This window comes from Quercus robur, chromosome 4 (genome assembly GCF_932294415.1).
Source record: "Quercus robur chromosome 4, dhQueRobu3.1, whole genome shotgun sequence".
NCBI classification, from domain to species: Eukaryota; Viridiplantae; Streptophyta; class Magnoliopsida; order Fagales; family Fagaceae; genus Quercus; species Quercus robur.
The window spans coordinates 43,334,107-43,392,428 of NC_065537.1; the positions used below are offsets into that span (position 1 = coordinate 43,334,107).

The 58,322-nt window shown below is 36.1% G+C and overlaps 2 protein-coding genes across 4 annotated transcripts in view; one reads left to right on the forward strand and one right to left on the reverse strand.

The window, feature by feature from the left end:
* Positions 1–10,595: 10,595 nt before the first annotated feature.
* On the reverse strand, positions 10,596–36,954 carry LOC126721986 (DExH-box ATP-dependent RNA helicase DExH3). Of its 2 annotated transcripts, XM_050425123.1 has the most exons (19): positions 36,577–36,949; positions 35,694–35,848; positions 35,513–35,600; positions 35,177–35,413; positions 34,700–34,795; positions 31,396–31,584; positions 31,107–31,266; positions 30,883–31,013; positions 30,353–30,523; positions 28,803–29,075; positions 25,396–25,590; positions 19,791–19,994; positions 19,465–19,534; positions 19,196–19,344; positions 14,902–15,210; positions 14,747–14,806; positions 11,886–12,038; positions 11,681–11,791; positions 10,596–11,521 (listed from the first exon to the last, which is right to left on the reverse strand). In XM_050425123.1, exons 1-19 carry the CDS (start codon positions 36,835–36,837, stop codon positions 11,060–11,062), a joined length of 3,474 nt encoding a protein of 1,157 aa, XP_050281080.1. In that variant the 5' UTR covers positions 36,838–36,949; the 3' UTR covers positions 10,596–11,059. The 2 variants fall into 2 exon arrangements, 1 of the variants encoding a protein (XP_050281080.1); XR_007653937.1 differs by lacking the exon at positions 10,596–11,521 and having other exon boundaries at positions 14,897–15,210; positions 36,577–36,954.
* Positions 36,955–56,765: 19,811 nt separating this feature from the next.
* The window catches only part of LOC126721989 (protein RBL), a 4,291-nt gene continuing 2,734 nt past the window's right edge, over positions 56,766–58,322 (forward strand). Inside the window, exons 1-3 of one of the 2 annotated variants that reach the window (XM_050425128.1) lie at positions 56,766–57,009; positions 57,110–57,208; positions 57,993–58,322. The exon at positions 57,993–58,322 is cut by the window's right edge and continues 758 nt beyond it. In XM_050425128.1, the coding sequence (XP_050281085.1) occupies positions 56,991–57,009; positions 57,110–57,208; positions 57,993–58,322 (448 nt within the window). In that variant the 5' untranslated portion in view covers positions 56,766–56,990. The remainder of the gene's footprint in view (positions 57,010–57,109; positions 57,209–57,992) is intronic. The other variant, XM_050425127.1, reaches the window with a different exon arrangement.

Sequence of the window (58,322 nt, forward strand, 5' to 3'; positions counted from 1 at the left end):
TTTATATTTTTGAAAATTTTGAAGATAATCAAATCGATATATATATATATATATATATAAAAGTAGAGACCTCATGTAGGAGTGCATGAAATCTTGCCATGTGACGCTCTAATTTTGCATTTAACATTTTTTTACCTCTTTTCATTAAATATTTTTTATTGTTACCCAAAAGTTTACATTAAATTATATTTTACCGTTATCTCATTAATCTCCCATTGATTGTCTGACATTATACCACACATTTCTTTCTTCTTCATGTCTTTTAGTATACCCACCATTTTAGTATTAAAAACAAAAGAAAAAAAAAATTAAGGACTAATAGTAATAACTAACTAGATAAGGCACTGGGGAGAGATAGAGAAACACGAAAATTTTGTGGACTATTAAATGAAACGCACTGTTTCACTATTACCAAAATAAAATACCTGAGTTTGACAAAGTATTTGTAAGAGATAGAAAGGGGAATCTGAGGGGCCACCACCTTTTTCATATTGGCCTCCCACCACCATCAAGCTGTTGAAATATCTACGGGTAATTTTTTTTTTTTTTTTTTTTTTTTTTTTTTACCATGGTTTTAAATCATTTATAAGATACATGCATATGCACTTGCTCACATTATATTTTAATGTCGCACTATCGATGAGTGGAAGGTAGCGAAAGAGTTGGACATACTTTCATTTCATGGTATGCAATCCACGAACACAACACAAATTAGTTGATTTTCATGGTCTTGTTACTCTTTTGCATTTATTTTTGTTTTCATGATTTATAAAAATAAAAACAACACTTACCTTGAGAAGGCTACAAATGTGCAGTGAAGTTACTAAACTAATTTTTAATATCTCAAAATGTATATATATTTTTTTTATTCAAATTTAAAGACCTCATGCGGGAATGTATGAGGTCTTGTCATATGACGCCTTAATTTTGCATTTAGCCATTTTACCTCCTTTTATTAAGTTTTTTTTTTTTTTTTTTTTTTTTTTTATTTTATTGTTACCTAATAGATCATAGTAATTAATTTTTACTGTTATATAAAATATGGGCTGCTCTTGACAATTAGACCAAATGTTATTCTCTACAAAATGGACTAGCTTTTAAAAATAGACCAAATCTTATGAAACCCAACCCCAGTTATTACCTTATATATTATGACACAAGTCTAACCCTTCCCACGTGTAAATCAAAGCCTCTTACCCACTTACAAACTCTCTTCCTCCTCCCGCACGTAAACATAATACTTCTAGAAAATTTCATTCTCATGAAATTATGTCTTCATTTTTTTTCTCAATTTCAATTCAATACGCTTTTGTCTATTAATAATGTTCTATGCAATTTATGCAGGCAAATTCTCTTTTTCATCAACCAGTGCAACAAAAATATATATAAATCTTGATATTCCTAAGGTTGCTGAAATAATTGACGAGTGCATATTTCTAAAATTTAAAATAACAAAAAGTCTAATAAATAGCACATATTATCTTACAAAATGTCTTTTACATAATATTTTCTTTTAAAAAAAAATTTAAATGATAGGAATGGTAAAAAACATGATCTTATACGAGAAATTCCAAAAATACAGACAAAACAATTTTCATTGGAGGATTTATCTTTAAAGAATATGAAGACAGTAATACATTGAATAGAATCCTACGAAACAGGTTTGTTAATCATTTCAAATTGTACTCATCATTTATATAAAAAAATAATAATAATATATCATATTATTTACATAAAAAAAAAATAATACATATTAATTTCAAAGTTCATTGCATGATGTGAACTGCTAGAGTTTTGCAGCAATAAGCAACATTGATACAATGATGGGTTGGTATTACATTTCGTGCGTGCTTTGTGGAAGGAATGTCAAATCACAATCAGGATCATTTTGATGAAACAAAAACAAATTTCCCTACCCCAAGGTTAGAGGCACTCACATTAATTACATACTCTCCAAATATATATAAAATATTCATCTCACTATAACTCCTATATATACAATTGCAAACTACATCAGATACAGGATTCAAATTGAAGTTTTTTATACAACTAACAAAACAAATTTTGTAATATATGATCAAGATGCTGAGAAAATCCTAAAGAAATCTACAAGAGATCTTGCTGAAAAATAAACTAAGATACAACTTATTTAAATTATTAAATTATTGTAAAACTATTGATCATAACATATATTAAATTCCTTATATGCAGATTAATATTGGAGAAAGAATCCCACATGATTTGAAGAAAATTTTAGGAAAAAAAAATGCATTTTCCTACTTCATTTGAATGAATTCAATTTAAATGATGGTTTTAAAAATTACACAATTGATAAGATTTTTGATATCCAATCAAGAATCTTCCAATGTCAATTCATTAGTAATTAACACAAATGATGCAACAAAAGGAAATGAGTGATGAAAGCTTAAAAATTGAACAAATAGGGACAAACCAAACTTCAAACATTGAAGATGAAGAAACGAATGATGATAACATACCCCTCAACAAGCTTTACAAGTGTTTCCATACCACAATAACAAAGTATTGAAGAAACAAAAAAACAAAAAAAAAAAAACAAAAAAAGATTTCGTAATGAAGCTCTTTATTACATCACATAATAATGATCAATAATATGGAATGAATTAATATGCTTTTATCAACTTTTGTTATACAATATTACTCCAAAGTTGTTTTTTTTTATTGCTCATTACTTGAATAGAATAATTGTAATGAATATATGTGTGCAATTTATAATTTTTGCTTCTTATGATGAACTCATTACTAACAAAATTTTGTAACAAATATACTATAATATATGTACAACATTCTCCCAAAAAAAAATTTACATAAAACATTATAACATTATTTGTGCACTGCACGGGCAACTTACTAGTTAAATTTTAATTGTAGTTGGTTTTCTAGCTAAGATTGAGATTCGTAAATTAGTAGCAGATATGTCATGTCCATACAAGAAGTCAAATATTGTACAAAATTATTCTTAGATCAACATACAATTAAAATGGGAAATAAATGCATCATCAACCAAATATGCTCATAAAGAAATTGGGTGAATAAAATCATATGAATGCCCAGGAGAAAATTCAATGAACCTGAAAGCCTAAAAGATATGTATGTCTTAAATTCTTCCTCTTCAACCACTCAAAAGGTTCTATATACACATTCCATAGTACTATAAACTGTAGCATGTTTCTTCAAGATAAAAAAAGCACAAAAGTACCAATAGAAACAATTTTAAGTAGTTGAACACGGTTGTTGATTCACATAAGCTGACAATACACATGTGATTTGAGTCATAATAGCATTCCATATTTAAATATGCCTCGTAGAAGACAAAAATAGGGGGATATCACAAGATCAAATATATTCGAACAATTTATCTATCATAAATATAAGCTTCTTGTAATTAACATTATAATTAGATGTACTGCAAAAGCCAATAAAGACCATATAGCTTGAACTGAGGAATTAAGAAGATGACCCAGGAATTTTAATACACTCACTAAATAAGTAATTGGCTGCTCCTTTTTCAATATCCACGGTTTTAGAGCTTCTTTTTATTATCTTTCAATCTTTTTTGATGAACTATTATCTTTCAATCTTTTCTATCATTTACTCAATTTGTTGTTTATATTTTAGCAGAAAAATGATAATATAAATGTCAAATGGAAATATCAAATGCCATAAAAGGATAATATAAATCCAGAACAAAAATTATGCTTTTTAACAATACTAACACGACTACTACAATTAAAAGCATAAAAATGGTTTCAATTCATTCATAACATTAATGACTTCTCAATAAGATATCACATTTGAACCATCAAGTAAAGCAAGTTTCTCCATGTAAGTAGCAATAACTAAAGGATGTATAGCTTGAATACTAGTCTCCTTCTCATATAGAGTTTTGGGGTCAATTAAAACATACTTATCTTCCAAGCTGCAGAACTCTTGGGACTTCTTTTGGATTAAGAGTGATCCATACTTGGTGAAACCAATGAAACAAGTATGAGTTTTAATTGGTACAACACAAAGTTTATTCCACGATTCACACACACCGTACTCCGTCATCACCCATACACAACATAGCATGCCATGTGGTTGTTGTTCAAATTTTGCTAAAGCTAGTTTTTCCTTGACTGACGTAAAACATTTCCCATCTTTGAAAGAGTGATCATTAGGTAGAGGTAACTCTTTGAATTTCTCACTATTGACATCAATGACAATATCATTCCAACATAGCGCGTCTCTTGTCCTCCTCCCTCTTCTATCATATCTAGCATCCAATGCAAATGTCCACTAACAAATGGGAATGGCTTAACACAACTAAATTTGTAGAAAATGACATTAGGTCTCCATGAGATTCCAATTCTTTTCCATGAATTTGAACTTAATGTATACACCTCAGCCTCAAGGGGAGGCATAGGTTCGGTAAAAGGCCTAGAGATCCTCACAACCTTGTAATCATTTTTTTGAGAATGGTGAGCAAATCCAAGTTTAGCAAGATGTAATTGGCCCAAACAAGTATCAGGCAACTTCTTAAATTTTCTAATGTTGGGGTCCCACAAGTATACATCATTAAACCCGAAGAATACATTATTACTTAGGGAGTTTTGCAGCCTAAAATTGCTGAAACACAATAGTCCATTGCATGAACCGACTAAAAAGGCAAGCCCAGATTGAAAACTAAAGGGGATTTTAAACTCAGATATACCACCAAACGTGTGGTCACAAGCGACCTTCAAGTCTTGATTGTCAAGATTAATTGATGGCATATGTATGACATAAACTTGATTGTGGCACAACAACATATTAAGGTGGGTGGAAATGAAATTGGGGCTGGTGATGCGAAAGTACCAGGATTTGCGAACACACCTGAATCTTAGGAGTGATTTCACGGGTAGCCTTGCTAGGATGTCCAACACGATGTCATCTGGGAGATGGTTCTTCCTCTGTCGGAGGATCGGTGATTGTGGTCGTGCTTCTTTCATTTGGGATATTTTCCACCACAAGAAGGGGACGCCAAAGAGAGAGAGTGAGCAATACTACTTTTGGAATTCACATTGATAATTGATGAGGGATCAATAAGTTTTTCAAAATAGGCATAATAAAATTTTGTTAATTTTTCTCAACATTAATTCATTGGCATGCTCTCTTGGATGTATAAGTCTAATTAAATACTTTGCAAATGTATCTTTTTTGAACGCTATATCTCGGCGAATCGCATCTTATGTTTGGTAGAGTATATTCGTTTGTGTTAACTGTTATACTTTTTCAAAGATAGTTTTTCAGGTTTCCAAATTTTCTAATGTAGGTCATAGGAAAACTAAAATTTGGTAAACAAAAATCCTTAATGAAAATTTGGCTTATTCTTAAGAGGTTGTTTTTTGTGTTTATTTTATGAAAAACATTTTCATTCTCATAGTTTCTTTTTCATGTTTTGAATTATGCAATAAATGTTCTTAATTTTCTGTGTGTACCAGATACCAAAAAAAAAATCTCCAACTCATTTTCAAGTTTGCTACCAAATACAAGAAAATGAGACATTTTTCAAGAAAATTTATTTTGGAAAATGACGCATTTTCCAAAAAAGAAAAATTGTTTTCTATCAAAACAAGCAAAGCAAATATTGTAAAACATTTTCCAACTCATTATACAAGAAATTTTCTTAATTTTCTACGTGTACTGGATATCATAAAACATTTTCCAACTCATTTTCAACATTGCTACCTAATATAAGAATATGAGACAGTTTTCCAAAAAATGTATTTTGGAAAATGGCTCATTTTCCAAAAAAATTAAAATATAAAAAGTGTTTTCTATCAAAACAAGAAGATGGGAGAAGTGAGGCGGGTTGGATTATCAAATCTATTTAGTAAGAAAAATTTAGGTGTTTAGTATGACAAGTAAAAATTTTCAAGCAAACCACCAAAACCGATAACCAAACTGTCAGCAACTGTCAGCAGAGCAATGACTTTGGTGATTGGATTGCAAACACCTATGTTCGGTCCGATGGTTGGAATGGAAGTTTCAGTTATTGGACCTTTGTAACTGAATAGTGTCTCCAATTATCAAAACCCCGACACCAACCTCTAGAGTGGCAACTTCAGCCACTGAAACACCGGCACAGATCACTAGAGCAGTGGCTTCTATCGTTGCAATTGTGGCTCCGATGATCAGAATGCCAGCATTGGCTACCCAGCTTCTTGAACCGGTAACCTAGCCACTAGTTGGGATGAAGGGAAGCCACTGTATTTTTCTGTAAAATGTTTTACCAAATTTTTAAAGGTAAAACATTTTATAACTTCTATAAAGGATTTTACAGTCAATGTAAAATATTTACTTTACTTCAAAGCAAATGGAGCATTATCCTATGGATAGGGTGGCGAAAAATGTAGCAATTTTATGTTACTTTGTATATCCATCCCTTTTGTGTCCTTTAATATATATAAAATGTTATTCGTATCAATTAACAAGTCAAATTGTCCTTTGGGTTGGATTTTTCATAAAACACTTGGAAAAGACTACAAGCAACTTACAAACTACCATAATAATGAATATAATCAATACCACTTTCATAACTAAAAATAAATATTTAAATTATCTTTTTGTACTTACGTAGTAAAATTAGCGTAGCCCTATCAGCACTCTTATAAAGATAACAATTTTAAAATGTTCATTTTAAAAACATGGATTTTAAAATCCTAAATAAGAGTTTGGAAAAACTATTGAAGAAGTGTTATTTATGTCAATTGAGCCTTTGGATAACAATGATGTAAAATTGATATTTTGAATACAAATTATCAAAAAGATTTTTTTACTAATGTAGTTGAGGTTATCTTATCATTCTTTTAATAAAGGCAAAGCTAAAAATTACAATATTAATAAAAACAATAACAGCAATAACAATAAAGATATTCTAATCATTATTGTTAAAGAAATTTCATGAATTCATAGAGAGAAATACATTAAGTCATTAAAAATATAAAAAAATAAAAAATAAATAAAAAGAAGGAAAGAAAAAGGATTTCATTGTATGTCACAAACAATTCACAATCTCCATACTAACCAATACATTACAACAAAAATACTATTACCATTATATTAAAAATATTCTAAATTAGAAATAATAATAAAAATTATTGACAAGGAGTGAGAAGTAACGCTACAAATTTGGCAAATCTAATTCTTTTATGCCAGTTCAGTGAAAAAAAAGAAAAAAGAATGTCACTCTAATAGTTATTTCATAAGAATTCATTACAAGTCAAATGCATTAATTTAATCAGCATTCAAATATTCTATATAAATATATTCTTATTCTTTAAAGATAAATAAAAATATCCGTACACAAAATTTACCCAATATATAAACACACACATTTTCCCAGTAGGCCATTACTGCAATTCCAATGCCATGATACATCAAATTGCCCACCACCAACATCATATCCACCAAAATGTTCTCTTGAATATGGTTCTCAGCCACTAATGCAAACTCAAACTGAAAAATAATAATAATAATAATGATAGAACTAAATTATTCAATTATACATCTAATATACAGACATATTGTAAAGAGCATGTCAATATTATAGAGCTCAGTTAGCACAATTATTAGATAGTCAAACTTGGTACTACGAAGTTCAGAACACCAAACCAGTAACATACACTACAAACCCATATTGTCAACAAAACTAAACAAAACCACCTCCTCCTAACTAGAAAATTACACCAAAATAAAGCGAACAAACTCTCCAGCTAACCTACTACACTCCAACTCGAGGACTCAAAAACTAATTAGCTGTAGAATCCAGAACAGCAAATCCAAAACAAAAGCTACAACACTATGAAGGTAGCAAGCACGAGATAAGTGATTCACCAACTCCATTTCCTATTTGCAAAACCTTCTTCTTTTTTGAGTGCTAACAACCCCACCATCACCAAACCAGTCATAACCAAGCTACATATTGTCTAACTGCCCCCAGCCATAACACCTTATCTTTCACATATAATACTGCCAATTGTTGTGATCCTTTCAGGCACAAAAGCCCCTATTTTACATTCTATTTCCAAAAAAAAAAAAAAATCTTTTAACCATTTTTTCTTCAGTCAACAACTCAACATAATTTATTAAAATTTACAAGTGTTCCTATAATACCCCAAAAAAAAAAAAAAAAGAGAGAGAGAGAGAGAGAGAGACTTTGAAGGTGGGGTATTTAAGTAAATCTCTTTGTGGGTCAATTTTATAATTAATATTATTAAGGGAGTTTTTAGAAAAATTAGGTTGAAACTCTAGCTATATATAACTAATTAATTGTGTTTGAGGAAGAATCACATCTATTCACACTATATGTAGCAATGTGTTGTGACATGGTTTGGTAGGTGAGTTTGGTTTAACTTTTTGAAATTGTGCTTTAAGTGTGTATTTGTTTGTTAAAGTTGTGTTGGGTGGGTGTCCTTTCTCTTTTGGTGTGTATTTGTTTGTTAAAGAAGAAATAAGAAGGGCAATTTTGATATAACAATCAAAAAATCCAACTATAATATCACTACAAAAAACTAGGGTATAGCAGCGTTTTTAAACCGCGGTTATGGCCCCAAAAACCGTTGGTATAGTCCCAAAATGGACTATCTCAGTGCTTTTTTCCCTGACGCTTCTTAGCATTGCCCAACGAGTGTGACAATAGGTCCCGGCAGTTTTGAAACCCTATCCTAGCGCTTTTTTAGAAGTGTTGGGATATCCTTCATCAGCAATTTCAAACCTTATACCGGTGCTTTTTAAAAATGAAAAATGTCATTGTAGGAGCACCTATAATAGTGGTTTTAAAACAGTTGCTATAAGACTTTTTATATTTTTCTCATTTTACATTTAATGGTGGTTTTCGATACCCTATACCAGCATTTTTTTTGCTTCTTAAAACCACTGTAATAGGTCAAGCCTATGCTCGCAGTTTCAAAACTGCCACGGTAGGAAATTCAAGGAAATATAAATATATCTTATACCAGCGGTTTCAAAACCACTGTAATAGGCCCAGCCTACGCCTGCGGTTTCAAAACCTCCACTATAAGAAATTCAAGGAAATAAAAATATATCCTATACCAGCGGTTTTAAAATTGCTATAATAGGCCAATCCTACGTGAAATAGAAATATATCTTATACCAACGATTTTAAAACTGCTGCTATAGGGGTTTTTTTTTTTTTTTTTTTTTTTTTTTTTTTTTTTTTAAATTTCCAAACACTTAGCGTGCATTTGGATTGGGCGTTTTGCCCAATCCATGCATCTGCATTTTTTTAGTGGGTCCCACGGGTACTGTTTACTGACCCACAAAGTCAGTAAAACACAGATTTCTAGGTAAATTTGGGTCCCATAGCACTATTCACACCTTTAAAAATTATTTTGCTACAGTATTTTCAGTAATAAATTTTCAGTTTTTAGCAAATAAAAGGTATCCAAACAAGCCCTTATATTGTTTTCTTGCACTTTACTTTAACATCCTCTTTATAGGTAATCAAAATATATTACCAAATACGCAAAAGGATCCATTGCAAGGGCATATATGCTAATTCACTATGAAAAATACTTACAATTTTGCACTGCATTTTTTGGGGTCCATTACACAAACATGAATTTCTCCCCAATAATCACATTTTGTAAAGCTTACCAAACACATAAATTTGCATTTCAGTGTGAGTTTGGATAGAGCTAAAACTCACTTTCAGCTGCGTTTGCATCAAAATCAGCGAGCCCTGTGCACTGTTCATGGGACCCACAAGTACTTTTTTTAGCAAAATTTTTATTAAAACTGGCTCCCACGGCTCTATTTACATATTTAAAAATTATTTTGCTACAATATTTTCAGTTTTCAATTTAACCAAATGAGCACGCATAGGAACAAAAACAAACAATTTCATAGCCCTTCAAAAATGGATCCACAGGAAGTGCACAAAGGTGAAGTCGAATTGCTATAGAGCATTAGCTAGATTGGGAAACAAATAATAAAGAGTAATATATATTTCATACGGTTCAGTGCAACAACCGTACTTGCACACAGACTTTGCACTGAATTATGACTTATGGTCATGAATTAAATCACGAATTTTGTGCAAAGTGTGTGCGCATACGGTTTGTGTGCAACAACCAAGTGTGCATTAGTATTTAGCCAACAAGAAAATTACCCGCACCAGGAATCCTTCAATCCCATCCTACCCTTCGTTAAAATAATTTTAATGCAGCCTGGGGCCCACAAAGAGCCTGTGCTGCGGCAGTATGCAGAAATCACAATGAAGATTTGCATTTTGTGCATAGAAATGACACAAGCAATAGATTCATTAGTGGCAGTATATGCTCAAGACTTGGGAGTGTCAAAGGCAATTAAACTAGACTATCCTAGTCTAATTATTTAAGAAGATGCTATTATCTTCATTCAGCCTATTGGCGATGTAGCAAAGTATTTGTTGTCTGCCAATGTGAACTGACAGGCTCAACGAGTTTGTTTCTTATCTTTTTCCTCTAATACAAACTTTTTAGTTTTTACACCCCACGCCCAAAAAAGGAAAAAGGAAAAAAAAAAAAAAAAAATTGAGTTCAGCGAATCAGTTCCTGTAAATTACAAGTTATATTGTAATTAGACAATAAATTTACAGAAATCAATGTGATTCAGTTTCTTACTACATAAAATGCAGCCAAGAAATTGTCAAAATTGACCACCAAAAAAGATTCTTATATACATAAATCACATTTCCACTATCTCAACTACCCCCCCCCCCCCCCAACACCCCCTTTTTTCCTTCTCCTCTACCATGAAAACTAAAAAAGAACAAAAAAAAAAAGTACATGGTATATATATCACTGGGAGATTCATATTTCCTCCATTGATGTCAATTATTAATCAGTAACGAGGAAGCACTCTTGTGCAGTTAAGCTCACCTCTCAAATAATTGACCCTATACTATATTTTCATGTAAGGGCAACATTGCATAAACAGGGACAATAAACCATGGAAGGTAACATCTCAAATAAGTAAATTTGAGGAGAAGGCATCATCAACGGCCCTTTGATCTCCTGCGTTTTCCAAGAAGTTTCAACATGTTGTCAGTGACATCAGGTGGAGAGTGATCATCTCCGTCCCTACTGTTGTCAGAAGTGTGAGTCAACCAGGCTAGTGCCTCTATAGCAGCATCCCTCTCTGCAAGCTGCTTGTTTTTCTTGGGTTTCCCTACGAATTGCATTCCCTTGAACTCTACCAGCGCCCTGAACTCATTTGTCTTAAGGTGTTTCGTTTTGTATTTAGGGGGGCTGTGTCCTGCTCTCATCAACAGTGTTTGTAGCAAGCTCTTAGGATTTGTTCCATCTTTTGTGAACCTGTTTTCATTAGACTCCCTCGGCTTCTTGTTTTCACGTCCAAATACAAATCTACCTTCACATTGGTCCCCTGATACAAGCTCTTGAATTGCAAGCATAAGGTACTTCCCCTCCTTGTGAATGTCAAGGTTAGGATCTTCAAGCTGCATCATCACAAGGGCATTATGAGCAAAAACAATATCCATTAGTGAAACCTTCCTCTCATTTTACTTAAATAACGTAGACCATTACAATAAATAGAAAATGTCAGGCAGTAAGCAATATATCAAAATATGCTTGTGATGTTACTGTTGTTTCCTAACCTTCTTCTGGATATGAATCTCAAGTTCTTCCTTGAGCTTCAAGTAGCACTCCGCCATACTAGGATCGATGAAAAAGTCAACGTACCCATCCAACATTTTCAAATGGCCAGCCTGAAATAACAAGAGATTGGATACACTAAAATCCCAGACTCAAATTCCTTCAAAAAAACGAAAGGTATTATAGATATGTATATAGGTAATTCACCTGTACACCTTGGCTTAGAGCACCACCAAAAAGCATCAGTATGGAATCGGATACACCAGTGGAATCTCGTATGAAAACTGTATTGACCTTCACTTTTTCACCAAACACCAGCCATGGGTAAGGAATTGTCTGGTAACGTGCATTGACAGAATTCTGAAGCAAAACCCTCGTATATATCAAATAACTGCTCGATACTGAAGAATTTATGTGCATTGACAGAATTTGGAAGCAAAACCCTCACATATATCAAATAACTGCTTGATACCAAAGAATTTTGACAGGATCAAAATACCAATAAGAAATTATTATATCCATAACAACTGCATTAAAATAAGTCTTCAAAAACGAGTCTCGTTTTTTATCCAAAACCTTTTTCCCCATGAATTTACAGTTTTTGCAATCCAACAATTAGGCACTGTAGGGAAGTAAAAACCCACAACTTCCAGGATAGAAATTGAAGAACATCCTTGAATTCCCATGTACACTGATAAACCAGAAAGGCTTTTAGAGAGATATCTGTCAAGTCCTCCCTTTGTCTCTTTAAAAGACAAGAATTTGATTTTACAGATTTCACAATTTAAAAATTTATGCACTGAATGGGCACTCAAAACCCATAACTTATGGGATAGATATATAAGTATATCCTTGAATCTTATGTGCATTGAAAATCCAGCATGGTTTTAGGGAGACAACACCCCCCCCACCAAGGGTGTGTGCGTACAAATATATGAATGCGTATGTCAACAGATGTACTTATGTGCACTTACTAAGAAAAGGAAAGTTAAATATGAGAGCTTCCTAAAAAATTACACAAGTCAATTCAATTGATCCATGAAATCAGCTAAAGTGTTAAAAAAATCCCCACTTGATGCACCACAAAAGCCACCACACAAAAAAAACAAAAAAAAAAAAAACAAAAAACAGAAACAAACAAAAAAACACAAAGGACTCCAAATTATGAACAATTGTGCAATAGTGTGATAGATGGTTTACAGATTCACCACTTCTTTTGTACATACAACACAAATTACCGGTGGTGTATTACTCTTTTTAAGATTGACCTTCTTAAGATTGTCTTATAGTCATGATTTTACCCAAGGTAGCTGTTCACATAAAGAAAGGCACTTGCTTAGGCGTCTTATTACTCTGTATACTTTTCCAAGGAAAACATGTGCTGCTGGAGCCTCCTAAATAATCATAATAAGATCAAAGACTAAATTTTACCATGGCTACTCAGAAGCCATCTCACACAATCATTACCTCCAAACAAGTTAAGGACACGACACGGACACGGACACGGACATTTGCACGGACACGGACACGACACGGACACGGACACAGGGATACGCCAATTTTTTAAAAATAAGGACACGACACGGCGGGGACACGGCGGTTAAATAATTAATTAAATTTTATATTTAGGCATATTTTTAAATATTTTTAGACATAAAATACGTTTATGTCTAGAATTTAAATTAGGCAACTGACTGAGCTGATTTTTCACTTTCAATATTCATTTTAGTAAAATCACCTATAATATTTAACTTTAATAAATAAATAAATAAAACTATACCAGGACATAAAAAACAAAAAATACTAAATTTATAATGGATTTTACTAATGTGTATCCTAAAGGCACAAAATACTAAACCAATTTTGAAAAAAGTTTATCAGAAATTGAAAAAATTTTGACAACTTTTTTAATTCTTAATAAAAATTTTTCAAAAATAGATTTGTTAACAGGACCCATTTATAATAAACATTATAATTTGAGGCAAAACAAAAGGCTGAAAGGCTGAGTAAAGAAACACAGTAACGGGACAGTGAGAGTGGGATTAAAAAAAAAAAACGCGTTATAAGTAACCCACTAACCCGTTCAGTCATTCACCCAAACCAAATGGCCGAATATCTGAAAAAAAAGAAAAAACAGAGAGAAGCTTAAAGAGGTAGGACCTGACGCCGAGAGAGAGAGAGATCGGAAGGGACAAACACGGCGTCGACGTCGATGGAGCTCGCCGATCGGCCCGATCTAGCTCCGGCGAGGAACAGAGGGCAGCGGCAGCAGCGGGCAGAGCAGAGGGTGGGTGGGTTGAGAAGTGAGAACTTGAGATGTGGGTTTCGGGACTTCTCAGGCTTGTTGTTTCACAAAATCAATGGTATTGGTAAGTCAAAATCTGTGATTTCCTTTTTTTTTTTTCACCGCTGGCGTGTCGGAGAAGCGAAAAAAAAAAAAAAAAAAAAAAGAGACACTCGCCGGACACCGGAATCTGGCGAGTCGTACCCGTTCCGGTGTCCGACACGTGTCCGACACCGACACGACGCCAAAAATGGCGTGTCCGTGCAACCTAGGGCAAAAATAAGCAACAGGTATTTGTTTCTTTATGCTTCATTCCCAACCTAAAAGTACAACCCCAAAACTAGTACCACTATATGAACAAATAAGGAGAGTTTTATTGTAAGCCTCAATTAATATGTCCCACAAAAATTTAAGAATATGCAGAAAATGTAAACAGGACGTTTTTTTTTTTTTTTTTAATCTAGACCTGATTCATATCAGCAACTCAGATATATTGTATTGTACTGTATGTTATGAACCATGTATCATAAAATAGAGACAACCATGGAAAACAGCTTCATCCTGCAGAACTGATCTTAAGAAAAAGGTCCCTTCTAAATAAGATCTAAATCATGTCATGTTAAATGAAATTTAGATGTCTATTGACATTGTATCATGCAAATTGGATTTCATTAAATCAGAATTTATAGCAACTGAGCAGATAAAATAAAAATTCACCTAAAGTCACTACCATTTAGTACCCCAAAAAATTGTTTTGGTAAGGAGTTGCCACTTTTACACTTACCGCATAGAGTAAAACCTGGCCATCATCCATTGTTTTAAAAGACATGGATGTTTCTCTGTGCTGCACATGTAGCAAGAAACAATATAAGTCAACTACTAAACTGAGGATTTTATAATAAAAAACTGAAAGTACACTTCCATGTACAGATACCTTACCACAACAGATGCTATGCCAGGAAAGAGGCCAGAACATATAATTGCACGAACCAATGACTGGTTGTGACTTAGTCTGTTGTTAATGCTTGCATCTGCATCTACCAAGCCAGCGTCTTTCAAAATGAAGCTAAACTGCTTTCGAAGAGAGTGGATAGCCTGAAGTGTTTGGGCAGAGAGGAAATTCCTCCAGCAATACTCGTATGCAGATCCTTCTCTTTCCGCATCTTTCCATCCTTCATATGCACGAACAAGAGCCATGTGATCACTGTAATCTTTTGCAGAAAATCTAGACTTTGCTGTCCCTGCCAACTGAATCAGAGAGGTAATAGCAAATATTAGTTAATGTGTTTCTCCACAATCTATGCGTGACAAGACAATTGGTAATTGGTAACTCAAAGGAACAATTCATGAACACTGGGAAAAATATTCAAGTGTGTATAGGTTAACAAGCACTGTAATCATATAGAATAAATGAACAGGACACGAAGTGACCAGTATAGTGCCTCAGTTGATACAAGTAACAGTTTATTCCTGCCTTTAAGGAGGTTAGCTTATAAATGTACTGACAAAGAGTTTAAGCCAGGAGTTACTAAAGTAATGTAACTTGTAAAGAGCCCTAACTGTTTATGCTAAGCTCCTGGAACTTTCCACTTTGAAAGCTCACAATACAATAACAAATCAATTCAATATTATCATCTCCCATCTGTACCTATTTAACAGATCTCTGGTTTCTGAGGGCCCTTGTTTATAGCTTGGACTTTAATTTAACTGCTTGAAAGTATAAGAAACTCTTTCTTCAACAAGCAAAGAAAAAGTAAATGAACCAACATCAGACGTTTATATAGACATCCTTCTCCTTATCAGCTAACCTTCTAGTTCATACCAACTAAAGCATCGTGAGCTTCATAATTATTGTAGGATAATTAGTAGAGCATTACATTTTTCCAGAATTTACAGAAGTCTTGGGTCAACTAGACCAGCTAGAGTGGTTAAACCACTTTTCTTTTCTTTTTTTGGCTAACTGTTAAACCACTTGACCCATCAATGGTGATTGTCATGGACTCCTAGGAACATGGTATCTCAAGCAACCAGGGTATCCTATAACTAGAAAGAGAAGAAAACAGAAGGAAATGAACATGTACTTGATGTTTGATATGAATATTGTAAAAGAATTGGCAGCTAAATGGCAAGATAATTATTCATTTCAAGATTCTTTTAGCAAGTAAATGTTTTCTTTTCAGCTCACAGACCTAAGAACTTCCTCCTGCTTTGACCTCTAATTTTCTATAAAATTGTTTTGAACTCTTGTATAGCCTAGTTTAAGTAAAATGAATTGGTTGAATAAAAACCAGTTGCAATTAATTGGTTTGGGAAGGAAAAATGACAAGAAAAACTATCAGATAACGTTTCAAGAGGCATTATCCAATTAAGCATAGAGAACAGGAAGCAGAAAGAGTGCAACGCACTCTACCGTGGAATACTAATATTAAAGTTGACACCACTTTTATTTTCTTTTACTTCTTCACATTGTCTTTGCTGATTAGTTTTACATGGCACAGATGTATACTACTATACTTGAAACAATGCCCAGGGTACATAATGTAGGAGCATAACCAAAAGTTATTTCAACATTTCATTTTAGATTTTCAGTGGATAATTTCAGATTGTAACATAGTTATTTGTTTAGTTTGGATTGGTATTTGAGTTTGGTTAGGATTAGTAGTTTATCATTATCATTTGTTTAGAATTATTGGATTAGTATTTGAAATTGTTTAGGATTATCAGATTAGTATTTGAAATTGTTTAGGATTTGTTTAGGAGAGTTTATCCTTATTTTTGTGATTCCTAGAAGCTGCATATAAAGCTCCAGATGATTTCTTTTGTAGGACAGACTATTATTATTATTAAGATTATTTGCAGAAATTGATATTATTTGTTTGGTGGTGATTCCAAACACCTTAGGTGGGAAGCCTAAGGTTCTTCAGTAAGACTAATCTAGGTGGGAAGCCTAGGTTGTCCTACATCAACTTGGTATCAGAGCCCAACCCGATCGCCCCTTTCAGCAACCCAAAATCCATCGTTCTTTCAATCACTGTCAATCCAGCATCACTGTGAACCCAGCCTTTCAAGCCAAACAAGAAAAACATCTAGCCACTTTGATCAACTCTACGGCCCAACCACCCGTACAACCCTCTATGAGCAACACTCCAAGTATGCCTCACGAGATCTTTGCAATTACCACAAACCAAGCCGTTACTACTCAAAAATAGAGAGTATAAATTCCACCAAAAAAAAAAAAAAAAAATCAGACCCACAACTTCAACCCGCCAGATTGAGAACAAGAGAGTTGAAAGCCAACACCAAGCCACCGATCCCACCAACGAAATGACGCCATCGCACAACCCGCCGCCGACACACCGTCACTATCGCTCCCACCATGCCGCATCACGAGTTCCGAGATCTGACTCACCAGCTTCGATCTCTACCTTCAAGTGCCGTTGACAGTCATCGCCGACGAGCCCAGGCCGCCTCTTCACCGTCGACTCCAGCGATGTTTCGTGCTTGCTCCACCGCTTCTTCTCTTTTCGTTTTCCTCTGTTTCTAGTTTCTTTAGTGTCAGTGTTAAATGTTTCAATTTGACGTGTTACTGTTTGACACTGGTAGATTTTCGTTTTACATTGTAGTCTTTCTTTATTGAATTTCAAAAAAAAAAAAAAAAAAAGTCAAAGGCAGAAAAGTTCCAGCAGACACTAGAGTTCAATTACAAGCCACGCTTATCAAGCCCCACATAATGATCAGTACAGAGCACCAGCCAAAGCCCAGATTACCAAGCCCATGTTAATTTCAGATTGTTGAAAGTCCATTCCAGTTAATCATGGTAGTCTCAAAAGCACCAATATTTGATGGACGTCCAGATCCATGGACCTTCATTAATTGGTTATATGAGATGGATCAATTCTTTGATCAAATATGTCTGCCAAATGCTAATAAGGTTAGGTTCGCCAGGTTGAAATTGAGAAGTAGAGCTAGAGACTTATGGCGTAGAATTGAGAATAATCTCAAAGGAAGGAGCAAGCCTGCCATAACTGATTGGAATGAAATGAAACAAATACTTAGAGAGAAATATGTCCCCCAATGCTATCAAGAGAATTATCAACCTCAATCCTCTCATGGGAATTTTCTACACCACAGAGACAGTATTCAGCAAGAAAACACCTCATCCTTCCGTCAAGAACTCACTGCCATAGCTCAAGACTTAAGAAAAATAATGGTTTTACTAGACTCTTCTACACAGAAAAAGGATGCTCAGGTTCCACCAAAGACTAATGTTGAAATAGAGGTACAAGTGCCAATAGATGATGTTTCAACATTCATGCAGCAAGAAGAACCTATTATAGAGTCTACACAAGAAGAGAAATTTCAACAAGTGAGCGAAGATTTAGAGGGTGCACTTGATGAGGAGGTTGATTCTGATGAAAGTGGTATTGAGCCCTTCATGATCCATGAGGTTGATGAACATCTATAGGTTGTTGAAGTCCAAAAGGTTGATACTATGATTCAAGATAAAATTGTGCCTGTTCAACACATTGATTTTGTGTTTCCAGAGGAGTTCTATGGTGTAATGGAATTGAAGGTTATTCTACTCTCAGTGCTTCCTAGGATGATTTCTGATTTGAAGGAAGTATTAAGCACCAAAGTCTTAATTCTTCATCACTACAAAACTCGAGGTCGAGTTTTCTTAAACCAGGGGAGTATAATGTAGGAGCATAACCAAAAGTTATTTCAATATTTCATTTTAGATTTTCAATGGATAATTTCAGATTGTAACATAGTTATTTGTTTAGTTTGGATTGGTATTTGAGTTTGGTTAAAATTAGTAGTTTATCATTATCATTTGTTTAGGATTATTGGATAAGTATTTGAGATTGTTTAGGATTATCAGATTAGTATTTGAAATTATTTAGGATTTGTTTAGGAGAGTTTATCCTTATTTTTGTGATTCCTAGAAGCTGCATATAAAGCTTCAGATGATTTCTTTTGTAGGACAGACTATTATTATTATTATTGAGATTATTTGCAAAAATTGCATATTATTTGTTTGGTGGTGATTCCAAACACCTTAGGTGGGAAGCCTAAGGTTCTTCGGTAGGACTAATCTAGGTGGGAAGCCTAGGTTGTCCTACATCAGTACAGGTCTATGTTCATAATTACAGAGGTACGCATCAAGATAAAGAAGAAGAGGTTGAAAAGACTTTGATGCATCAACAGCTCATATGTTGAACTTGGTACTTACATCCTTTTTGTCTTGGGGCAAAAGGAAAGGATCCCTGACACTAAGCCCAGATACTACTGTAAGAACAGGATCAAAGCACCGAAAGACAGCACCCATAATTAGCATTTTCCCAAGCTTGGGATCTACTGGAAGCATGGACAAAAACTTTCCTGAATGGATATTACAAAAAGAAAAAATGAGTGAGAACAATGAATTAACCATTAAAAATATACAAATGATGAACACAATTAAGTACAAAAAGCTAAACTGACAAGAGTCAAGAGACTAACCAAGATTTGTCAGACTTTCCTTCTCATCTAGTGCCCCAATCATTTTCAGAAAATCAACGGCATTTTGTACCTGTCATCCCATTGAAGTTGTCAATTTATGCCATTGACTCAAAGGTAAATGATAAAATTGAAGTATCAAATCAATGCACTACTTAACATTGAAGGGTTACAAAAGAAATATCACAATTAAGAAATTTCCAAAACAATAATATCCAAATATTAATGACATGAACAATTAAAAAAAGGCATCATTTTCAATTAATTTTAAGTACAAAGCAACATATCAGTAAAAGTGCATGGGATATTCAATAAGCAATATCACTTACAGCCAATGGCTTTGGTGGCTGCAGAGCTGAAGACAAGAAATTTCCTATACTTTCAACTTGCAAACTTTTAATTTGCAAGCAAAGAGAGTTCAAAGGAGTTCTCAAAAGTTCAGGAAGCTGATATTCGGAGAAAGCTTCATAAACACAATTGGGGTACAGGTGGAAACATTCACCAGGTAGCACACGTCCTGCCCTACCCCTTCTCTGCAGCCAAATATAATCCGACGAAATATAAGATAGCCATTTGCAAATTACATGTATATCCGTAAACAAGTAAAAAAAAAAAATGAATATGCAACAGATAAGGCAAGAAAAGATGTCAAATAACTTCATAAGATGTGCTACATGCAATCAGCCACATACTGCCAACTCTTCAATCGGTCAGCATGAAATGGTTCTAGGTCATACAAATCACCAAGCAAGACCAGATTCAATCCCATAAAAGTCAACAGAACCTCTTACTCATAAACAAACATGTCCATACACATATCCACCAACAGGATAATAATTATATCCAGAAAAAGTTCTTTTTTTTTTTTCTGATTTTAATGACCAGGAAATTTGAATTAAGGAAGAAAGAAAGAAATAACAAAAAAAATGAGAGCAAGGTTCACGTCATCCATTTTATCACTACATGCACAACAACAAACCAAAGTGGAGTAAGACCTAGTGATGCAAGACAAACCAAAACTTTGCAACAAGAAAAATAAAGATAGAACCCAGGGGTCAGCACCAAGCAAAGAAAACCACAAGGAGTCAACACCAAGATCCCATTATCTGTCTTCTATGTGGGAAGTAGTAATCTCATTGTGTTCTGTCACCGTTGGTACCCCCATTGAATGAAGTTGGTTCTTCATTTGTTTAATCTGACTAGTCAAGTCTTGAACAGCTTTCATTAGATTTTCTAAGGCTGGCTCCGTGGTGGACAACAATGGAGTGGGCTTGGACTAGAAACTGCACTGCCATTTATCTTTTTTTCTTCAAATTGTGTAATTGGTTAGCTGTTCTTTTGCCTCATACTGTCTCTTTGATTTTTTGAAAAGCGCCAAGATAAGAGTGGGATAGATAACTCTGTAGATAAAATTGTGGTAAATATTTTTTTCTAGAGTTGGCTCTCATTTTTTCCCAAGTTTTAAAAAATCCTCAGGAGTGAGTATGGAGAAGTCAAGAGCTCCTCCTGCTGTTGGTGGTCAAGGGGCTGGTTCTCTGGCAGTGTATGACCTGCAGCTCTCTCACTCCTCCCATCCCTCTGGTTCTGGAGTCAATCCCACCTCATCTGTTGGTCCGAAATCCCTTCCAAATCTGCCTGTGATGCTAGGCCTTGTGGCCATCCTTGCCAGCATTTATTATGGTTTGGGCACTGTTGCCCAAGAGAAAGTGCGTCCAGGCCAGTGATTTAAAGAACAATAAAATTTAAAGTGAACCAATTATAGTTTCAGTACTCCAAAGCTCTACCAGCAACTCACGTTTTGGTGAGACCAACTTTGTCGTGTTCAATTGACACACCAAATGTTCAAACAATTGGTCTATTTCAAATAACCAAATGTTGAAAATCAATGGATTTGACTCTTAATAACCCAAAAAAAAAAGGTTTCTCAAATATTACCATGGTTCTCTAAAATAAAAGCTTCAACAAGAACTTGGATTGCCAACTAGTTCAAATGCTTTGAACTGACCATTGTTTGGGCCTTGAACTGCTGAAATTTCAGAACACCCTTATTGCACACGTGTGGGATCTGCGCTTTCAATTTTTTACCAATTGGCTCAGATTTGGGCTATTTAAAAAAAAAACCTAGATCTTTAAGGGCCACTATTTTATTTTATTTTTGATAGGTAAGTAGGGATTTTTTTTTTTTTTTTTTGGATAAGTAAGAAAGATGTATATTCAAAAAACTGCTCTATGCAGAAAAAGCATAAAGCAAAACAAGGAGTACAAAAAAGAGAAAAAACAAAAATTCAAAGAAAATTAATTACAAAGAAGAGAGCTAAGGAACATAGGGATAGAATCGCTAGATGTGAGTAGCCTTAGACCAATCAAAAAGAGAGCCACAAAATGAAGCAAGCAGCTGGTCATCAAATCTGTCCTTGTCCTCAAAAGAAAATACAAAAATATCATATGGCAGTTCTAAGAGAAACTGGGAACTCAGGGACGGATGAACAATTAGAAAAACCCCAACACCTTGACCAATCAAAAAGCATGTGTTGAAACACAGATTTTAATTGATCCAAGAAGTTTGCAGTATCCTCAACCAGGCGACAATTCCACTACTTCCAAACAATCCACAAAAAACAACCTACTAAGCCATGCTTCCCAAACCAATTCCTCCAACAAAAAACATAAATTCACAACAGACCCAAGCATGACCCAATGAATCCCAAATATCTGAAATACATCTCCCCACAAAGCATGGGCAACATCACTATGAAGTAAGAGATGATCCACTAACTCCCCATTACTTCGACACATACATCACCAATTCACTGAATGCAACCCTTCTAGGAACTTTATTGGTCCAAATATCCTACCATGGAAAGAGGCAATTAGTAGCAACTCGAATCACCTGATAAAAAGATTGAGTATCAAACTTGCCACTTCCTTCTAGGAACCAATGAATCCTACCCCTCGCCTCACCCCCTGAAAACCGAGAATAAATATGATCAAGAAAAGAGAAGGCTACCTCTAATTCCCATTCATGAAAATCCCAATGAAATCTCAAGTTCCAACCCCTACAATCCCCATCCACCAAGTGACCCAAATCATCAAAGATAAAAGCTTCCTCATCACCTGAATATGCAAAAAGATCGAGGTACAGAAGCTTAAGAGGAATGTCTCCAACCCACGCCAGAAGAGAATATGATTACCCTCTCCAACTTCGAATGCCAAATGTTGCAAAAAACTATCCCATCATGCTCTTAAACCACACCATAAACCACACCCATGAGCCCCCCTACTAACTTTAGTACTCCACCCCCCTGTCCTCCGCATATTTGGTAGCAATAATCTTCCGCCACAAATGAGATGTTTCATGCCCAAACCTCCACAACCATTTCCCTAACAATGCTTGATTAAACTACACAACTCTCCTGACCCCCAAGCCACCCACATCAACGGGTGAACAAACCTTGTCCCATGCCATCAAGGGATGGTAAATAAACCCCTCCTCTAAAGCCTCCCACAAGAAATTCCTCTGAATTGTTTCCAATCTATCAGCCACATATTTAGGGATGGTAAATATAAATAGCATACTGGAAGGCTCGACAAAGTACTCTTCAACAAAGTGGGTCTACCTCCCTTTAATAAGTAGAGTCACTTACAACCCAAAAATTTTCTTTCCATCTTCTCCAAAATGGGATTCCAAATAGATGTAGCCTTAAATAGGGCACCAAAAGGCATTTCTAATATTTCAATGGCAAACTACCCACCCTGCACTGAAGAATACTTGCTAAATCATCCAAGTTACTTACCTCCCCAATAGGAACAATTTCACTTTTTCCCGCATTAACCTTCAAACCAGCAAGTAGTAACTGCTTATTTTCATGCCACTATTTTATAACAGATCAGATATCTGGAGTTTCAAGTCAGTTCAGGTAAAGGTGGTCAAATGGGTCGAGAGGGGGTCTGTTTGTTTCTAAGTGGATAAGGTAAGAACTCGTCAAATGCTAAAGAGGCAGGAGGCACTCAAATGGGGTGTGCAATCAATTTCCTTCTAAGATTTCCTCCATGGCTTTGCAGTGTCATGCAAGATCAAAGGCTGCCAGTGGGATTGCAGTGGCACAACACGGGGCAAGTCTGTGGCACAGCATCGAGAAGGGACAATGGTAACTGAAGGACTTTTTTGTGTCAATTGGCCTCAGTATGTGGACGCTTGTACAACAGCAGTGTGTGGCGGTGGCTTTGAGGAGCTAGAAATTTTCAACTAAGGTCATCGGAGGTAAGCGACCTGACCTTTTGCTGGATCAGGCTATGCAGGTTGTTGATGGGTTGACAGTGGCAGGCTCTTCTCTCTCTCTCTCTCTCTCTCTCTCTCTCTCTCTCTCTCTCTCTCTCTCTTTTTTGTGGGTAGAAAATACAATGGGGTGAAGGGATTTTTTTTTACTTTTAATCTTTTCTGGTTTTGGCTTGACCAGCAATGCTTCAATAGCATCAAATGGACCCAATTTTACTGGGGTACCAAATTTGATGTAGGACAAGCCAGAATTTTGTAATAGGAAAATAAAGATAGAACCTAAGAGTCAACACCTACACTTGCTTGGAGTTATCACCAAGCAAAAAAAACACACCACCTAGGGTTAGAATCGACACTAGACCATAAAGACAATTTCAACATAAATTTTATTTATCAAAATAATATTCCTTTGATAGGAGTAAGGGATGCTTGTATCTCTGAGGTTTTGTGGATGCCAGATGGGGGTACTGTTAGAGTATGGGATTTAAGGTTCTATAGAGCTTTTGAAGATTGGGATTTAGCTGCATCTTATTCTCTTCTCCAGCTTATCCAAACTCGCATTCCTCGAGGTGATAGGAGTGATACTCTTTGTTGGCAGTTGAAGGGTGATGGAAATTTTGACACCCGGTCTTATTACCATGCGATTCGGGGTGCTTCGAATTCTTTGTTTCCTTGGAATGGTGTTTGGAAACCAAAGATTCCTAGGCCAGTGGCGTTCTTTTTGTGGACAGCTACTCATGGTCGGATCCTCACTTTGGACAATCTAATGCTTAGGGGTCGCCTGTTGGCTACTTGGTGTTGTATGTGTTGTTGTGATGGGGAGTCAGTAGACCATCTTCTTCTTCATTACCCTATTACTCATTCCCTTTGGACTTTTATGCTTCAGGCCTTTGGTATTCATTGGGTTATGCCAGGATCAATGGCGGGTTTGTTATCTTGTTGGCATCAATGGCTCGGGAAACATAATTCAGACATCTGGAATTTGGTTCCAGGGTGCTTAATGTGGATTGTGTGGTTGGAACGAAATCGTCATTCCTTTGAGGATAATGAGAAGACTTTGGATGAGTTAAAAGTTTTATGCCAACGTAGTCTTTGGGAGTGGTCTCGGTGTTGGGGTTTTACTGAATGTTCCTCTCTCTCTGAGTTTATGTCTTCACTTAGCTTAGTTTCCTGATTTCTTGTTTTGCTGTGTTGTTTGTTTTTTTCCTTCTTGTTCATCATCATGAACAACTTGTACTTTTCTTTTCTTTTTTCTCTTTATTAATAAATTTCTGATTACCTATCAAAAAAAAAAAAGGAGCACATTATTGTGCTCGTATAGACTACAAAACCTTAATTCAAACTGATGAAGGAAATATTACTTAATGAATTACAAAAAAAATAACCCTGATTTTAACAAAAATACTGATAATAAACCTACTTAAATACTAGGACCTAAAAATAATATACAATTGACCAAAAATACAATTACCTTGCAAAATTTAATACTAATAAATTAAAATAAATAGCTCTTTGAGCATCACACATCACCTAGATTATCAAAAGAAAGAAAGAATAAATGGATGAAAGCAAGTTGAGCTTCATAGCATGCATTTTATCTTTACAAGTGCAAGGGAAAGCCAAAGTATATAAGCCTGCCTAGGATACGATAGACTTACTTGACGAGCAGATGCTTGTGATATCCAAGAAGGTAGCAGACAAGGTGTATTATTCAAAGCATCATAGGTAGTCTCTTTTGCTTTTCCACAATCTACCACAAAAACTACATCATTGATTGTTATACTTGCCTCTGCCATATTTGTAGCAAGAACTATTTTACGAACATTTGGTGGTGGTTTCTCAAATATAAGTTTCTGCAGGAAATGACAACAGAAAACAATGGATAATATGATATGAAATCAGCAACCCCATATGAAATGCAAATCATGTTACAAAAGCACATTATAAATGATACGTTTTAAACTACACAACGATATGAAAGCAAAATGAACCCTCAAAAGCAGCAAGAATTAGAGGCATGGTCACAAGCTTTGAATGCTATTCTTTCAATGTATAAAGCCTTTGTAAATTACAACTTTAACTGTAAGAAGTATTAATGGATGAATACATCCTCAAAAAGCATGCAACAATTATGATGCACCACTTCCGAAATATCATCAATAGACACAATACCTCAACCAGAATACCAAGTACACACATTTGAAGAAAGAGTTGATAACCCATATCAAACATCTGAGGAATATTTTGCACACAATCCACTAACAACAAGTCTCCTTGAACAAGTGATATCTAACAGATTCTCTGCACAAATCAATTTCACAATCCTGAGAATAACTTCAAAAGTAGACCAGTCAACCCCAATTTCTTCCAACAAGACATAATTGCAAACCTAAGCATTGTAATCAAATACATTTCTATACAAATTAGTATCACGAGAAAAGGAGAAGCCCCAATCACAGACCTCACTGTATCCAGATACTATTTAGTATTTCACCACTTCTGCAAAAAAGGTGCCTATTTTTGAGATATCCCTAACCATGACCAAAACTAGTAGTAGTAATAGTTTCTAATCTATACATTTTAATCAAATGCATTTCTATACAAATCAGGATTATATAAAAAGATGTACCAATCACAAATGTCACTGTATCCAGTTACTGTTTAATATTTTGTGGAGCAAGATAACAGGGATATGCCTCAAGTCAATGATCAGGAATTAAATGTACGTTTGGTTTTAAAATTGGGGCCAAATGGAAAGTGGGAGGTAAAGTGGGCTGACGTTGAGGAGGCAAGCCCAATGAAAACAGTGAAGTCCTTAAAACTATCAAGATGACATTGGGTCAATGGTTGTTTGTCCTGATGTATCTGGTACAACTGGGTGGGTGGGTGGGTTCGGATGAGGGTGGGGGAATGGATGTGAGCGTGTGCTGGAACTGGACTGTCCCTCAAAAGGAACTAAGTCTTGCCTAATGGGCTCCAGTGGGATCAGTTGTTGAGAAGGTGTTTTCTTTGGGCTTGTTGAAGTCTTAGGCCTCCAAACCATATTAGAAGCTAAGCCCACTAACTGGACAGAGTCTTTGAAAAACTTTTGGTTTATATCTGGGATAGTGGACTCCATTGTTTTCACTGGGCCTGCAGAAACCAACCCACTTTACCTCCCACTTCCCATTTGGCCCCAATTTTAAATCTAAACGTTCATTTAACTCCTGATCACTGACTAGAGGCGTATTCCTGTTATCTCGCTCCACAAAATCAGCTCTTTCCTTCCCCAAAGTCATTGGAGTAATTACGTTGTTAATCACTACGTTTCTGAAAGACAGTGATTCATGCAATTTGTTATTCTCCATCACCACTAGTGTTTTCCGACCAATGTCAACCACCGTGGTAGCCATCGTCCCTTTGCTATCCAAGGCTAAAATACTTTGTATTTTCTGGTATATTCCCTTCCATTCCCATCGGTTCTTACCCTCCAGAATGACAATAGACCCCTTGCTATTTTTTGCCCCATATTCCAATACCGATATATATCGACCCCTCTCATTCTTATTCTTCTGAAATATCATCACCCACCCTGCCTCTCAAAAAGTTTTAACCACATTTTGTTCTGACGGTAGGGCAACAACTTCCTCCATAGAAGCACAAAACCACTGTATTCCTACCTTGCCAAAAATTATGTTATTCATGCTCTTTCTTAACCTTTCAAAAATTTGCAAATGACGGTTACTCCCACCCACTAATAAAAGCAATTCGTAGAATTTTGATTCTACTTGAAAAAAATTTCTGCCCCTACTTTCCCCATCTCGCTCCCTAATCCCTTCCTTTCTTGGTTTGGAAGGCTCCTTGGGGGCATGGTTGGCCAGGGGTTTAACTAGAACATGTAGATTGGACCTGTTTTACTCGAAAGATTTGGTCTGTATTTGAAGGGGGTGGTTTATCGATATTGGATGGTGGCTAATTGGGTTGGATGTGTGTGTGTTGGTTTGGTTGGTTTGTATTTGTTTGGGATGGTTTAGTTTTTGGTTCGAGTGGTTGGCTAGGTGGTTCAAAAAGTGGTGTGGGATGTGACTGGGGGATGGTCCTTGGAAAAAAGGGATTGAAAAGATATTGGTAAGGAAACTGTTGTGAGAAAAATGGGTGGAATGGTATAGAGGTTAGAGGTGGTGGTGGTGATTGTGGTGATGGAGGCAAGTGAGAAGTTGGTGAGGAAGAGACGGGAAGAGAAGACTGAATTACATTAAGAAATTACAACTTACCAAATTAATGGGGTAAAAAAAAAATTAAAATTAAAAGAGAGAGAACTTATCTATTCACATATAACAAACTTGCACTTTTTAAGGACTTAGTGTTAAGAATGTATCTTTCATACAGTGAATGATCATACAATACGGAGGATCTTATGGACGAAATTCAAATTGAAAAATATAGTCATGCAAGAGATAAGGAATTTTAATGGGAAATAAGATTTCCAAAATTTGTTAGGTCTTGGCTTCTTTTCTCCATGTGGTATGCATTATCATTATTATTATTATTTTTTTTTTTTTTTGATAGGTAAAAAATAAAAAATAAATAAATAAATAAAGAAAGAAGAAAGTTTGACAGAACTTTTTTTTATTGAGTTTTCAACTTGTTTGACAGAACTCTTTGTACCTTTTCTAAGCTTGTTTTCTAAATCATATAAAAGAAAGTTGAGCAAGATGGAGGGTGAGGTTGTGGATTCAAGACCCACTAGGTGCACGTGTATTACCAATAATAAATAAATAAATAAACAAGAAACTTCTAACTGAATTTTGGACTCAAATGCAATATACTAACATCCATAAGATTTTCTATCAAATCCAGATATTGGTTCAAATAGTCCAATTCAAAATCAGACTCTACTGAGAGCTTACCAAATTTGACAAATTGACTCCCCTAACTATTACCATGATGTTTTGAATAATAAAATCAATTGACTAAAGGCATGGACAGCAAAGCTAACCTTCAAGCAGAAATGAAATTTCCTAAAACTTCATGATTTAATCAAATTTCAAGTCCTTATGGAAACCAGGAGACAGTGATAACCAACCTGTTCAGATGTTGCCATCGATCCATGGCATGTTAGAAGCAGCACCCGGTTAGGATCTCCTAGTAGGGGATGAGCTTTAAGTTGATCTCTCAAACAGCTGATATCCTCCCAACCAGTCATGAATACTAAGACCGCACCTGGTCTTTCCTTTCGACAGATATGACACAAAACAGCCTCAATAAGATTAAATCCAATGCATTCAGGCATCCAACATGCTAGAGAATCACGTGTCCTGGAGCTATACTTCTCAAAGCTTGATTTGTTAAGAGCATCCTGTGCAAGAATGACAAGATAACTAAGAGCATACAACAATAATCAGAAAAATCTTCAATCAGCTTCTGCCATAGTCTTGCGAATTTTTTTTTTCAATGGAAACAAATACATTGCAGTAATTTTAGTTTCCTTCAATTAAATTCAACCATTATATAGAACAACCAAAAAGATTAATTTACAAAAAGCTATTACTCAATTAATTTCTAGATGTTTCAGAGAACATTTAACTCAACCCACATGGAGGTCGACATGTGAGTTGGTGTCATCTATGCAAATGTAGTGAGGAGACAATGACCATCTTTTGATACATTAAACGTAGTGAGGAGACAGTGAGCCATCTTTCGATACATAGTAGTGTGGAATTTGAGCTGCGGAGTTATGTATTTAGGTCCTTTGGGATTCAGTTGGTATTACCAGCTAAGGTCTTTGATCTATTATGTCGGTGGCAGAATGGGTGAGCTAATTATTCTTCAGATATATACAATCTTGTATTTTTACTTTTATTGTGGACTATATGGAGGGAAGGAATCGATGTACTTTTGAAAATGTGGAATGCACGAGGACTCAATTGCTTGCAATCTTCAACAGTTCCTTATATGAGTGGTCTTATGCTTCGGGTCTTACAGACAGTGATCCTGTTGAATCATTCAAAGAGTCATTATATATGAAAATAATTCTTTTCTTTGTAATCCTTTAGGCTCCTTCATGTCATTTGAGCATGAAGTGGTCTCTATTCAATAAAACTATTCTTATCTATCAAAAAAAAAAAAATTTCTTCTCTTTTTTTTTTTTTTTTTTTTGGCTAACATTTAGAATTTTCAATTTCTCCTTGTATCCACTCCTGTGAACCTGGATAGCACTCCTTTGCCTTTTAAAAAAAAAATGAATTATTTACTGTTAAATAAAAAGGCATATTTGAGATCGTTATTTGTGTGGTTCCGCACCTTTGGCACAAATGACATGCATTCTGTGATAGATCTTATTAATTTCCTCTCTTTTTTAATGTAATAATTTGACTATGTAATTTTTTAGGACTATTTTTTGAATACATCTTGTGTACATGTGGTGAGGTATCTCCTGCATTCTAATAAAATCTTATTCATTATAAAAGAGGGAAAAAAAATCAAGTATCAAAATGATCACAAATATCCCATGATCTTTATGCAAAGCCAATGCAAATTTTTTACCAAAATTTTGGATTTAAGATTTTTATATTACATTTCAAATGTTTCTGAAATACCCCATATGAAATCCAAGTTGTTGACAAATGCACATACCTCAACAAGGGCAGTAATCTGGCTTTTCCTTTTCCGTGGCACTAGCTGCTTCTGTGTTTTCCACATTTTGTCTTGGCCATAATCATCAATTTGGTTGAAAGAGGTCAACTTATATCCTGTCATTTCCAGAACATCTTCTAAAAAGTGTGCTCTCACTGGATATGTAAAGCCCTATAATATCCAAATGCAGTTAAATCATATGGAGAAAAACTTACATGAATTAGTCTTTATTTTACATGCAGAGCACAATATAAAACCTAAATGTAACTCTCAAGTCACTAAATAAAAGAATACCAAAATATATATACAGGACGCTGGCAGCTGAATTGTGACTAAAATCAATGGCAACATGGCATGATTAGGGCTTATATTATGTGCGACTACTAAAAGTGAAGCAGCCAAAGAAGAAAAATAGAAGGCAATAGGACTGCTGGTAAATGTTCAAAATGATTGACACCGCTTGCTGCAGACTAGGATAATTTGTTCACAAATCAATGTACTCATAAATGAACTCAAATTTTTTAGCTTACAGGAATGTGAAATGTTGGTGCTCCGCCAAAGTAGCTGGAGAAAAGCTCAGCATTTAGAGTGGCACTCATTAAAACCAATCTCAAATCTTGACGGCGTGGAAGAAGATCCTTCAAGACAATTAATAGGAAGTCTGTAAAAATGAAACCAAAAGAAAATTTTATAGTTATAATCAGTTGTTTCTTTAGCAAGTCAGATATTGAAGCAGACATAATAGGAAATGCACCTTCATTCATGCCTCGCTCATGAATTTCATCAACAAAAACATGGGTTATACCATTCAGATTGCGATCACTCAGCAGCCGCCGAAGTAAAATACCACTGGTACAAAAAAGCAGATGGGTGTTTTTTCCTTTCATTCCCTCTAATCGAACTTTATAGCCAACCTACCAAAAAATTCTCTGTTGTGGTATAGCAGCAAGAATAAAAAGCTTTCAATCTTAAATGTCTATTGAAAAAAAATATAATGCTTGTGTCCATGTGTATATGTGTGTTTTCAAGGAGGCAAGGCTCACTGTATCCCCAAGAGGCTCTCCTCTCTCTGCAGACACTCTTTCTGCAACAGCCATGGCAGATATTCTTCGAGGCTGGGTACAGATTATGCTACAGAATGCTCCACGACCAGATTCTATTTCTGACTCTAATATATATTGGGGAAGCTGAGTGGTCTTACCGCATCCAGTCTCTCCAGATATTACTATCACCTATCAGTTCAACAACTTGTTTAGAATATCAGAATGAAATATGAAGATATATAATTTCCACAGAAATCTCTGTAATAAACTTAATATATGAATATCAAGTGTAACTAAGATAGCAAAGAAGAAATTGCTTTGCAGCAATTTGAAAATCTAATTCCCTCAAAAAATTCAAAGTACACATGTAAGTTGAAAAACTCTAAAATGCTGATCAAACCTCCTAATCTAGCATTTTTAACTGCATTGCACAGTAAATGGCTTCCATACTGTGGCCCAATATTTAGAATTGTATACAAAAAAAAAAAGCACATGGCAAATCAAAACATGCAAATTAAAAATATAATTATATAAAATAAAACATTAAAAGTAGGCTACAGTCCTCAAATAAATCCAGAAGCTTCAAAAACTCCTGATTAAGAACAGAAATAAGATCCCAACCTGTAAGCCACATTTTTATTTAAACACCACAAGTGTGCTTCTGTGACACAAAATTGAAAAGTTGTTGCAAGGAAACAGGGGACTTAGAGCCCACACAGTGTAAAAAGCAAAAATGAAAGTAGATCATATAATTGTCTAAAATAAATGGTATTTCCTCCAACAGGAATGGATCAAGAGGAGGTGTGGATCAAAATCCACTGGATTCTGTACCTTACCAATCAAGAAAAATATTGTCTAGAATAAATGTTAGCCAAGCCGTTTCAATCTAGCCCAATAGCATATCCAACTAAATCAAGAAAGCTATGATATAATCAATGTAAAACATGAACACCAAAAATACCAAATTCAGTCCATTGATTTCCACATCTAAATACATGATGGAAGAGAAAACCTAGAAAAAAAAAAATTACATAACATAAAATTATTGTTCACATATATTGTAAAAGTGCTTTTTTATTAGTATTTACAAATGCACTCAACAGGTTTCAAACACACAACCTCACCCTCCACCTTGCTCTTAAAAGGAAAGGATGTGTCATTTAAGCTAGAGCTTATTGGTGTACTATAACAATATTGTTCACAGTATTGTAGCAACAATACTGTTCATGGAAATGTTAGCAGTTATATAGGCTGTGTTTGTTTCAGGTGAAAAACATACATAGAAAATATTTTACACCCAACTGGGTGATTAGGTGGACCAGAAAAAATATGTAAATTTCAGTTTGACCATAAAATTGGGGTCCCTACAGTGTAAAATCTTTTACAATTCTATTTTGCCTTCAACCGAATTACACTTCTATTTTTCAGCCTCTACCCAAACCAAGAGAGAGAGAGAGAGAGGGAGAGAGAAGCTCCAACCGTGTGTTTTTCCGGCATACATACATATTTTCTGGTAATAATTTTACATGCAAACCAAACACTAGAAACCATTTTCTGGCGTATTTTCTAGAACACAACCAAACAACTAAAAATATTTTCCTTTTCAAAAAATATTTTCACCTGAAAAAATTTTACACTCAGAAAACATTTTACATCAAGCCAAACACAGCCTTAGAATTATCAATTGTCCTGGAATAATTAGGTTTTTTAAGACTATTTTGGTTTTTTATTTATTTTCATTTTAAGTTGATGTAATTCAGGTTATGGTTTAATGTTACTACATTTTCAGGGTTCCATCCTCTATTGAATAGAGGTTATGACAGTTTTGTAAGACCGCTTGGCTTTTATTATAAACAAAAATTTAACCTTTGGCTTTAAACTTAAGAACTTAATGTTTGCTTAATTATGCTCTTAAGAAGAGGTATCTCCTTTATTTCCCTCAAAGAAACCTAGACTTCGATGGACAATCTAATTAAATCCTTAATCTCATCACTTATTATTCCACGTTAATTCCCATCAAAGCCAAAGATGATCCATCCATTCGCAACGAAAAAAAAAAGTTGCAAAATCTGTAAAATAGTAAGATATCAAACTCCGACTAGAGTTGATATTGGAATAAACATCTAAGTGCCTTAACAAATTTGAAGCTTATAAGGAGATTCCAAAAGGGTGATTCCTTTGACATATCAAAAGGTCATCTAGAGGTTGAAAGCAATTAAATAAAGGAAGAAAATTTATATACAGCACGAGGAAATGAAGGATTAAAAATTGCAGGAATTTGTATAAATCTATAATGTCTGATCTGACAATGGAAATTTGATCCATACATATTAAAACTATGAAGAGAATGATACAGACCAAGCATGTGATGCAAGTCTCAAAAGTATTCTATTAGACATGGAAGGTTTGCATACACATGATATTTGATTATAGCCGGCATGATAAAATTTAGGAAGATTAGATGTTCTTTCAACAAATATCGCATTGTATGATGGGCTTGGTTCGCATTATAATTAAGAGGTGATATATGATCAAATATGGGAGAAGTTACAGCAAGGGTATAGCTTTGAAAAAATTGTAAGGATGCAAAGATGACGGTAGTCCAAAGTTTAGAAGAAAGCTGTCAAAAACTCAATGATATAACGCTACAGACCACCCTCAAAATCTACTAAAGAGAAACAAAATGTTGAATTTTCAGCAAAGGAATAAATTATTTGTTTGTGTTGGACACCATAGGAGGTTAGAAATCATTTTTTAAAGATCTGATTGACCAGGGAAAATTTAATTAAAACTAGAGGTTTATCCACAAGCATAATACAGTACCATAATTATGGTCTGTCCATGACACTGTTGTAGGTATTTAGAAGTATCATTTGTGCTAGATGCATGTAGTCGTAGTAGTCAACTCAGACCAGATCCTGGCTATCCGAAAAATGCAGACTGTCTTTCAGTTTACTTTAACTTAAGTTGATGTGTCTGGCTAGGATTAGGTATAATTATGGGTTATGATTTAATTTTAATGTGACTACGGTTTTAGGGTTCAATCAACTTATAAGAGAAGTTATGACAGTTTTATAGGACAGTTATCGTTTAGCCTTTGGCTTAAAACCTAAAAGTTCTCCAAAAACTGTTTGCTTAAGCAACTAAGAAGTGTTTGCTTTAGGTTTTGATGAACAACCAACATCTCGTATCACTCCACCCTGTTTAACATGACCAAGAAGATAAGGAGAAAGGACCAAGCAGGATTTCTTACGAAAGAGAAGACAAATAGCTGAAGGTGAGGATGGAAGTTCTATAGTCAGACCTGATTTTGTGCTATTGCTTGGAGCAGCCTTTCTCTCTCCTTGAATGCCGGTAGAGATCTTCGGAAGTCCAGCATCTTCTTACCTTCAGGTGATTCCTGTAGATCAAAAGGTGACAAAGAGCTAAGAGTACAAATTGAAAAACAAAATAACACCATTACTTCCTGAGAGGAGAGAGAGTTATAGGATACAAAGAGCTAAGAGGGAGAGAGGAAGTGGGGGAGAAAGTGGGAAAGATGGTTATAGTTTTTTTTTTTTTTTTAAGTATAGATAATTATAATAGCCCTAAAAATTTATTTCACAAAAAGGTTAGTTGTAGAAGAAGGGATTTTTAGGAATATTTGGTTTTTTTTTATATAAGTAATATTTGGTGATAAAATTAATAATTGAAAACTACCCAAGAGTTCTCTTACATAGTAATAGAGATGACACCAAATCAAAAAAATTTGATAGCAAACAACAAAGATTAGCAAATATACCCGCCAAGTTCTTTGCATATTTCGCATTCGCAAACTCCTTCTCTGAAGAACCTTTTCCATAACGGACCCATCTACAAAAGAATCAGTGTTCTCATCCAGATTCACATCTTTGACCTGATCAATGGGTTTAGCATCATCTGAACCATCATTTTCCTTTCCAGAATTTAACATGACTCGATCAAGGTGCTCCTGAAGTAAACCCTCAACCCTCCTTTGCAAGCTTAGCGGGATTACCACCTGCACAAATTGAGCATCAAAAGTTTCAAGGTCTTGACTGACATCACTCATAGTGGTAACATACATAAATGCTCTTCAAGAGCCACTGGAGTATATTACCTCTCTTTGCGGACGCTTATCATCCAAATCTGGCCTGTAATTAGGAAGAGGAACCTTGCTTGCAACAACCACTTTTCCATACAGTTCACTACAAGTACAATTAACAGTGTTGTAAGGTGAACTATGACCTACCAATCAATGTTATGGACAGAAAAATCAAATGCCTATAATGCTTCTCTACCTGTAAAGTCCCATCCTTTTGGCTAGATTAGAGATTTGTTCATAGTCTCTCCTATCTCTCTTATCTCTGGATACAATCTCTTGGTCCTTTTCACTACGCAACAGCATGCTGAGCTTCCATTTCCACTCATCTATGTTGACCACCGAAGATGATGCCTGCAGTTATAAATACATTCTGTTAAAACTGCCAAGTAAGTTCCCCACATTTGATTTAAATGTGGTAAAAAGCTACTGCCCAGTGAATGGGTTCATAACCGATTTGATGATGAACTTCTGAAGCAAAAATCTTATATCTTATACAGCCTACTCTTCAAACTCCACACATTGACAATGTGCAGACTCATCTACTGTCTATTCTCTCAGTTCCTTCCCTTACAAAATCAATGAGTTCCTAATTTTGCAAATCAATTATTTATCAAAAAAATATATAAATATATTTGTTTTTACTGTTATGGACCTATGCTTATTTGCAATCTAATGCCCATTTACATAAAAAGGAAATAAATATGAAAACTTTACATATTTCAATGTCTCAAAAAGACTATAACAATTGTAACGTTGTAGATTCCAATTAACTCAACCAGTAAAATCACTTGACATTGAAAAAATAACCTGGCTTTGAATCTCACCTATCACAAAAACTAATTGGCCTCTTGGCCTAATGATGCCACAAGTTCAAATCTTATCATATCTATCAAATGTTTGGTGGCTTGAACTGAACCATTTTGCAGCATTAAGTAAAGAGTTGAGCTAAAAATTCCAAACCCAATTGTTCTTTTTTATTGTTATTTCTTTTTCCTACACTAGCTTATCAAAATAACTGAGAACAACCTCAAACTCAAATTCGAAGAAATGAAACAATCTTGTAACAAAACAAAACACACCTTATTGTTGTCGAAATCGCAGTCGTACTCGTCGTCAGAGAACTGTTCCGCGGCGTAGCCGCAGAAACCTCGGTTGGAGAAGAAGTATCTGGCATTGGATACGGAAGAAGAATGAGGAGAAGGAGAAGAAGGAGGGAAAGGGAGGAGTAGAAGGAGATTAAGCAAGGGGCGGTGGGGGCTTTGATTGTGAGTGTTGTTGGAGATTGAGATTGACTTGGCGTATCCAAAAAGGAGACCCACCACTGCTTTTGGATTTTGCATTCTAACGGAGGAGCTTCGGCCTTTCAGGCATGGCGGTTTTTGCCGAACGGTGCAATAAGAAACACAGTATAGAGAGAGAGAGAGAGAGAGAGAGAGAGAGAGACTAGTGAGTCTCTGACATGGTTTCTTACTTTGTTGCAGCAGCATGGCTTTGAGTTGGGCCGGGTCCAATTCGAGTTGGGTCTGAATTTGCCCCGTTTATCATAGTGACTTTTTTTAAGGTCAAAAGTAAAAACCAAAAAATAATAATAATAATAATAAAATAATTTTTATCCCCACTAATTTTAGAATTTGCATTTTACATTCTTGCCTATTAAGTCAATACCAGAATCCCCCCCCCCCCCCCCCCCACCTTTTTTTCTAAATTCACTAGTTACAATGGGAGAGTTTCCATTATACAAAGCTCAAGAAAGAATGTCATTTTTTAAAACATTTGGGGAAAATGTTATTTGGGAGTTACCAAAATGTTTGGGGAATTTTTTGGGACCCATACACATGTCGCACTTTACCGTCATATTTTCTCAAGACAAGGAAAATATGAAACATCATAATGAGTATATGAAATGAGATAATGAATGTTGTACAAATTAGTGATAAATATATTTGTAAGTCGAATATAACAAAAAATAATACTTTTGTATAAAAGAGAGTTGAAATAATAATGTACAAGACTTGTAGATTTGGGATTATTTGATTTTGAAACCAATTGATTGACTTTGATGAAAATGATAGTACAAACACAAGCTACTCAACAGTGGTGAAAAGTATTCAATGGTAATATGATGAGATATTATGTCACGGTTGGAGGCACTTAGTAGAACTACTTTTAGGTACTTAGCAAATAACAATATGAATCATTTGGTGATGACACCATGAAAAAGATAGCGGCATAGTATGAGTTATTAAGAGGTTGTTTGGATTTAGTGTTTTCAATAACTCATCACTCATCACTCAAAATATGTGAATCCTATGCATGCAACCCTTGTTTGGCTCTGTTTCCATTTTTTGTTTCCATCACTCATATTTCACATTTTTGAGTTATGAGTCAGTGAATTCAGAAACAAAAAATTGTTGTTTTGAGTTATAAAAACCGAGTTATGATGGCATGATGGTAAATTCCCTCACACTATGGACCCCACAGTCAATGTGTTGTCCCATCACACCAACACATCACACCAACAACATTATTTTGAGTTCAAACCATTACTTCACTTTCTTTTCTCATTTCATTCACCCATTCCTTTACCCATTACACATTTCTTCATCTCCCAAGCTCCACGAAGTGATTCCATTCCCACCATGCCCTCCCATTTTGGTCTAACACTCCAGCTACTCAAGAAGGAAAGGAAGTTTGGTGCTGAAGGCTCGTTCCCCATCTAACCTAGTCTCCTTCATCGAACGATGGGCAAGCTCAAATGCTCCTCTTCCAGCTATGACTGCTACCCGTGACGGGGAAGAGGTCAAGCATGAAACTCAAACTTCACCAATCACAGATTTCAGCCTCCACAAGGTCACACTCTCTTCCTTGATCTGTTGGTTTGGGTGCTGGGTTTCTTTTTTTTCTTTTGTTATGTTTTCTCAATTTCTTATGTGGATGTTTGGCCGGTTAGCTTTATTCCTAAATGTAGAAGTGTGGATATGTTTCTTATGGCAAATACAAACCATTGTTTGTCGATTTAGTTTTCTTGATTGATATCACCTCATGCCTGCATCAAGAAGTAACTTGGATTAAAAGGTAATTTGTTATTAACAAATTTTTGCACAAGAAGGGTGTAAACCGATTGGTTTGAACTGTATAAAATACATAGCAATTTGGGAAAATATTTTACAATTTGACAAAATAGACATAGTAAACAAATAAGCGTTTAATGCATTTATATTTGGATCATCCATGGAACACAAAAAAATGGACTGAAAAAAAAAATCTGATGGACGTTGGCACAAAGTCTCGGTGCTAATGATATAATTAAATAACCAAGAATAATTTCATCTGTACATGTTGTTGATGCCCATTTTCGCGACACATTTTCCACAAGCCCGATTCAACCAAGCCCGACTTCCTTGTGGGCTCAATTCATGTATTATATTTTATTTTATTCTTTTAAGCATGACCCAAGCCCATGTGACTTATGGGAGAAATTAAGGAAGTGTGGTTTGGAGGGTATAGGTCGGTTTCTTTCGGACCTTTTGCATGAGCCCAAACCAAGCATACTACCAAGTGGGTAAGGGACACTAGTAGCACCTCAGACTCGTGGAGGAGGTCTTGTACCCAAAATTTCCACCTCAAGAGAGCTTTCATGCTTTGGGTGACTGTGCCCCTAATTTTCAGCCTAGCTCCATTTTTCACACCAAAACACAGTTGACTCTAAGAAAAAGGCTGAATAGTCTAGCCCACTCAACCACCCAAATGTAGTTTTCCAAGGTCTGCAAAGACCAGAGACAGTAGCCATGAAGGGAAAACAACTTTGTTTCCAAAATCATGCTAAAAACATGCCAAACTCTTCTCTAACAAAAGCAACCTAAGCCAAAACACCAAATTAGTATCATAGGGGCTAAAAGCCTTTTCCACTACTCAAAAACCAGTTATTAGCAACACCCCAAACTCTATATAAAACTCTCTCATCAGTTCAAAACAAACTAACGACGTTCTACTCATATACCTGAAACTTCAGAGCAAAAACTCTTTTAGCTAGTCAACAATCTCACAATTCCGAAGTTTGGGGGTGGAAATATGGGTACAAGAGAACCTTCCCTCTTTTCCTCACAAGCTCACTCAATTTTCTCTTCTTGCTAACTGTGGGTCGAAATTTCAGACCTGTTGAACCACATTTTCCCTATAAAACTGAAACTTAAGAGCAAAAACCAACTGAGCCAGGAAACATTCTCACAATTCTGAACCTTAGGGGTGGAAATATGGGTATAGGGGAACCTTCCATCTCTTCCTCACAACCTCTCTCATTTCCTCTTCTCGGTGACTATGGATAAGTTTTTAGACCTGTTATGTTTTTATGCTTTTTTTGCACTTTTTTTATTAGCATTTTGATTTTCTCTTGTCAAAACACCATTAGCCTTTTGTTCATTATACATTTGGAATTTTGGACTTGATTCTTAACAATAAGCACTTCTAAAAAACCCAAAGGGAGATTTGGGGCGTTCTCACATTTTTGACCCTTATCACAAAAACGTCCCCAACACATGTTAATAGGGTTGATATATTTTGGCTACAATTGTATGGATCAAATAACCTCAGTATAAATGTACATCTAAAGTATTCAGTGATGTGAAGATTAAGGAAAATGATACACTTGTCACCTAATATGGCATTACATTCATGTATATGTTGTTGTTTAAAAGTGCTACTTACATGATGGGTGAAATTGGTGTTATATGGCGGCAGAGTTGACAAGGTGGGATAAGGATTGTGTTGATGAATTGTGTGATATTGTGTTTGGGCAATTTTTGCTTGAGCATCTGTGGTGTCTTGTTCCCTATGACCCTATGTGGGATGTGATCACACACACTCCCAATGTTCGAACTGGGAAGGCTTTTCGGAAGAGTCAAGTTGTTAGGAAGTTCATTTCAATCTAAATGAGGTATTGCAGAATGTCGAGAGTTCGTAGGTATTCTCGGTTAGGGAATGGGGACCTGGTGTTCCCTGCCGGACAAGGGCATTGTTAAAGCATTGTAGTGCATGTTCATTTTGTTTCTGCTAACTTATTTTGTTCTCATTATGGTTTGTAGACCATTCTGGTATTATTAGCATATACTTTCGCATGCACTGACCAATGGCTATTAGTGACCACTATGTTAGTAAATCAATGGTTCAATATATTATCTAATGACAACGGAATATTTGATTAAATCTTTTTGTATTATTGTACATGTACTAGATGTTGACTTATGGATACCTGGCAGCAAAAACTGAACAACCTATTAAATGAATTTATTTACCTGTTGATACAATGTGTCTTCTGCTTACCATGTGAGAAATTTGTATTAGATGGCACATGAATCACAAGATGCAGATGACAAACTGTGGCCTCCCCATTTAGAACATATATTTATTGAGATTATGTTGAAAAAACAAATAAAGGGTAATATGGAGAATGGTGTATTTAAGGGTCCTATGTGGCAATCAATGACAAAGGAACTTAATGAATGGATCAATAAAAATTTTCTCACTAAGAAAGTTGTTCAAAAGCACAATAGGCTCCGACTAAAACAATGCAAGTGGAGTCAATTGCTAAAACATACAAGACTGTGGTGGGATGAGATCACCTAAACAGTTACTAGTCCTGACAATGTTTGGGCACATGTGGTGGCAGTATGTTATTTATTTCATTTAATATTTGATGGTAAATTTTTACGCATTGGCATTGTTGTAATTACTTGTATGTCTAATTATTGTGTCCATATTGTTGTAGGGAGATCGTCATGCAGCCAACTTATGAAAGAAGGGATGTTCAAACTACGACAAGCTGAAGCAGTTGTTTGCCCCTAATACTACAACTAGGCACCTTCAGATATCTTCAAACATACCTGCCCTGAACAGCGACGAAGAGCGTGTCTTGGAGGAAGAACTTGCTAATAACGGTGTTCCCACCCATTTGGATGATGACTGTCACGCTCCAAACTAGGATAGTATACCTTAAACTATGGAGGAAACTAAAGTTCTTGACCAAACCCAAAGGGTTGGAAAACGTCTCATGCAAGATGTGAGTGCTAAGGGTAAGAAGGTGTCCAAGAAAGTGGATAGGGTAAGTGACATGACCGTGGCCTTAAAGGAGTATACCACAATGATAAGAGAAGGGTTTAGCAGTAAACGAAACAAGTCAAGTGGTACCTCTGAACAATTTTCTTAATCCATAATTGGAGGTAATCCTTGTTCTCTAAGAAAAGCAATTGAGGTGCTTAATCAGTATGAGGACCTAGGGAACAAGGTATATGTGAAGATCTCAAAGTCTCTCCAATAAAAGGATAATAGGGTGGTTTTCATAGGCATGTCGGAGCATAGAAGGAAGACATGGATGGATGACATTGTTAACTCGGAGGAGGATTGAGCTGTTTCAGAAATTGTTATGTAGTACTTTTTACCATTTGTTTTTCTCGGTTTAAGTGCAGACTTTATAACAGTTTTGAAGATGTGTTGTGTGGTGTTTCTTTTATAAACTATGGATGTTTGTTGGATTTGTGTTTTTTTTTTTTTTTTTTGATTTAATGTTATGCTATGTTGAACACTTATATTTGTGGAAGTTATTATTCGGCCTACAATTTGACCCTATTTAGTATGTATGGTTCATTTTTTGGATAGTACACAGGTTGATGTGTAGTTTGCCAAGTATGTCATACTTGAATTTATTTACTGCATACATTACATAGCTAAATAGTATGTTATTTCAGTGTGTAGGTGATAATGGCGTTAGGAAATGAATGATTAGCTAAATTCCTAGAGTATGACTTTGACGATGCATACTTCAACAACGTTAATTATACTGATACTGGTGAAGATAATGACAATGACTGATCAGATTCAGAGTGTGATAGCGAAGATGAAGCAAATTTTGATTTTGCCAATCCAATAGTTGGAGAGATGTTTGCCTATTTGCAACGACATTACGATATACAGCCAATGCGTACAAGTATATTGATTGGGCATGGATTTATGGAAGAACTCAATAAAGGTACTCCACTCAAGTGTTATGAGATGTTTTGCAAGACACGTCCGTTACTGCTTCATATAGTGGATGAGTTAAGTCATCATGGTTATTTAAGGGACGGACAGGGTGATGTGAATGCCACACAGGCAGTAACCATGTTATTATACATACTTGGGCATAACACCCATATAAAATGTGCTGCAGATAGGTTTCAACACTCAACTGAAATGGTGTCCTGCCACTTTCACAAGGCGTTGCAGGCTATTCACTCATACACGAAACATTTGATTAAACCTAATCCAAATGTAATTGGCCTCCCCGAACATCTTCAAGTAAACAAGTACTGGCTATGGTTTGAGGTATAATTGTTCCCCTACTTAAATAAATTCTGATAAAGTTATATATCCTGAATACGCTTGATATATTCTTATAATCGTTCATTCATATGTTTGATGTGTGTTATCTACGATTTTTTGACATTATAATGTGTAGAAATGTGTAAGGGCAATTGATAGCACACATGTTAGTGCTCGGCCTCCTTCAAATGCAACTCAAGCATACAAGAGCTGCAAGAGTACCATAACCACAAATGTGTTGTGTGTATGTAACATGGATATGCAGTTCACTTATGTTAATGTTGGGTATAAGGGCAATGTTAATAACTCAAGGGTGTTGGATGAAGCGATTAGTGACTTAAAGCATGGATTTTCATGGCCACCAATGGGTACTATAAATTGCATGTGAATTTATCTGTTATTCTGAATTTTTTATGTTTACGAAACTAATAACTAATCAATGGCATTCACACATAGGATCATACTATTTGGTGGATTCAGGCTTTTCAATTGGCACAAATTTTTTTCCACCACATAAATCAACTAGGTACCATGCTCAAGAGTTTCGTTCAAGCAATAGGTAACCAACAACGAAGAAAAAGTTATACAACTATAGACACTTATCATTGCAGATGGTTATTAAGTGATCATTTGGAGTGCTTAAGGCTCGTTTTCCAATTCTCAATTTAATGCCAAACTTCAAGCAAAGTAGACAGTATTACATGAGTATTGTGTGCTATGCTTTACACAATTTTATACACATTAATAACTGTGGTGATGAATTGTTCAACATATGAAAAAAGGTTCAAGTTCAAGGAAGTTCTATTGAAAGTCAAGCCAATGGCGATACTAAAGCATCCAGTAGCAATGCAATGCAAAGGCATGTTCTGGAAACGTCAGATGAAGTAAAAAGACTCATGAACCAATTTAGGGACGACATCATTGACCCTATGTGGGCTGATTGTGTGGCCCGTGGTCATTAACTCATGAATCATTGTAAATGCTTTCATTTTGCAACTTATGAACTTGGTAGTGTTGGCCAAGCAATTAGCATTTACTTAGCGGATATCGGGGTTAGGAAATGTTGTAAGATTATTTGTGTTATTTTGGAACCAAATATGTACGAAACGCATATGTATGGATTATATATATTATCGGTATGATTATGAACTTCGCCACCATATTGTTTGATATATTTAGCATTTCAACATTATGAATGACTTGTCTATAAATATCCATACAAGTTTTATGACCAATAAAAAATAAATACAAAATCACATGTCCAAAATGCAACAGATCAATACAAATTTTGCTATTACTTCACTGCATAGTGTAAAATATGTCTAAAATCACCTGCCCAAAATGTAACATGTCAAAAACATTGTCAACTATAGCTACATAAAACATGTTATGCGGCAACTAGAAAGGCTTACATATGTTGTCAACTATAGCCAAAAAAAAAAAAAAAACAACAACCATGTTCTACAACTAATGGCCTACATGTCTTGCATATTGCGAGCATGCATGCAATATAAACTCACAGTAAGCAGAGAATTGGCTATGTCCATGGCCCCCAAACACAATAGAAAATAGAAAATACAAACAAACTATAAGAGCATCACTAGCAGATTTTCCAAATTTTTGTAATGTTTAAAAAATGAACAATAACTTTTACTTTTTAACTACCAACTTTTTCAAATACATTTTCTAACAAATTCTCTATCTCATTTAAATATTATTTCTTCATTAATTTTTTATTCTTTTTTTATCATTATTTATTCTTCCTATATTCATCCCCAACAATTATATTTTTTAATGAAAAGCGCTACGTCCACAACATTTTTCGCAATACTTTCACAATAAAATTTATGTGAAAAGTTGTTACTAGTTCTAATTTTAACCTACCACTGAAATTATTTTTTTACTCACCAATATTAACTAATAAAAATCTATTACATAAAATTTATTATGAAAATATTGTGGTAACATTTCTCAATTAGGATTTTTTATTCTTTAAATTATTTCTCCTTTCTCTCATTTCATTTCATTTTTTTTTCTTTTTTTTCTCCTCACACACGTTGTCCTATCTCTATCCCACTCCTCTTTTATTTTCTTTTTCTCCCTCATTCAAGAACATTTCAGCAGCTCTCATTTTTTTTTCCTCCAGCTTTCTCACTTTTTAATTTTAATTTTTTTTACTTGATTCCAGAACATTCATCCCCAACCCAGTCCAGATGGGTCATCTTTGTCCCAAAGCAGTTGGCCCAGCCTGAAGCCGTCGCTCATCTTCGTCCCTAACACAGTCCAGATGGGTCAAACGGCTTCTGTCTTCTATCTTCTTTCTTCTTCTTTTTTTTTTTTTTGTTATGATTTGATTAATTTTAAAATTGTGTTTTTGAGTTTGTATTCTGATAATTTGATTATGCTTGAGTTTAGAGATGTTTGAGAGAAAGTTTGTTGTGTTTGTAGCTGTAAGAGGAGAGAGAAAGATTTTTTATTTTATTTTATTGAGATGTATGAATTTTTTAGGTATAAAAATTCATTTGGTGTTGCTACAGTGTTCTCTGTATCTAAAGAAGCACTGTAGCAACTTCAAAAAATATTTGGAAAAATTTTGGATTTAGAGAATCTGTTGGAGGGTGAACAATGGGTGAATAGTGGAGTTCTCTCCAAAAAATAGATATAGACTATATATTGGAGATGCTCTAAGTCAGGCCATAATAGTTGCAACCCTATACTTGTGCAATTTCTCTTCAGCAATTTCAAGTGCGAGCTTATGTTTGTCAACCTTGCACTTTGCTATCCGTTCTCGCTCCCGTGCTTTTGCTTCCATTGCATGAACAACATCTCTCTCATTTTTAGCAGCCTCCACCTCAACTGCCAGCCTTGTAAACCTTTCCCACGCAATTGGTGCTGTTGCACGGCCACAAGGCATGCGTTCTTGTCCAACCATCTAAAGAACGTACAAGCCTGATTGGAGTCTTGCATCAAAATTCATACCATATATATGATGGTCAGCTAAAAGCTTCACAAGTTCACATAAAAAGTTGTTACGAAACTAAATGGATATGATACAGACCAGTGACCAATGCTGACATCCATAAAGCCTCCTACCAAAATTATGGGGAGATAGGGACGTCCTCAGCATTCACTGATCCATGTCGCACATATGCCCACTAGAAGTGGAGCCGTAACTATTGGCGGAAGACATTGTTTGGATCACCCCCAGAGTAAATGAAAAGCATGTTGACAAACTAGAATGACAGAACCCACGTAAATCAATAATAGGTGTATCAAATAAGTGAGAAGAAGGTAACTTGTCTATATTACCAATGAAAATGGCAATGAGGAGGTTGGTGTAATTAGATCCCTAAGTGAGTTATTAAAATAAATGCATACCATCTTACACAAAGTCTCAAACTCTTTTACCCTTATTAACCCCTAAAAGAACATGGCTAAAATTAGCTTCAAAATACAAAAGAAATATCAGAAATGTTTCCAATCTCTTTAACTGAAAGAAGGATCAAGTATTCATTGCTAGTTTAGACAATATATTGGTCAGCTAAGTCAAAGGAAACAACAATATTTGATATTACTCCAACTTGATTTCTTCCTATATTCACAGTGAAATTTGACTGATCCAAATCCCTAATTCAATTTCATACCCTATACTCCCAACCCACATAGAATTTCAATCAAATGCTTCAAAGTTAGAACCAATAACAAATTTAAGAACAAAATCAAAAGAACACCCATAGTTCACAACAACAAAGTGGGTGAAATTCAACTCAATAATCAACATTCATCTTTGTCATATTCTCACCCATTTATTTCAATAGCATAAACACCCACATTTCTTATCCTAGTCTCTACCCAATAGTCCTATCCCACATAAAATCCCAACCAAATACTTCAAATTTGGAACCAACACCACAATTGAAAAAAAAAAAAAAAAAAAAAACCCAATTCATAACTTTATCCATTTCTCATTTCTGTAAACAACGGAGCAACATAAAGAACTTGGACAAAAATGTGATCTTTATTGAATACCATGACATACCCAAGTTGGAGTACCAGGTGATGGTGAACTAAAAATCGAACCATCTCCAGTTCATCCATAAGAAGGTCATCCACCGTCAGGAGGTCGTCTATGGGTATGAAGATCGTCCATCAGGGAAGCACTTGGATGACCTCTCAACACTTAGAAATTTTTTAGAATGGATTTATGTACAAAAGCTTATAATGTGGACCACGTTCTACTATTCTAAAGTGTGAGCAAAATCCTTGTTCATCGCTATAACTTCTCATTAAGTACTTAACTTCTAATTGCAGTTATAGAAGATAAGATTGAATCTTCTAACTTCTACAGCAGTTGTGGAAGTTAAGTCTGAACCTTATAACTTCCGCACACGTTAAGGAAGTTACTAAACAAGTAACCATTCCAAGGCTCACTATATAAGGACTCATCCACATCAAATGAAAGTAAGTTTCCACCGCTCCTAAAGTTGGAATGCTTGAGTTCTAGAGAGAAAAACTAACTTAAGCATAGGAGTGTTCTTGGCCGATTCACCCCGGTCATCTTTGATCTTGTGTTTCTTTTTTTCTAGGCCTTCCAAGCAACTTCTAGCCCATTGAAGCCCGGAGCATTCAGCCTACTAACTTTTTGTGTATCATCACCAGGTTTTTTGCCTAATTTTTTAAAAAAGAGGAAGAAACATTCAAACCTAAGAATGTGATAATTTTCAGATGAGTTAAAAACCTTGGAGTCGGAGGGGATGGCGACAGTGGTCGGAAATTACAGGGAACGATGCTTTTAACGGTAGGAACAGTGTGTGCTAATGCTCCATTAGTAGATGCAGCGTGCTAATGTCGTCTGATTCAGCTTCTTCTCATCAACCACCAACGATCTAATCGAGGAGCAGAGCACGAAAGGGTTGTTTTGTGGGACCAGTTTCAAGGATAAGGATGTACAAAGGAGTTTTAGAACTATTTGTTGGGTTCAGATTTAGGGACAAAAATGAAGGAAGAAGGTAAGGAGATCAGTGCCACTAGGTGACAATGGAGGAGATGATATAGGTTCGGTATAGGTTTTAGGAGATTTTGTGGGTTGAAGGAAATAAGAGGTAAAATGGGTCTGGGCTGAAAGGTTATGCGAGTATCCTAACTGTGAGCAGACACAATGCTCAGTCCATGGGTCCCACCTAAAGTTGAGTATTTTGAGTTTTGGGAATGAAAACTCTAACTGAGTTGTAGTGCCAAACGTAGCTGGGGTCTAACTTAGGGATTTTTAAGTGATAAGAAATGAGTTATTGAGTGATAAGTGATGGGTGGTAGTGTTTCCGCCATTCAAACAAGGCCTTAATAATGCACTGTGAGCTATAATGTAACACACATAATACACATAATAGACAATGTAACCTTTGTCATGGGTAGCTATTTGGCTCTTGAGAACTTTGTTGATGACTAATGCTAAGTTACTTAAGACTAGAACTTGGTATGTGGGAGCTTCAATAGAAACTTGAGGAAAATGGGATCTAATGTGTAATGAGATAATAAAGAAATAGAATAATCAATTTGAAAGGGAGAGATAGAGATCTCATGGGTTCATGCTTAAGGGTAGTGTGTTTAGGATTTGATGAGATGTTTTTGGAATCTAACAAAAATGAGATAGAGAAGGGAACAATGTGAGTAAGTCAAGGCATATTACTGTTCTTTTCACCTCTTTTTTTTTTTTTTGTGGAACTTTGGTCCCTCTTTGATTCCCCATTTTATAGTAAGAATGGCTTGGTTTCTAACGAATAAATAAGTCTTTAGTATATTGGACAAATCATGGTTTTTGCTGAGTTTCTCTAATGATATGGAGGGTTCAAAGTAGGAATGGCAATGGGGAGGTTTGCCCCATAAAATTATACTTTGTGATAATTTGCTCCACATTTTTTATAATTTTTTTTAAATAAAACTTTTTTTTCATTAATATAAATATACTTGAAATTACAACTAAAGTTATCTCATCAAATTGAACTAATTTTTATCAAGAATAGAATAAGTGTTTAACAAGACAATATCACAACAAAAATAAAATTTTTAATATTCACGCATTTAATTAAGTTGGTATTGATTTGTTTGTTTAAATAATAGGGAATATTAGTATATCACGTTGTCAAAAACTAAATTGAATAGCATTGTCTCTCTGTCTCTCTGGAAGAATGGTCCCATTCTCCCTCTAGGCAGTAGATGTGTTTTGTCCCTTACGTAAGTAAGGAGTGTTTGTTTTCTTATTCTACTGTTTTTGTTTTCTTATTCTACTGTTTTATCTGGTTGTGTTGTTTTGTTATTGACTTCTATTTGTCTCCATTCTCGTCTCACTACTGGTGTGCCGAGACTAGTGGGTGTCTTTTTCTGGGGTATTGGGAAACAATTTTCTTTCATTTTTTTCTTCTCCAACTTGTTCTTTGATATGGAAGACCTAGCAGCTAGTTGGGATAACTTGTCTTTGTCCGAAAAAGAAAATACTGGGTACACTATGCGGGCGGACCATCGTACTGGGGAGTATATGTTGGCTGCCAAATTTCTTACTCCACGCTTCTTGATAATGGAGGCGGTGGCTAGAACATTTAAGCAGCTATGGAGATCAACAAATGGCTTTAAAGTTAGGCGCTTGGGAGAACATAAGTGTCTTTTTGTCTTTGACAACCTCCCTGATGTAGATCGTATCATCAAAAATCAGCCTTGGAGCTTCGACAAATACCTAGTTGTTATTCAAAGGTATGATGGTGAATCCCCGGTGCGTGAATTAATCTTTAATAAGGTTACGTTTTGGGTGCAGGTTCATGACATCCCATACAGGTATATGACGAAGCATATGGCTGAATGCTTATGTGATATTATCGGTGAAGTGCAAAAATCTTCTGGGGCAGTTGATGATGATGGGGGTCAGTTCATGAGAGTTCGAGTTACTCTTGATATTAACTTACCGCTTTGCCGGGGCCGTGTTATTACCCTTGAAGGAGGGGGCAAGTCTTGGGTTTCCTTCAAGTATGAGCGCCTTCCGAATTTGTGTTACTGGTGTGGTGGTCTAAGCCATGATGAAAAAAATTGTGAATTATGGATTAGCAGTAAGGGTACTCTCAAGACTGAAAATCAACAATTTGGGCCATGTTTAAGAGCCACTCCGTACACCTCTGCAGGGAGAGACGTTATCTACGTTCCGGGGTATTATGAGAACCGGTTCTCGAAGCCGGATAATCTGTCACAGTGTTTGGTGGATGCAGCGGCTATGGAGGTGGGAATTAATTCAGAGGCGCCGATGGAGCATTCAGTTAAGGGAAAGACGCATGTTGAGGAGTTAGTTAATGCAGTATCCGTTTCAAATCGAAACTCATCTGCTGGGATGGAAGGAGTAACGCATGACAAACTTAATAGCCCTATTCCAAAAATTACGGTAGCAGTATCCCAGCCAGTTTTGGAAATTCCAACGGGTCAGAAACAGAGTAATGACAGGGATTTATTCTCGGAAACTCTTAAGGAGATTGACGCCGAAATTTCCAAATTTGATTCCCTTAGCCACGTGGATGTAAGCAACGATTCTCAAGGCAATTGTTCTGTCCGTAGTGATCCTTGCCGCACGCCCCAAGCACGTGACTCACTTAAGCAGCCCAGCTCTTTCCAGTTACAGAATTCGACCCTCACTGACGTCCCTGTTTTGACCGATACCTCTGTTCCATATTCAGGTACCTGGAAAAGATTTTCTCGCCCACTTCAGGGGGCAGCCTCTTCGCAAGTCCAAAACTCATCCTTAAAAAGGCCCTTTTCTCTACTCCATGAATCAAATGAGTTACCTAACAAAAAACGTTTGGTTTCTCAGGCGAAGTCAGGAAGTATTACTCAATTGGCAGAGACTGATATTCAGTCCTGCCAGGAGCCATGAGTGTCCTAGTTTGGAATTGTCGTGGGCTTGGGAACCCACAGACAATTCGAGAGCTCGGGAATTTGGTCCGGGCACAAGATCCTGCGGTTGTGTTCTTGGCCGAGACATGGCTGACAGAAGATAGGCTGAAGTTTCTTTTGCGGAATTTTGTTTGTGATCAGAAGTTTGTTGTTTCAAAAATAAGTCAGGGGGGCGGTCTTGCTCTTCTGTGGAGGTCTGATTTTGACGTTAAGGTAGTGTCTTCTTCAATAAATCATATTGATGCTGTGATTAATTCAGGGAAGGAAAACTCTTGGAGGTTTACGGGTTTCTACGGTAATCCCGAGACTCACAAACATCATGAGTCTTGGGCTGTCCTAAAAAATCTGTACCGAAATTCTTCCTTGCCTTGGCTTTGTTCGGGTGATTTTAATGAGATTTTAAGGTCCCATGAAAAGAAAGGTGGTAGAGCAAGACCGGAGGTGCAGATGCGGGACTTCCGGGACACATTGGATGAATGTGGTTTTGCCGACTTGGGGTTTAGTGGCCAAAAATTCACTTGGTGTAAAAGGTTGGCAGGAGGTGTTATGGTTTGGGAGCGTCTTGATAGGGCCGTGGCTAATCAAGAATGGATTTCTATGTTTCCGGGATACTCAGTAACTCATCTTGACACGGTATTCTCGGACCATAAACCCTTAAGTATTTATATGGAGGGGTTTCAAATCCGAAATCAAAGACCATGGAGGTTTGAACAAGTTTGGTTGAATGATGAGGCGTGTCGTTCTACGGTGGAAGCCGCTTGGGAGAGCCCTTTTTTCTCTCCCAACCCGATGTCGGTGGTTGAGACTAACGTGGAAAATTGTCAGAGGCATTTAAAAAAATGGAGTAAGGAATCTTTTGGTAATATATCTCGGGCTCTTGTGGAAAAAAAAAAACAAATCAAAGTGGCGGAGGGGGAGGCGGTGAGAAGTGGAAATGGGGACCGGTTACATGCCTTGAAGGTTGAATTAAGGGAACTTCTTATTAAGGAAGAAAAGCTTTGGCAGCAGCGTTCCAAGTTGCATTGGCTTAAAGAAGGGGATCAAAATACACGTTACTTCCATGGTAAAGCTTCTCAGAGGTACAGGAAAAATTGTATCAAACGTTTAAGAAACAAAAATGGGGAGTGGGTTGATGGGGAGGACCAAATTGCTCAATTATTTATTGACTATTACAGTGAGCTTTTCACAACTTCAAATCCTTCTCATTTGGAGGAGGTATTGGAGAATATTCCGCAGGTTGTCTCAGATTCTATGAATGCGGATTTGGTGAAACCTTTTGTTAAGAAAGAGGTGGATGTGGCTCTTAAGCAGATGGCACCTCTGAAAGTGCCAGGTCCGGATGGCATGCCCCCCATTTTCTATCAACACTATTGGGACTCCATTGGTGATGACGTGTCTTGTGCTGTTCTTTCCTGCCTTAATTCAGGTTCTATCCCAGCTAGCCTTAATCATACTCATATCACCCTTATCCCCAAAATAAAAAATCCCGAAAGTGTTTCTGATTTTAGGCCTATATCTTTATGTAACATTCTGTATAAGTTAATTTCTAAGGTGTTGGCTAACCGTTTGAAAACTCTGTTGCCATATGTTGTATCAGAATCCCAGAGTGCCTTTCAATCCGATAAGGCTATCTCGGATAATATTTTGGTAGCTTTTGAAACATTACATCATATGAAGATCAAAAAAACGGGGAAGGAGGGGTTTATGGCTATGAAATTGGATATGAGTAAGGCGTACGATAGGGTTGAGTGGATTTTTTTGGAGAAGTTGATGCGAAAGATGGGTTTCCATGAGAGATGGGTTGATATGGTTATGGTTACAATCAAATCCGTGTCTTACTCTTTCTTGATCAATGGGTTCCCTCGAGGATTAATTAAGCCTACTAGGGGGATTCGTCAAGGCGACCCCCTATCCCCTTATCTTTTCTTGTTGTGCTCGGAAGGATTAAATGGGTTGCTCAATAAAGCCGTGGCTAGGGGTGATTTAAGGGGCTTCTCGCTTTGTAAGAATGGCCCACAAATCTCACACTTATTCTTTGCCGATGATAGCTTGATCTTTTGTAGGGCAAGGATGGGTGATGTGCAAGCAATCCAAGTGGCGTTATCCATATATGAGAGAGCATCCGGGCAAAAAATAAATGGCTCAAAAACAAATCTTTTTTTTGGTAAATCTGTCCTTGAGAGCACCAAATTAGATTTGATGAACTACCTAGGGGTGCCGGAGGTAAAGGAGTATGAAAAGTACCTAGGATTGCCGGCTATGGTGGGTAGGAAGAAAAAGGAGAGTTTTATCTATATTAAGGAGAGGATTTGGGGGAAACTTCAAGGGTGGAAGGAGAAACTTTTGTCACAAGCCGGTAGGGAGGTGTTATTGAAAGCTATTGTGCAAGCAATCCCATCTTTTGCTATGAGTTGTTTTCTTTTACCGGTGAACCTTTGCCATGACATTGAGGTTATGATAAAAAAATTTTTTTGAGGTCAACGTGGAGAGAGAAGAAAGATTCATTGGAAAAATTGGGAGTCTTTGTGTATGCCAAAAAATGAAGGCGGAATGGGTTTCAAGGAACTTAGGAAGTTCAACGAAGCCATGTTAGCTAAGCAAGTTTGGCGGCTGGTTCATGACCAAAAATCTCTCTTTTATCGGGTTTTTAAGGCAAAGTTTTTTCCTTCGGGTGACATTTTTTCAGCACATGTCAAAACGGGGTCATATGCATGGCGGAGTATCCTTAAGGCACGCTACATAATTGCTGAAGGTGCTAGATATAGAGTGGGGAACGGCCAATCTGTCCGGATTTACAATGATTGTTGGCTACCTGGTGATGGGTCGGGCAAAGTGATCTCTCCCCCCTCTTTGTTATCTGCTGATTCGAGAGTTTCAGACATTATAGATGCTGATACGGGTTGGTGGAATGTGTATCTGTTGGAGCGAGTTTTTCTGCCATTTGAGGTGCAGAAAATAAAATCCATCCCTCTTTGTCTTATCCCACAAGAAGACATGTTGATTTGGCCAAAAACTAAGGATGGCCAGTATTCGGTGAAGCTTGGGTACCAACTGGTGTGTGCCAAGGAGCTCTCTGGTTCACCGTCAGGATCATCAAATGAGGCAAACCGGAGGTTGTGGTCTGGTTTATGGAGAATGAAGGTGCCCAGCAAGGTTAAGACTTTTGCTTGGCGGGCTTGCTCGGAGTCTCTTCCCACGATGGTGAATTTGGCTAGGCGAAGAGTGGTTCTGTCCAGCAGCTGCACGGGGTGTAACAGGGGGCCTGAGACAGTGTTTCATGCTCTATGGGGGTGTGAGAAGGTGAAGGAGGCATGGGGTACTAACTTTGATGAGTTGCGGAGTGCAACGAATCAAAATTTATTTTTTGTTGATCTTTTCAGGTTGGCGCTGCAGAATCCACGTGGAGCTGAAGGTTTCATAATGATCTGTTGGTCTATCTGGAATCGGCGCAACAAAATCCGAGTTAATGAGGTTGCTGCTCCCCTTGAGAAGATTCTGGAGCTGGCACAGAAGCAGCTGGCGGATTTTCAACAATTGTGTGCAAAACCAGAAGCAAAAATGGTGGCGCGGAAGGCCATCTGGAAGCCTCCTGATGCAGCGCTGCTGAAAGCTAATTTCGACGGAGCGGTTTTCGACGATCTGGGAGCTGCTGGAATTGGTGTGGTGGTGCGTAATTCGCTGGGTGAGGTCTTGGCGGCTCTGTCTGAAATAATTCCCCTGCCTTCATCCATTGTTGCTCTGGAAACTATGGCAGCAAGGCGGGCTGCTCTGTTTGTCCGTGAGTGTGGTTTCAGTGGTGTTATTTTTGAAGGGGATTCGGAAGAATCTATTTCAGCCATAAAGAAGAAAAATTTTCAGCATCCAGTTGTGGGTCATTTAGTTCAAGACATTATGTCTTCAGTCAGTATGTTCCAATACTATTCTTTCTCTCATACGCGTCGGCATGGCAATGTTTTAGCACATGCGTTGGCTAGACGAGCGAGATTGTCTTTTCCTACTTTAGTTTGGATGAATTCCGTTCCTACGGATATTTATCGTTTTTTTGTATCTGACATTCCAGTAATAAAATAATTTTTGTCGGCCTGGTCGGGCAGGCCTGATTCTCAAAAAAAAAAAAAAATAATAGGGATTTAAGGTATGGATAATTTAAAATTATAGCTCTTAGCAACACGGGATTGGGGTGGGGATGGAGCAAGTTGGGGCTAAAATGTCTAAACCCATCCCCGTTCCATCACCTATGTGGGGTGGGGAAAACCTACTAGGGAGAAATGTGTAGGGGCGGGGCAATATCGTCATCCCTAATTAGGGCTTGCCTTATGCATTTAACTTGTTTTTATTTCCTAGTTGGGAATTTATTTAAGTAGAAGTAACATTTTAGTTTTTGTTGTAAAAGAAATATGCTTTTATTCAAGCATACTTGGCCTATGTAATGGCGAACTCAATAAGCATGAATGTTCTCATAAAGGTGAATCGGTAGTTAGTGGTACTTAAGAGTTCCAAGTCTGTGGCATTGAAGAGGAGAGAGTCCAGTTTGTGGGCATTGAAGAGCTGAAGTGATCTTCTCTACCAAGATTCGCATGGCCTAAGTTGAAGGGGAAAGGGGAAAATAACAAAGAATGTTACCGTTACTAAATGGTGCTGTATTGAGTGAATAGTGGGGAAACTTTAACCAAATGTTGTCGCATTGGAGCTAAAGGGAGATTTTTAAGTTATTTTTTTTATAATAAAATGTGGGACCCATGAGCACAACAGTCGGTACACACTCAAAAAAGAAGCTGGTTTTTTCCAAAATTTATGGGCTCACAAATAGTGCAATAGGTCCCTTGAATAATACAAAAAATAAGCTAAAAACTGATTTAAGCTAAAGCTTGCATCAGTTCCCAAATGCACTTTTTGTGTTCATTTGAAAACAACTTATTTAGCTTTTTGCTAATTTTTTTTTTGCTAAAAGTGTGTTAAAATATATTTGTATCTTGAAAAAAATTTGAAAACATGAAGAAATGTGGGAAACTTTTTTGAAAGGTTGTATATAAAAACTAAAAACTAAAAGTTAAAAGCTAAAACTGAGGCCAAACAAATTTTTAATGCAATGAATGTTAGCTTATATTAGTGTGAAAATTTTGAGGGCAAAGAAGGAACAGGTAATGAAGACATCGCTGCTGACTAGAGGCAACCCATTTGTCATGTGTTCCAAGCAAACACATAAATTTAGAATTTTATTATTATTATTATTATTTTAAAAATCACTCCTTTTCTTGTCAAACCACTATTTTCTTCCTTAGGGTTTATTTGGATACAGTTTATTTTACTGAAATTGAAAACTTATTACTAAAGTACTGTAGATAAATGTAAAAGTTAGTTGAAATAGTACAGTGAGACCCATGAATAGTACCAAAAAGTGCAGTGGGGCTATAAATAGTAGCAAAAATAAGTTAAATAGTGAAATAATTTTCATTGGAATCCAAATGCACACTTAGGGTGTGTTTTGATACAACTTATTTTGCTGAAACTAAAAAATTATTGTTAAAAGTACTGTAGATAAAGCTAAAAGTTAGTTGAAATAGTATAGTGAGATCCATGAATAATGTCAAAAAGTATAGTAGGGCCTATAAATAAGAGCAAAAATAAGCTAAATAGTTAAATAATTTTCATTTTTATCTAAACCCAAACACACACTTATTTCACTATTCAGTTTATTTTTACTATTATTTATGGGCCCACTGTACTTTTTGACATTATTCATGGACTCTATTATACTATTTTAACTAAATTTTATCTTTTTCTACAATATTTTTAATAATAATTTTTTAATTTTAGTAAAATAAGCTATGGTAGACTTAAAACTTCGAAGTGCCCATATTAGGCCGTGGGTTAAAAAAGATTGAGCGATAACTTAGCGGGCCTGGTGCACTTGAAACATATATGTTTGTTTAAAAAAAAACCCGGCCCATAAATTAAAAAGTGGCCAGATTTGAAGGCGTGAATATTTCAATTAAACGGTCCAGAACTCCAGATCATACCCAAAGACACTTAGAAATTCCTAGGTAGCAGAGGAACCGGGTTCTAGCTGCTGTTGGTTTCTTTTTTTTTGTTTGGTCTCTCACTTTCCCTCTCCTTTCCTACTTCGGAAGAAGACCCATACACATACATCATCTCTCTCTCTCTAAACTCCCAAAATCAAAACCCCTGGCTCAGAAATACAATAATCAACACCATGAACGCACCCATAATCGGTGAGTACCCACTCTCTCTCTAAAATATTTTTGATTTTGGCCGGAAATTTAGTCTTGAAATTATAATAATTTTTTGTATATATGTGTTTTTTGTGTAAAGATCCACTGCAAGGAGATTTTCCGGAGGTAATAGAAGAGTATTTGGAACATGGGGTCATGAAGTGCATTGCTTTCAATCGCCGTGGCACCCTTCTTGCTGGTATTCTTTTGTTTTTTTTCACAAACTTTACCACTTACTACTTGTTTTTTGTTCCTAACTTGTTTTATTGTTTATTAATTTCATTGCAAATTTTGAATTTTGATCATGGGTGCTACTAAAGTTGTGATTTTGGTTACCTTGAGAAGAGTTATGTTGTTTATGTTTCTGGGTTTATCTATATTCTTCTCCAAGTAGAACTGAAGAATGTCTTTTAGTTTCGTTAGCTGCATTGCAAGTTTTTGCTTATGCTGTTTTGTTGGGTTTCTTGTCTTGGGTAACAAATTGTTGGGGAAGTTTGCAATTAATTAACAGGAACCTCTTGTGTAAATTTGGTATGCCCCCAGATCTTTAAACAAAGTGCGAAAGCAAATTCTGTAGTTTTTTTTTTTGGGAACATAACAAAGGGAGCTAAAATGGCATGGGCTTCCCTCGTAAGAGCTAGGTGGAGGGTGAGGTCGTGCGTTCAGACTGACTAGTGCATCTGCAACAGTGCAACTTAACAGTAAAAAAAAAAAAAAAAACAAAAACAAAAAAAAAAACTTCATTGTTTGGTAGCATTGGTGGTCACTGTTATGTAAGATTAAAGGGATGGCACAACTGTGCGGTGGCAAATATACTCACTTTAAAAGAAAACCAAATGCATTGCATGCACTTAACTTGAGTGCCTATAAAAATTAACGTTGGTGCCTGTTAAGAACAAATTGAATAAATTAGTTATTGCAATATTCTAGAGAGGTATTATAAGTTCTTTACTGCTCATGTTGACACTGGTTTGATTGACCAGCTGGTTGCTCTGATGGAAACTGTGTTATCTGGGATTTCGAAACTAGGGGCATTGCTAAAGAGCTCCGTGACAAAGAGTGTAATGCTGCCATAACAAGTGTCTGTTGGTCCAAGTACGGTCACCGTATTCTTGTTTCTGCTGCTGACAAGTCGTTGACGCTTTGGGATGTTGTTAGTGGTGAAAGGATTACACGTACAACTTTGCAGCAAACCCCTTTACAAGCTCGTCTACATCCTGGTTCCTCTACTCCATCTCTCTGCCTGGCATGCCCCCTCTCATCTGCTCCCATGATAGTTGACTTGACCACTGGAAGCACAACTGTGCTGCCGG

What these genes read in the sequence shown, in the direction of transcription:
- LOC126721986 (XM_050425123.1), bottom strand. Translation starts at nt 36,837, where the DNA reads ATGCAAAATCCAAAAGCAGTGGTGGGTCTCCTTTTTGGATACGCCAAG. An exon ending in AAGCAATAGCACAAAATCAG is followed by an intron (nt 31,585 to 34,699) that starts GTCTGACTATAG and finishes TTGAACTGATAG; the next exon opens with GTGATAGTAATATCTGGAGA. An exon ending in CACAAGCATCTGCTCGTCAA is followed by an intron (nt 19,995 to 25,395) that starts GTAAGTCTATCG and finishes ATTTGGCTGCAG; the next exon opens with AGAAGGGGTAGGGCAGGACG.